Here is a 68391-nt window from a genome sequence, read left to right as displayed (position 1 = left end):
ATTCCTCCAGCAGCACATCCCCAGGAGGCTGAAGCTCTCCTGCTGCAGAGGGGCAGCCCCTCACAGGATCTGGATGCCCAGCTCCTCAGCTGTTTTCTGCAGCCTGTCCATGACGTTCTCCTCCAGCTCCGGGGCTGCTGTGGCCTGCTGCTCCGAGGCCGTGCTGGCCAGCACGTAATAGACAGTCTCACTCTGGCCCTGCTCGTTGGTCCTGTTCACCACACGGATGATGGGGCTGCTGGTGCTGCTGGCTCCTTGCTCTGAGGAGGAGGAAGAGGAGGAGGAAGCTCCTGGGATGGGGCACGGCCGTGCTGGCTCAGGGCTGGGAGCAGAGCACAAGGCTGGGGGCACAGGCAGCTCTGATGTGCTGTTCTCTGCTGGGGCAGGGTTTGCTGGAGGCTCCAGAAGGATGCCCTGCAGGTTGCCTTCGCCCTCGGGCAGCACCAGGCACTCGCTGGAGCCATCCAGAGCCTCCCCACGCTTCTCCCTGTCCTTGAGCAGCTGCTCTGTGAGCTCCACGCTCTCGTAGCGCACCAGCTGCAGCCTCATGTAGCCATCCTCGTGCTCCCTGTACCTGGGCACAGACAGGAGGGGTCAGCCAGGCACACTCCCCTTCCAGGAGATGGGCAACAGCCAAGCTTTCAGTCCCTGTGCTGCACAGATGGTGTTTCAGCCTCTACTCCCAAAGGCACACCCATGTGGCAGATTCTGAGCTCTGTGCCAGGCTCAATCCCTCCCCAGCCCATCTCCTTCCACCACTCTGCTGCACTGGGAGCATTTCAAGTCCATCCTCTTCCCCTCCCAGCTTTCAGGCTCTGGAAACCCTCTGGAGCTTCCTACAGGGTGTGCAGTAGAGGATTCTGTCCCAAGACTGATCTCTCTAGAGGAGAACACCTGGACCTGGTCCCTGCCAAGCTCAGAAGTGTCCCACCAGAGGCAGCAGTGATGGCACCACTGCCCTGGAGCTGCCAGCCAGCACTGCTCAGATCCCACAGAACATTCACTGCCCAGTGCCTCCCAGCCACTGGGAAAAGGGTCTTGAACACATTTACAGACACCAGAGCCCAGGCACTGCCAGCACAGCGCAGGGTGCACTGGAGAGGAGGCACTGAGGAGCTAAAGGTGAGCAGTACCTGAAGCGAGGATGTCCCGAGGGCCATTTGAACTGGTGCTTCTTCCTGAGGTGGACAGTGAGGTTGTTCCCCCGTGTGAAGCACTTGTCACACACGTGGCACTTGTACCGGGGCTCGGAGTCACCCTGAGGGACACAGAGAGTGACGTCAGCACTCCACCGGCCCACACGTGCAGGGAAGGAGACAGAAACTTCTCTGAGAAGACTGACACGGGGCATCACGAGCAATGCAAGTTCCCACCTCGTGGACCTTCCTGTAGTGCAGTTTGATGGAGCAGAGGGAGCGTGCAGAGAAGCTGCAGGCCTCGAACTCGCAGCGATACGCCGGCTCCTTGCTGTGAGTGTCCAGGTGCTTCCGCAGGTCAATGAGGTTCTTGCAGCTGGAAGCACAATGTGAGGGAACAGAGCTGCAGCACACACACACACACACACACACAGAGGCCTCTGGGAGGTCTGGGGACAGGTCCTCACCTGTAGTCACAGTAGTCACACTTGAAGGGGCGCTCCTCGCTGTGCCGGAAGCGGATGTGGTTGCGCAGCGAGGAGGGCAGCGGGCAGGTCATGTCACACAGGGGGCACTTGTAGTGGTTCACTGGGCCAAAAACGGGGAGAAATGTCACCCCAGAGCAGGGCAGAGCACGCAGCCCAGGGGGCTGAGCTGGCAGCAGGGCCCTTCACTCACCGTGGTTCCTCATGTGGTCGCGGAGCAGCCTCTCGGTGGCGAACCTCTTGGAGCAGTGGGAGCACTGAAACCTCTGCTCTGCACCAGGGGGCAGGGAGGGCACAGGAGAGACCAGGGCAGGGAGAACAGCACAGAGAGCAGTGAGGAGAGGTGGTCCAGGGGGCTGGAAACGCTGGTGTGCAGCCCTGGGTCCCCACAGGAGGAACAGCCTCCATCCTGCCTCTGCCAGGAGACACTTCCCAGGGGACACGGCCTCAAGCTGGGCCAGGGGAGGTGCAGCTGGGACTTCAGGAGGAATTTCTTCATGGAAAGGATGGTCAGATGCTGGAAGGGGCTGCACAGGGAGGTGGGAGAGTCCCTACCCCTGCTCAGGACATGGCTGGCTGACAAGGTGAGGATCACTCATGGGCTGGACTCAATCTCAGAGGTCTTTTCCACTCTAAACGATTCTGGAATTCTGCAGCTGCCATCACTCAGCAGACAATCCAGGCTGTTCCAAGCACACCCCACCCTTGGCTCACAGGGCACAGGGACCTCCAGCCACCCCAACATCCCAGCCCAGCAGCCCCCAGCCCCTCCCTGCCCCAGGCCTTACGCTCCAGGGCGGTCTGGCGGCGGATGTGGTCGAAGAACTTGGTGTTGTTGGCAAACATCCCCCCACAGGTGGGACAGGCCACCACCTTCTCCTGCGTGTGGCTGCGCAGGTGCTCCCGCAGCTTGCAGCGGCCCTTGAAGCTGCAGTTGCAGTCTGGGGAGGGAACAGCACAGCTCAGAGACCTCCCAAGGGACACAGTCTACTGAATAGCAGCTTCCTCGTCTTGTTTTGGCCAGCAAGGCTCCAAAATCCCCAGAGAGCAGGGTGAGATCAGCACGGTGATATTGTAAAATCACCAGTGAGGTACTGGTTCTGCCACAGTACAACCAGTGTGAGCCCCCCAAGCAGTTGGGGCAATTGCACAAACACGGGAAATTAATGAAAAAAATCAAAATCAAACTAAATCAACCTTTTCTCCAAGGTACTGATTACACAGAAATAGGAAGTTCTGTCTGAGCACTCAACTGAGTAAACTTCTGCAGGAATATTTCACTGTCAAAACCATGAAATTTGAAAACCTCTTTTTGAAGGCTAAAGGGCTCTCTGAAACCTGTTCCCATGTTTGCCACCCAGCCCAAAGCTCTCAGGAGAAGCCCTGCAGGCTCCCACAAACCTTTCCAGCCACAGAGCAGCACGTGGTTCTCCTTCCCTGCTGCCTTGTACTCGGAGCAGAAGCTGTGATCCTCCACGTGCCGGTAGAACCACTCGGGGTTGTCAAACGACCTCTGAGGGGGCAAGGACACACAGGGCAGGGTGAGAGAGACCAGGACAAGCCCAGATGCTCCCACACAGCTCCAGACAGAGCCAGCAGCTCCCCTTTCCCAGTGAGCCCCTGCTTGTCACAGTCATCTTTTCTGGAAAAATCCCTTTGCCCAGGGTTCTTCTCCTGGGAAGGTGAGAAGCCTCAGAGAAAAAAGGAAAACAATAATTATCTGATTTGCTTCTCTGTGTTTTGCTGCTTTGGAATGTGGTTGGAGTTTGTTCACCAACAGGTGATTGCTTCATTAGTTTCATGTGAATTGTTTTGACTTATTTGCTAATTGGGGTCAAGCTGTGGAGAGAGTCACAAGTTTTCATTATTATCTTTTTTAGCATTCTGTAAGTATAATTTCTGTATTCTTTAGTATAATATCATATCATATCATATCATATCATATCATATCATATCATATCATATAAATCTTAATCAATTAGCCTTCTGAGAACATGGAGTCAGATCCATCCTTCCTCCCCTTCACCTGGGCACCCCACAAATGCACACCCGCTCTCACCTCGCAGTACTCCCAGAGGCACAGGAAGTTCTCCTGGATCTCAGGGATGATGTTCCTGCTCTGGAAGTCCAGCTGGCAGTGGCTGACGTCAGCCTGGCCCTGCAGGGCCCTCAGCCCCCACTGCTTCAGCTTGGTGTGGTAGCAGTGGAAGTAGACGTGGCGCACCAGGTCGGCCGAGCTCTCCGGGGAGCAGAAACCACAGTCCTGCCACAGGCACGTGTACTCCTCTGGGACAGACAGACAGACAGCTGCTCTGGACACGGACAGACAGACAGCTGCTTTGGACATGGACAGACAGACAGCTGCTTTGGACACGGACACACTGACAGACAGCTGCTCTGGACACGGACAGACAGACAGCTGCTTTGGACATGGACAGACAGACTGACAGCTGCTCTGGACACGGACAGACAGACAGCTGCTCTGGACAAGGACAGACAGACAGACAGCTGCTCTGGACACTGACAGACAGACTGACAGCTGCTCTGGACATGGACAGACTGACAGAAGCTGCTCTGAACACAGACAGACAGCCAGCTGCTCTAAAACACACACAATTCCTCTGGAACAGACAGACAGCTCCTCTGGAGCACAGACAGACAGACAGACAGCTACTCTGCAACTCAAACTGCTGCTCTGCAACACAAAGCATTCCTCTGCAGCCCAGCCCTCTCGTGCCCCACACAGCAGCACAGCTCGAAGGTCCCCCCGAGTCCCTTTACCCCCCAAGCCCAGCCCAGCTGGTGCAGCTCAAACACCACCCGTGTTTTCCTGACACCCAGCCCTGCTCTGCCCAGGGAGAGCAGAACAAAGGCCAGAAGCTTTCTCTGGGCAGAAAACCACAGAGTTTTTTAGGCTGGAGCCCCCAGCCCATGGAGTCCCAGCTGTGCCCAGGGCACTCAGTGCCACCCCCAGCCCTTCCTGGGACACCCCCAGGGACGGGCACTCCAAACCCCCCTGGGCAGCCCCTGCCAAGGCCCGAGCACCCTTTCCATGGAGAAATCCCCCCATGTCCACGCTGAACATCCCCGGGCACAACTCGAGGATATTTTCCTCGTCCTGTTGTTCCCTGCAGCAGAGCCCGGCCCCCTCCGGCTGTCCCCTCCTGTCAGGGAGCCGTGCCCAGCCACAAGGGCCCTCCTGAGCCTCCCTCTCCCCTCACCCAGAGGGTCCATGTCGCCTCGCTGCTGGCCCGGCAGGTGCTGCTGCAGGTGCTGCGCCACATGCCCGCAGAACTCCTCCATCTCCGAGGCCACGAAGGAGCACCGCTGCCACTCGCACTGCAGCACCACGGCCGCCTTACCGCCCGCACGGCCGGGCGGCATGGCCGGGCTGCTGCAGGGCCGCCCGGGGCTCCCGACACCGCCCGGAACCGGCCCCGAGCCCGGCGGGACCCGCGGGCTTCGGGAGAGCGGCGCCGCCACCGCCGGCCGCCTCTGCCCCGCGGGGGGCACCGGAACGAGACGCACCGCGCGCGCCCGCCCGCCAATCACAGCGGCCGCCGCCCGCCCGGCCGCCAATCACAGCGCAGGAACGCGCTGCCAGCGCGCGGCGGGCGAGAGGCCCCGGCGGGAAGCAGCGGTGCGGCACGGAGGTTCCCGGGCTGTTTAGGGCCGTGGGTAATGGCAGCGTCAGATCCCGGCCGGGGCTGGGGAGAGGCCGGGCCCGCGAGCCGGGAGCGCTCCGCGCTGGAAAGAACCTCTGGATGCCCATCCCTGCAAGTGTCCAAGGTGTTGGCGGGGATTGGAGCAGCCTGGGGCAGTGGAAGGTGTGTGGTGGAATGGGGTGAGTGTTAAGGTTCCTTCCAAACCAAACCATTCCCAGTTAATTTTTGGTGCTTCCGGAACAATTCCGTGCTTAAACACGCGTCCTCACACTGAAAACCCACCCCTGGATTGACTCAGCCAACACTGAACACCAACCACATCAGTTCTGCAGCTCTTTGTTGTGAGATAATGCCACAAATTCTCTCTTCTCCTTCATCAGATGGAATTAAACACACATTGACTGCCCCAGCTGCTGCTCCAGGGGTTTGCTACACAAAGCACAGGCACAATTCCCTAAGTTTGCTTTGGCACAGGTAAATGCCTTTTTAAAAGGGTTTAAACCCCTTTTTAGAAGGGTTTTTAAGGGTTCAAACCCCTTTTTAAAAGGGGTTGAAAGGGTTTAAAGCCCTTTTTGAAAGGTGCTCTACAGAACGTGCCCAGAGCGTGTCGTGCCAACCACAAGAGCTTCTGCAAATCCCACCACAGCCCCAGCTCTGCCCTGTGTGAATGGAAAACACGTGCCCAGCTCCACCAAACTACCCAGAAAATGTGGGTGTGGTGATTTTTGCAAAGGAAACAGCAGGTAAGAGGTTTTTCATCTCAAAGAAGCCTGGCTGAGCTTTTGTCCTCTCCCCGTTTTCAGTGGAATTGCTTTGCAGGCAGCACAGAAAACACCTGCACGGAGCAGCCACGGGATGGGGATTTAACCTGAATGTCCTCACAGCAACTTCCAGCCCAGGAGGTGCCAGGGGACAGCTGGCAAACACAGCCTGCTGCTGACAGAGCAAAACCAGCTCCTTTTTGTGCCACTTTCCACCTGCCCCGGCCCACCTGGTGCTTCCTGAACCTTCTGTTACCTGCCAGCCAAACCCCCCACACCAGGAAAAGAACGGAAGGGCTGAAAATGAGAGATGTTTTTGTATAAAAATCCATCCACACGGTGGGGAAGGTTCTGCACACAGGGGCTGGAGTGCTGCTGGTGTGGAGCCCTCCCAGTCCTGAGCAGGCAGAGAACTTGGCTGGTTCTCCAGGTTACAAACGTTGGGAATTGCTTGGGGTGTTGCTCCAGACCTGCCTTGCCCAGACACAGCCTTGGCCAGCTGCTGCTGCTGCTCTCGGTGCTTCTTCATTTCCTCCAAAGAGAAAAGAATAATTACACTTAAAAAATAATTACACTGTAAAAAAAAAAACAAAAAACCCTTCCCCAGAAAGGCAAGGCCACGTGAGAGGCTGAATTTGTGGGGAAATGTTGCTGTAAAACAGCAGCCAAAAGTCTGAAAATTGAATCCTGCCTGGGGCCCACTGAAGCCATGAGAAGCTGACAGCTCTTTGTGAGAACTCTGCAGCAGGGAAAAATAACTTTTGTTCCCTGAGAAAGAGCTCTGGGATTGAGGAAACAACATGATTTTCTCTGAGGAAGGGCTCTAGGGCTGTGGTAAACACTAGCTACCTGTATAAACTGTTTTTACACTGCTAGAAAAATGAAATTATCTCTCACAAACAACTTTTTTCTGCATGTACACAGCGGGGGTTTGAGTGAGCAATAAATACAGGGTGACAGCTTGTTACTGATGGACAGGGGGATGGACAGGGGATGGTCTTTAAAAACCCTGTAAAAAGAGAGAAATAAACTGGGATGGATCCTTGTTTTTTGCACAATAAAACTTGTCCTCCATCCTTGAATAAACTGGGATGGATCCTTTCCTTTTGCACCATAAAATGTGTCCTGCATCCTTAAATAAAACAGGATCAATGTTTCTTTTTGGTTTGAAGGCTTTGTTCATTGATTGGGATTGACGCCTTAGGATTTTTATATTTTTCCTCTATTTGTATCCTGCAGTTCTTCAGTGCGGAACTCCAAACTCCACACACAGTGGGAGCTGCTGCTTCCCCATTTGGGGCAGACACAACAATTCCTCTGCAGGCCTGGCAGTCAAGGACACCTCACTGCCTCAGGCCTGAGAGATGGAAACAAAAGGGAGTTGGGGCAGCAAACTTGGGGTCAATGACTTCATTGGCTGAAGCTGGAATTGGAAGATTAACCCCCAATATGCAAATGGATCAAACTTATAAAAGTGTGAAACCCGTGACCCATTGTCCATTTTTGGGTGGGTTTTGTCTGCCCTAAATGTACTTGAAAGCCCTTCAATAAATAAAACTGCTTTTTATTCCCTTTGAAGGCCCTTCAATAAATAAAACTGCTTTTTATTCCCTTAATTCTGCCTGGCCTCTGGTTTTAGGTAGCACCAAAGGCATCAGGATATTGCACAACCAGGTCTTGCTGCCACAGAGGAGTGGCCACGGCAGTTGTGGCCACCAGACCTTTAGTGTGGGTCAGGAGCTCCCTCTCCCCTTTCCTTTCCCCTTTCCTTTCCCCTTTCCTTTCCCCTTTCCTTTCCCCTTTCCTTTCCCCTTTCCTTTCCCCTTTCCTTTCCCCTTTCCTTTCCCCTTTCCTTTCCCCTTTCCTTTCCCCTTTCCTTTCCCCTTTCCTTTCCTTTCCTTTCCTTTCCTTTCCTTTCCTTTCCTTTCCTTTCCTTTCCTTTCCTTTCCTTTCCTTTCCTTTCCTTTCCTTTCCTTTCCTTTCCTTTCCTTTCCTTTCCTTTCCTTTCCTTTCCCCTCTGGTTTTCAGCCATGAAAAGTCAGCTCAGAGAGGAAGGAGGCTCCTGGGGAAGGACCCACACTGACCATGCAAAGTGGAGTGAAACACAGATCCAGGGATTTGCATTTAAGCAAATCCCAAACGAGGTATGGTGCTGGAGACATCCCTAAATTCTAGAAAACCCATTTCCGCCAGGCTCAGCTGGAACTTTCCCAGGGAATTATGAGCACAGGCTTCACTCTGCTCTGGGAAGCTGATGAGGGACAGATCTTCCCCAAATTCCTGCAGGATCTGGGAGCTGGGACTCGTCAGCAGCACCAACAATGGAAACAGGTGAGTTCCAGCAGCTCAGATCTTCACAAGCTGAGACATCTTCATGGCAATATCAGGGAAGGAACAAACTGTGCTGTCCTTGGGCTCCTTTTGAAAAAAAAAAAAAACCACAAAAATTTATCTAGAATAGACATGTGACATCTTAAATGTCCCAAGAATTTAATAGTATCAAGTCATATTCTGCCTTCTCCAGACTGAATTTATATTCCTTCACAGTGCAATGCTTTATTTTTTTTTTTTTTTCAAAAGGCAGTTAGATCAAAGTGATGTGAAATTGGATTCAATTTGCTTGGAAATGATAGAAACTCGGGCCTGAATTAGCATTTTCTTCCCCAGTGGGAAGAAAATCTTCTGCCAGTGGCAGAGTTATCTGAAGTTTTGACAGCTCAGCATCAGATGTCTCTGGATAATCCACTGGCAGCAACAGGTTCAGTTGTGTGACACCTTCAGCCCAGGGTTAGAAGGCTGAGTGTTGCTGAATTAAAACAATTTGGGTGGGGGAATAAGTGAGGATGTGAGTGAAGCGACCTCAACAGTCCAGAACAGCAGAGGGGTGTGGAGGAGCTTTCCTAATGCCTTCAGGGCACAGCAAAGGTGTCAGGAAACCTCAGAGCACCAGACCTGCTGGAATTCCTCCACCTGTGAGAGCTGATATCCATTTCTGGCCACTTTTGTTGCTTTTTTTTTGTTTTGGTGCTCTCATCTTCACCTCATTTTTGGGAATCTGTCCCTTGCTTTGTGTTTGCTTTGTGCCTGGCCTTGGCTGAAGCTCTCTGGTCAGTACTCAAACACCAAAATAAAATTCCACTTGCCGAAATTTGCAGCTGCTATAGTCCCAAAAATAAAAAAAACCAAAACATCTGGGGCAAGGCCAAGCTGTTTAAACCCTCTCACCTCGCCTGGTGTGTGTGTGCACCTGGGGCCACAATGCCACCAGAAAAGGAGCCAAGGGACACATCCTGAGGGGCAGAAGAGCCAAATGAGAAATCCTGGAGATCAAACACATCAGCTGTGCCCTGGCAGTTTGCTCTCCCTCAGGAGAGCGTGCCTGTGTGTTTTCCAAGGGATTAGCTTCAAAGGCAGGGAGGTTTTTCCGGGATAATTCAAGAAAAGCCCACATGGAAAGTCCTCCCTGGCTCCGCAGGTGCGAGCTGGGTTCAGGCAGGATAAAAGAGCTGTCCCTGCATTGTCCCTCGGCTCTCACCTGTGCCACAACCTCTGTGCACAGCGTGCAGATCCCAAAATTCACTCCAGGCTCAGGGGGAGGGCAGATGCCTCATGGCAAAGCCACCCAGAGCTGGTTTAGGCTGTGCTGTGCTCCAGGGCTAAAAACCAGAGCCAGACCCTGCAGGTGCCACGGCAGGGACCCTTCCCAACAATCTGGATAAACCAGAGCCCCAGCAGCTGCCTGGGCTGGCTGTGGACACAAAACAGGCTGGGCAGGCAGCTCCTTTCTCCTTTGGAGGCTCACAGGAGCCACTCCATCCATCCATCCATCCATCCATCCATCCATCCATCCATCCATCCATCCATCCATCCATCCCCAGGGCATTCCCTGGATCACAGCTGTGCTGGGAGGCAGCAGAGGCTGAGCCACGACCCCTGTGCTGAAATATCAGTGAAATAAACTGAGCCAAAGGGGACACGGGGGGTTCCCTTTGCAAAAACAAAAGCCCAAAAGCAGCAGGCAGAGAGGGATCTGCATGGAGAGGGTAGGACACAGGAGGCTTTCCTCTGCTCTCACTGTCAGGTCCTAAGGGATGATTTTCTGTATTGAAATATTTCTATATTGCTATATATTTTATATATGGAAATATTTCTATATTCCTATATATTTTCTATATGGAAATATTTCTATATTCCTATATATTTTCTATATTTTATTACAATTACTATATTTAACATAATTTAAATATATTTAATATATTTAACACAATATTCTATTAATATCAACATAATATTTTATTAATATTAATAGTATCAATATATGTATATCTTTATATTTAAAATATATTTTCTATATTAATAGTATCAATATATGTATATCTTTATATTTAAAATATATTTTCTATATTTTCTCTCTATATGTGGGAACAGATTTTATATATATAATAATTTCTGTATCTTGAAATATATATATATGTCTAGATTACAAATATTTCTATATTTCTAAATCTAAGAATTGCAGATTTGTATTTTCCCCCCCAACCCGATGCACAGAGGTGATGAATTTGCTGCTCTGTGCTTTCCCTGAACTCTGCATTCCCTCAGTCCCTGCAGATTTTGGCAAACGGGTGTACCAAGGAGTGCGAGTGAAGCACACGGTCAAGGATCTCCTGGCTGAGAAGCGATCCCGGCAGAGCAGCGGCTCCCGCTTCAGCGTGAGTCCCGTCCCGTCCCCCACCCCCTTTTTTAACCCCATAAAGTCATCCCACCCTCTGCTTTAAGGAGAGTTTGGGGCACTGCCAATATTAATATAATTAATATAATGCCCCAAGACATCACTGATGGTTCCTTGATTTTCATATCTGTCAACCTTAAATGCCTCAAAGCCCTTTTTTCCCCCCACTTTTCAAGCATGGCAGTGATGTTAAATTCCTTTTTCCTTTCACACCTTCCTGAGTCAACTTCCTTTTCCACCAGCTACACTTGGACAAGTCAGTGCCCTGAAAATATCTGTTCTTCCCCGAATGCTGAGCTCCTTCCAGCTCCTCTCAGGGTGCCAGGGGAGATGCAGGGATGTGATGGGCTGGAAAGAGGCCAAGCATCAGCTTGGAAGAGATGATTTCCTCTTAAAGTGCTTCTATGGCAACAGGAAACCCAAGTCCTGCTGCACTACATTGGTTTTTATTCCTCAATTGCCAGCCAGAAAGCGAGGCTGTCCCCAGAAGGGGACACAATATTGTGGTGGCAGGATGTGGTGGCATCCAGTGGCAGGAGGAGCCCTTTCCTGGCTGCTCCTGGCACTCACCTTTGCTGGGCAGCAGCTCCTCACCTCCGGCTGGGACACTGGCAGAGGAGGGGGAGCTGGAGCTGTGTCCTGCAAGGAGAGAGAGGGAGAAATTGGGAGTTCTGATGCTTTTTTCCCCAAAACCATTCATCTCTGGCTTTTTTTTATGAAGAGGCCTCACAGGGACTTACTTGCTGTGACTTTCAGGCCTATTAACTCTGCAACAAAACAGTCAGGACAAAAAACCAACAAAACAGGATTGGGCATCACCAAACACAGCAAAATCCAGCCACACATCCATCCCCACAGGCTCCAGCTGCTGCAGGCAGGCAGAAGCCCCCTGAGCCATGGAGAAGAGTCACTGGGGAGGACACAGTCCCAGCAGGCAGGTATTTAGGAAGAGTTCTTAGGAAGCAGCTGAGAAAACAGCTCCTGTTGGTGCTATCACCATTGACCTGCTCCCTCTGTGGAGGCGGCAGCTTCAACAGCCACAGTGGAAACGCCCTGGGAGTGTAAAATCCTCCTTGCTTTATTGCCCTTGGCTTTGTGCTGCACAGCCCAGCAGTTGTGTGTGTGTACCTGATGAAAAACCAGCCCTGCTGCTCATTCCCTGCGAGAGACAAAAAGTGATTGTGCAGGGCAAACATCCGTATTTGCTCGGACGTATGATGAAAAGGGCAGCTGGAAGTGCAGCTCTGTTTGTCTGGCAGAATATAACTCAGAAAACAACCCAGAATCAAAGCCAGGGGCAGATAACTGAACACCCCTCTGGCTGTTGGTGATGCAGGGTAATTTAGCTGCATCTTGTGTTTGAGGGTGATCTTTGCTCCAGAAATGCACCAGCCCAGCTGTTGTTGGTGTGAGGCTTCTGGAGGAGGCTGTGCTGAGCTGGGGAGGTCAGGGCTCAGCAGAGCAGAGCTTTGGGATGAGGTTTCGACAATTTCCTGGCAGCCAGGCCCTGCACACACGGAGTGATGGAAATCAGGGTGTGCTGTGAGGAAACCCCCCCAAAATCAGGGCTCTGCACCAACTGCAGCGCTCAGGGCTGAGCTTTAGGGAGGTTCTGGTTTTTCCTTTGCACTGGTGTGAACCTGCAGGTGTCCTCTGCAGGGTGGAAGGATTCCTGTCTTCTCTGAGGTGTGGAAGGGGGTGCCTGCACAGGTGAAGCAGTGCTGTGCTGTGGTTTAAAGAGGATTCATTGCTGAGTGCCCAGCAGCACTCCCAGAGCAGGGACTCAAAGCCAGCACTGCCCTGCCCAGGCTCAGCTTTGCTTTTATGGAGGATTTTTATTCCTTCAGCTGCTCCACCACAGACTGGGCCCAGAGAGGGGATGCCCTGAAGCCAAAACATTGCCACAGGGCAGGGCCAGGTCATTATTTGGAGCTGGATCCTTAAATTTAGGCAGATTTATAGGTGAGTTAGGAGGCAGTGAAGCAGCAGAGCTCTCTGGAGCAATCCCAGGCAGGATCTGTGCCTGGCCACGGGCAGGGCAGGCTGAGCCCAGCTTATCAACAGCTGGACACGCTCTGGGCCCCAGGGAGGCTGAGCAGAGCTGCAGCAGATCCAGGCTCCCCATTCCCATGGCAGGGAAAGGAAGCACTGCAGGGAGGAAATTAACTAATGGGTCTCAATTAAGGCTGATAAGGAGCAAGGATGGGAATGAAATGCAGGGCTCTGCTCTGATGAGGCCAAGGATGGGCTGCAGAAGAGGCTCCTGCACTGAATTCAGGCAGGTGAAGCCCTGGTAGCTCCTGGCACCTCTGGGACTCTCCCCCACAGGTGTGTACACACAGCCAGGCAGTTCCAGTAGCTGTTGAACAGACAGGATCAAAGAGTAAATGCTCTGCTGACTGGAAATGATCCCTGCTGGAGGCTGCCAGCCGTGCCAGGGAGCTGGGCAGAGCATCCCAGCTCCCATCCCCGCAGCCTGTGTCCTCTGGGCAGCATCTGTGCTGCCTGACCCTCCCAGCTTGGCTTTTTCCTCTAAAAGTGACCTGGATTTGCATGTGATGGCTTCAGCTGGGGACAGGTGCAAGCCCTGCCTGTGTGACAAGGACACTCCTCTGTCCACAAGCCCAGGGGCTCCTTCCTGACACCTCCTGTCACCTCCTGCCACCTCTGCAGCCCGTGTGGCCTGTGCAGGCTCAGAGCTCATTTCCATGGTGGAGCAGGGAGCAGCTGCAAACCTTCCCTTGCAGTAGAAGGAAGTCCTCAGAGCTGGCAAATTTAATTCAAATCTAACCTCTAAATTTGGTTGCCTGCTATGGCAGGAACCTCCTGTTTGCACTATGCAAACTGGACAGAGTGTGCCACCAGCATGGCCAGGGACAGCAGAGTGACAGCAGTGCAGCTGGGGGCTCTCTATTCCTGCTCTGGGGGCCTGGAGCCCCCCAAACCAGAGCTCAGTGGGATTCCAGAGGAGCAGATGCCTTGGCCAGGGTGCTTTGTAAGGAAGTAGGCACTGGGAGCACCAGGGTCACTCCAGGGGTAATTCTCCTTCACCTGGGGACCAAGATGAGAGGATGATGATTAATAATATAATTATTATTGTCATAACCATTGCTGTAGGACCCAAAGAGGATTTAGGAACTCTCTACCCAGCCTGCCAGGAAGGGGCAGGTAAAGGAGCCCTGGGGCAGCAGACCCAGCACAGCTGAGCTGGAACATGGGCTGGAATCTGCCCATTTTGGCCACTCAAGGGCTCAGATCTCACCTTGCCTGGTTTGTGCCAACACTCAAAGACTCCTCAGCATTCTGCCTGCTTTGAGGGACCCTGTGGGACAGGAGGAAGAAGCCAGTTGTCTTGATACTCCTCCTCTTAGCAGCTCTGCACAAGACCTTCACAATCTCTGCTTAGCCTACATCTGTTAATTCCCGTGAGGAAATCGTGGAGTTAAACCCTTCCAGCACCCAGGCTCAAATAATGTGTGTGAATTCCACTCAGAGAGCTGCCTTGCTTTGAAAAGTCATTCTTTCAAACATCTCTTTATCTTTTGCAGGGCAGCACCAGCACAGCACCGTCACCCTTTGGCCAAATGCCAGGTGAGGTTTTCCCTCCAGTGCTAAACACCTTCCATGCAGGTGGGAGGGTTGGCACAGCCCTTCTGTCCTCCTCCAGAGGATGTGAAACAAGCCCCAGAGCGGGGCCACCCCTCAGAGGGAGCCCAGGAGGAAAGTAATTAAAAGAATCAAAAAAAGAACAGCAATAATTTGTATAAAATCCTCAAAGAGAGTAATTAAAGCAGTTCCCACCTCCTTTAGCAGAGGAGCCATACAGAATCCCTCCTTTTCCTCCTGTGTTTTCCCATTTTCCCTGGAGCTGGAGAGAAAGCACAAAACCAGGAGCTGACCTGTTTTATCCCTTGGCTCTCGGGCAGGGAAAGCAGAGTGAGGCTGGAACCTCCTCCCCAGGGCCTGGAGCAGAGTAAGGAGGAAGCACAGCCTGGCTGAGCTGACCTCCATCTCCCTGCCCTCCTATTTAAAGCTTCCCCAACACTTTTGGTTTGCTGCAGATGGAGTCACCAGGTGGAACCAAAAGCACCTCTGGGCTCACACACCTGTGTCAAGGCAGGGTGGGTTCCTGGGTGATGCTGGAGAGAAAAGAGCTCTGCTTTGCACCCACAGGGGTGTCCATCATTCTGTGGCAGCTGTTAGAATTTTCTTTACACTTTCCCACTCTTTTTTCTGTCCCCAGGCTCACCCACCACGGCTGGTTACTACGGCGTCCGCAGATCCTTCCCGACCGAGCTGGATTTCCACAGCACCAAGCAGTTTGTCAGCGATGCCTATCCCTCCCCTCTGGGCTCCAAACCCTTCCCCTGTGACCCCTCTGCCCCCCAGGGCTACCCAGCCCTCCTGGAGCCCTATCTCAGCGAGCAGTTCGGGGATCACCGTGCTCCTCCTGTCCCAGCTGCCACCAGCTCCTTCTTCAGCGCTCCGGCCGTGCCCCCTCTCCTGCCATCCTTCCCCAACGACACGGGGCATTTCCTGCTCGTGAGTGCCTCCATGGTTCTGTCCCCCAGGGAGGGTCACCCCCTGTAAATGTGGGGTTCAGCCAGGGGGACTTGTGGGGGAAGGGTGTGGCTGTTACAGGAGCAGCCGTGGCAGGTGGGGCTGGGCTCTGCGGGGAGGGTTTTTCCCTTTGCTTCCATCTAATTGTCCCTTGTTCCTGTTGGAGACATCCCTGGAGACATCCCATTCTGCTCTGAATGGGCCACTGCTCCCAGGCACAGGCTGGGATTGCTGGGGTGGCCTGTGCACGGCCAGGAGCAGGATTTGATGATCCTGGTGGGTCCTTTCCAACTCAGGATAACTCTGTGATTCCATGATTTTATGAAATTCTCCCTCCCTGAGTTTCTAGAAACAGCCCTTGGTGACTCCAGGCTCCCTATCCCAGCTCCACTCACAGCTCCACCACAGAGCTCCTGGATCCTGTAGGATCTGGTCAGTCCTACGGGGGACCCTGCTCCAGGCCCTGCAGCCAGGATGGAGGTTCCCTTTCACGGCTCAAACACCAAACACTGCTGCCAGGATGGAGGTTCCCTTTCACAGTTCAATCACCAAACACTGCTGCCAGGATGGAGGTTCCCTTTCACAGCTCAAACACCAAACACTGCTGCCAGGATGGAGGTTCCCTTTCACAGCTCAAACACCAAACACTGCTGCCAGGATGGAGGTTCCCTTTCAAAAACCAAACACTGCTGCCAGGATGGAGGTTTCCTTTCAAAAACCAAACACTGCTGACAGGATGGAGGTTCCACAGCTCAAACACCAAATACTGCTCCAGAGCCACAGAAACCCTTTGGGCATTCCTAGGGATGGATATTCCATTACCTTCATGACAGGCTTTTGTTCCTAAGTGTTTTCCTTGCCTTCTCTCCCTGTTTCTCTGCAGAGAGAGCCCTGGGAGCAGCCCTCACCCGAAAGCCTCAGCCAGCCTGACAGTGCCTGCTCAGAGCCTCTGCAGCCGCTCCCTGCCACCTCCAGCTGCCTCTCCCTGACTGAATCTGGAGCTGCTGCCCCGTTCCGAGGCTCAGGTTGGACCCCAGCCCTCCCTGGAGCCCAGCACTACCCTCTGCACCCCCTTGAAGATGCTCACTACTCCCCCAGCTGTGCAGCCACCTCGCCCTACAGCTTGTCCCCGTTCATGGCCGTGGCCAGTGAGCCCTCCAGGATGAGCCACCTGTGCCCTGAGCCACCCTCGGAGCCACCACACCTTCCCGAGCACTCTGCCTGGGCCAAAGAGGATGGAAGTGCCCTCTGGGGGACTTATGAAGGCAGGAGACCTTACTGAGGAGAGAGAAGAGCTGGAGGAAAGAAAACCAGACCATTATAAAGCAAATTTTATGCTCCTTCCTAAAACTGCTCCTTCAAGCGTGATGCTTTGTGCTCTTGTTAGAAACAAAATCACTGGACACACCACATTTAGCTCAGGGTGCTGCCTTCCAGTGCCTCGAGAAAGGAATTTCTCCCAGCCCCACAAGTAAAATACTCACCCTGAAAAACCTCTGTGCTCTACGGGTTTTCCTACCAACAAGGATCCCTCCTCAGAGAGCTTTCCCAGCCTAAATGTTTAGGGGGCTGTGTAGGGTGTGGGCACTGCCCTGCCTGCTGACCTGTGCCCAAGGAAGCCTCTCCACCCCTGCAGGGCACCAAACGCCCCCTCCCCGACACCTCTTTTACCCTGAATGAGCCCACAGCAGATCCACACCCACCTGGTGGGCTGCTCTGGGGACATCCAGGTGGGCTGGCAGTGCCAATGGCACCAGTAGCCAGCCCCAGGACACCCAGGTGGGCTGGCAGTGCCAATGGCACCAGTAGCCAGCCTGTGGGCACCCAGGTGGGCTGGCATTGCCAATGGCACCAGTAGCCAGCCTGGGGGCACCCAAGTGGGCTGGCATTGCCAATGGCACCGGTAGCCAGCCCCAGGACACCCAGGTGGGCTGGCAGTGCCAATGGCACCGGTAGCCAGCCTCTGGGCACCCAGGTGGGCTGGCAGTGCCAATGGCACCAGTAGCCAGCCTCTGGGCACCCAGGTGGGCTGGCAGTGCCAATGGCACCAGTAGCCAACCCTGGGGACATCCAGGTGGGCTGGCAGTGCCAGTGGCACCGGTAGCCAACCCTGGGGACACCCAGGTGGGCTGGCAGTGCCAATGGCACCGGTAGCCAGCCCCAGGACACCCAGGTGGGCTGGCAGTGCCAATGGCACCGGTAGGGACACCCAGGTGGGCTGGCAGTGCCAATGGCACCGGTAGCCAGCCCCAGGACACCCAGGTGGGCTGGCAGTGCCAATGGCACCGGTAGCCAGCCCTGTGGCCACTAGAGGTAGCTCTGCACACACGAACAGCGCCGTGGAACCCTCCCGGAGCAGCACACCCTGCTCTGTCCCACGGAGGGGTCACCCCCTTTGGCCCAGCTCTCCCCCCAGCCTGGCACCCACAGCAGCAGCAGGAGGCTCTGGAGCATGCCAGCGCCAGGGCACGTGTGGGGATGAGGCGCTTAAATCCCTCCTTGCCTTTTCTCCTCAAACCCGGGGGCATTTTGAGCTTTCCCAGCACCTTCCACTCCCACGAGTGGCAGCTGTGGAGCCTCCAGGGGTGGCCCTGCCCAGCCAGAGCTGTACCCCCTCACCTCAGGGTGTGTGCCTCTCCTTCCCCCAAACCTGAGCTGTTCCCCCTCACCTCAGGGTGTGTGCCTCTCCTTCCCCCAAACCTGAGCTGTTCCCCCTCACCTCAGGTGTGTGCAGCTCTCCTGGCCCACACCCAGCCCTGCTGCCCCCCAAACCTGAGTCCAACTTGAGCCTTTTCCACTCCACAGCTGACACCACAGCTGGGCTGAGCCCCAGTGACCATCTGAGCTGCTCCTCCTGCCAGGGCTGAAGGGCAGGCCCTGAACCAGGCCAGGGTGGCTGTGCTGCCCTCAGGCCCTGGGGCAGGAGCAGGAACAGGGGTTTGAGCTGTCTGGAAAGGGTTTGATCCACTCAGGCACACACTTTCCTCAGCCTGGAAGTGCTCTGAAGCCCAGGAACAGCCAGAACTCTGCTGCCTTGTGGTTCCTGAGGGCATCCAGCTCCCCCAGGGCTGGAGCTGGGCAGCCTGCAGGCTCTGCTCTCTGCTTACAGGGGTAAACAATCACCATGCCAGCTCCCTGCAGCCTGCACCCACCCACAGGAGGGTGCAGCCCCAGTAAGGGAAGGGTTTCAGATCCCAAATTCCTCAGTGAGACCCCCTCCCCTCCCTGCAGAGCACATTCCTTTGTGCTTGGAGCAGGTGGGCTCCTCTCCTGGTGGGTTGTGTCCCTATAAAGCTGTCCCAGGCAAGGCTTGGCCTACCAGGAGCTGCAGGGGCACATTTCAGAGCCAGGAATGGCCTCACTCTCCACAGAAATCAAGTGTTATTTGTTCAACTTAAAGGGAAAAAAAAAGAAAAAAAAAAAGATTCAGCCGTGACGACAGCCAGCCTGAGCTGCTGGTAGATGATTAACAGCCTGGCCTGCTCTCTGCCTCACTCCCTGCCCGTGGCTGAGGCTGTGGTCCTCAGGGAAAAGCTTAAAGGCAGCCTAAAAACCCAGTTCCAACTTTGCCGGGAAGGGATGGCCATCCCAAAAGTCTGAGCCAGATGCTGAACCCCACAGCTGCAGCTGCCAGGGCAGGCAGCACTGAGGCTTGTGAGGAAAAGGCCAATTTGTGCAGCACAGGCAAACAGCCTGAACTGGGGGAAAGCACAAATAAACTCCAGTGTGAGCCCAGCATCCAGGCAGGGGGAGGGAATGCTGTGGGGAGAAGTGGGGCTCAGGTAACTTCAACCACCTGGGTGCCCAGGGCAGCCTCTTTGTTAGGCCACACCTGCCCACTGCCATTTTGGCCCCAAAACCTCAGAATTTGGCCTTAAAACGTGAAAAAATGTGCAAAAAGCAAGTCGGCCTCTTGCAGAGTGCTCACTGCAGGTAGCAAATGAAATATGAGAGGGCTGGAGCCCAGCCTGTGCATCTGAGGGGAAAACACTGAGCTGCTTTGGAGGCATCTGCTGCATTCAGGGAAAGATGGATAAAACCCTGCAAATGTCCCAAAAGCAAAGGGTGGGGAGGGTGACCCCACCAAATCCTATTCCCCCAGACCCTCTGCTAGATGGGGATGTGCTCGGTTTCACAAAAAGATAGCCCATTTTGTGGAGCCTTTGAATATTCAAATTGAAAGTATCGCGCAATCATTGATTGTCAAATCATTGGTTTCTAGAGGTTTTAAATACTTGGCATTAGGAGAGAAAAACTCAAACTTATACCCGTAGGGATAAAACAATAATATTGTCGGGATCCACCTGCCATTACCACCAGGCAGGCAGGTCCCTTCACCCCCAAATTTCAAGCCTGACTCCTCTTGCCCCCTTGGCCAGCTTGTGGGGCCGGGGCAGGGGCCACCTCTGCTGCTGCACCGGGCACCTGGCGAGGTGCTGCCCGCTCCGGCTCGGCATGTCCGGTAAGCCCCGCTCCGTCCCCCCGCCGGCCCCCACACCCCGCTTTGGGGCCGTTTCGGGGTTCGCCGGGGTCACTTCGCCAGCGAGGCGATGCCGCCTGCCAAGGCAGGAGAGAGCGGGGAGGGCGGGGAGGAGGGAGGGAGGAGGCACGGAAGGATCGGCTGCTGCCCGCCGGGTGCCAGCGCGGCCGGATCGGGAAGGGGCTCCGCGGGCAGCGCCGGGCACCGAGCGGGGCTTCTGCCCGGGGGGCTGTGCTGCCACTCCCAGCCGGGGGGGCACAGGGGACCCCGCACATCTGTGTGCCCTCCCCGTGCCTCTGGGTGCCTTCTCTGCATCTGTGTCCTCCCTGCATCCCTGTGTGCCCACCCTGCACTTCTGTGCCCTCCCCGCATCTCTGTGTGCCCTCTCTGCATCTGTGTCCTCCCTGCATCTTTCTGTGCCCTCCCTGCATCTCTGTGTGCCCTCTCTGCATCTGTGTCCTCCCTGCATCTCTCTGTGCCCTCCCCGCATACTCCGCCCCGGCCACGCTGCCCCTGAATCCCAACCCCGCTCCCCGACCCCGAGTCCATCCCCTGTCCTTGTCACCCTACTCCCAGCCCACCTTCAGCAGCCTTTCCCTCCATGCCCAGCACCATGACTGTGCCCCTGGACCCCCAGCCCCATCACCCTGCTCTCTGACCCCCAGAATCATCACTCTGCCCCTTGAGTGGGCAACCCACCCTGGTCACCCTCCTCCCTGACCCCCAGTCCATCACCTTGCCCCCTGAGTCCCAAATCCATCACCCTGCCCTTGATCCCCAGCCTGTCCCTGTCACCCTGCTCCTGATTCTCCACCTGCCCTGCCCACCCTGTGCCCACCCTGTCCTTACCCCCAGCCCCATCATTCTGCTCCCTGCCCACCCTCACCATCCTACCCTTGGCCCTGCTACCTCAGAGCCCTCCCTGGCTGCAGGGAGCTCTGGTAACCGGGGTGTTCTCCTTAAATCCCACCCTTCTCTCCCCTCATTTTCCCCAGCTTGTTGAACAGAAACAAAACACAAACCACGAGATGAATAATCCCCAGCTGAGCCCAGCTCAGCAAAGTGCCCTGAAGGCAGCCCTGTCACGTCTCTGGAGGGCCCCGGGTGCCTGTCCCAGCTCGTCCTCCCCCAGAGCACCCCGGGGGCACTGAGAGGGCTGCCAGAGGTTACAGCACAAGAGGACAGTGCCTGCAGTGCAGGATTCCCCAGCCCCGTGGGCAGAACCTGCAAACCCAGCGTTGTTTCTGTGCCAGGATCTCCTGGCACTGTGCAGCTGCCTTGGAGAAGGTGTTCCATGCCCAGAGGTGGCACTGGAAGGCCAGGTTTAGCTCGGGCAGTGCTGTTCTCTTGCTGGGAGTTTATTTTTGGTGCCTCCTTTGGGGCTGTCTGCTCCCTGCTCTGGCATTTTTTGAGTGTAGAGAGCAGTCTGGGTGTGTTTCCTTTTATTGTGTGATTTCAGTTAAAACACCAGCAGAAAGTTAGGACAGAAACTGCCAGAGGAGCTGAGTGTTTTACCATGAGTGCAACAAGTGAAAGTGGTTTTTCAGAAGAAGTAAATTCTTTATCATTTCCTGTCCTAAAAATCCCTCATTAGGTAGTGACGGGTGATTGCTGGCTGGTTTTGGCTGGATTAAACACACCCTCAATTCTTGTTTGAAATAAATAGGGGTGTACATGAGCAGAATAAAGAGATAATCTAGGCTTTGCAAGAAAGCAGTCATTTTATTGGTGTTTTGTTGAGCTCTCTGAATAACCACCCACATATTTCCATTGTTTTATTCCTGGGCTTCATCTGCCAGATGAAACGCTTCCCACATTTATTTTCAGGTCCTGAGAGAGGCAAATATGTCAGGAATTTAAATGAATCCAACAGCAGCACCAGATGGAGCTTGGTATTGGGAAAGCTGGAAGGGGGGCAGGGGAAGAAGGAGATAGATAAGAACAAGCATGTGGTTTTTAAATATTATCAACAGCAAGATTTTCATGAGTGTCTGCTTGTCCCAAGCTGGACTAGCAGGTGTTAAAGAAGGCTGTGAGTGTGACTGCAAACAGAGACTAAAAAATTAGTCATGTTAAGTCTAAAACTGTTCTCCACATAGAGCACACCTGAAAACCTGCTGGATTTGCTGTTTGCTATGAGATTCTCCCTCCTTGCAAAGTGTTTTTCCACAAATTCTTCCAGGAAAGCCCAAGGTGTACCAAGGTGTGAGGGTGAAGATCACAGTCAAGGAGTTGCTGCAGCAGAGGAGAGCACGACAAGCAGCCACTGGTTCAGCAGTGAGTAAAAGTATTGTGGTGTTGGCTTTGTACCTTCTCTTTTAATATTTTGGGGTTTTTTTGGTTTTTTTTTGTTTTTTTTTTGCCAGGATTGTTATCTCTGGGCCAAAATCTGAGTGTAACATGCTGGTGAGGATGGGGGAAAGGAACATTTAGTCAGAGTAGCTGCAGCAGTGACCTAAAGGAGTGAGAATCTGAGGAATACATGGAAAAAACAAAGCTGCTGCTCCAGAAAAGTCACTCTCTCCGGGATGGAAGGCTCACCTGGGCAGCCCAATCCCTTCTGGAGGAGGGGCTGGAGCTCTGTGTGCACACACACGTGCACATTCCCTCTCATTCCCTCTTCCAGCCTTTGTAGGATTCCTCCAGCTCCAGCCACTCAGGGGATTTGCATAAAGAGCTTGGCAAATCATTATTTCTTCCTGGTTCATGACATTGCAGCTCTTGAAGCCTTTCAGATTTCAGCTTCTGCACTTTGCTGCAGCTGATTGCACGAAAATCAGCCTGAGATCCATGGGCAGAGAGGTCTGGGTGAAGAGAATTGTCTGGTTTTGGAAATGCTGGGTCACTGCTCCCCTGCAGCCCCAACAGCAGCAGCCTCTTCATCACAGCCAGGTGTCCCAGGGCTGCGTGGAACCGGTTTTCACTTCCCACCAGCACTTGACACAACCCCTGTGGTGCCCACACAGGAAAAAGTGAAAAGTGGCGGTGAGGGAAGTCACCTCGGTGACCTGCACAAGGTATGGCCCGCCCCAAAAGCCCCGAGGCTTTGGGCTGGCAGGATGTGTGCTGAGAAAAGCTCAACCAGGGGACTCCATCTCTGCCTTGTCACGTCTGCACCAGGGACAAAAGGCACCCTGAGCCCAGAAGAGCCACTGTTTAAGGAATTAAATGCACGGGATGTGCCAGGAAGTTGTTGCCAGGGAAATGAGATGCTCACTCGAGAGCATCTTGAATAAAGGATATTAAGAGGAGGGCTGTATGAATTAAATCTAAGGGGAAAACCCACGGCAGTATTTGTACTTGCAGAGTAAAATCCTGGCCCACAAGCAGCCAACATCCTGTTGCTTTTGGGGTGGATTTCTTCCTTCCAGTAGGTCAAGTTCCTAGAAGTGGTTGATGTCTTGCTTCAGTTTCCAGCATTCCTTAAAAAACGAAGCTGTCCCTTTTCAAGGAGCACTGCCAGAGCTGCTTCTCAAACGACATCAATCCAGTCTGATGGGACACCTGCGGTGGTCTTTAGTTAATTACTCATTCCCAGTAATATCCATCCCTACGAATTCCTTGGGATTCCCTTCACGGTTGAATTCACCGTGGAATTTCCAGGTTGACGCACCTGGAAATTAACACACATTAGTTTCAGAGGCAGTTCTGTAGAATCGGGAATGCAGCAAAAAGAGCCCCTCAGCACGGAGCTGATTCAGGGGCTTCACCCCGGGGTGGGTGCTGTGACCAGCAAAAATCGTGTTGTGCAATGTTCATCTAATGCCAGGGAGGTTTTCCCAGCCACAGTTAGGAGGGAAATAAGGTTTATTTAAAGAGTTTTCTCTGAAATCCAGACTCACCTTGCTCTGTGCCACAGCTCCTCTCCTTCCCTTCTCCTTGCTCAGGTTCCTTGGGACAGCAGCAGCAGCAGCAGCAGCATCCAGTTTGCAGAGTCTGTGTCTCCGCCTCACCCAGGTTGGTACAAAGCCCATCCACACGGCCCTTCCCGCCCCATTCCCAATTTTTCCCACAGCCCCGAGCCTTCCCAGCCCTTCTTTGAGGCCGGCAGCACCCGCGGTGCGGCCAATCAGCACCTGCAGGGAGCCCGGGGGATGCAGATGAGGAGCTGAGAGCGCACGGGGCTCTCCTTTCTGAGGTTCCCACAGCAGGGAATTGCATCCCCTTGGGAAGGGATGCTCATCCCGAGGGAATAACGTCGCCTTCCCCAGGCTGTGGGGCCACTGAGGGTCAGAGTGCCCTGGAGCCCCTGGCTGGGTTCTGTTCTCTCCTCCCTCTCCTGCCAGCATCCACAGGAGTGAGAGAAATACCAGATTTTCAACACCACCAAGAGTTTCCTCCTCCTGCCTGTGAATATCCAAGGAAAAGGGGGAAGGGGTGAGGGGAGGGGCACTGTGGGCTCACAGATCCTTCAATTATCCCCAGCACAGAGGAAAGGCTGGGCAGGTGTGAGTGCACACTTTGCATGGACAAGGAAATTGTTAAATCATCGATAGCTGGGAATCCATTTGCTTATGTTAATAAAGAAACGTGAGACACACCAAAGCTGACATGCCAAAGCCTTTTCAGGCTGGAAAGTCTCCATCAGTTTATGTATTTTGGGTGTTTCTCACTCCCACAGCCAGCTAAACACTGCCACCTTTGACCCTGCAATGTGCATTTCAGACCTGTGCCCTTCACATGGACAGGGCTTAAACCATGTTTGAGTTTGGTGTGTAAAGATAATAATTCTGAAAAGCCAGATCTGCTGTGAGCTTTCCAGGAACTCACCCTTTGGCCAGTAACACTACATGGTCACAATGCCACATCAGTCCTGCATTGCTCCATTTATTCTGCTCAGAAGTTTGTCTCCTGTCTGGCTGTTTGGGGGATAAAAAAGCAAATTATCCTCCTGTTATCCCATTTTTCCTGCAGATGTAGCTGCCTTTGGTCTGGAGATGAGGCAAAGGCACATCTGCCAGGCTGGGAAGAACAAATCACTGCCTGGCACCTTCTGGGGCTGCAAACAGGGCACAGAAGGGAGGTCAGAGGGTCAAGAGTCGGAGGGAATTTCCAGCTGATCCCTGTCCAAAATGCCTGGGGTCTGAAGAGTTTCCAGCAGTGAAAGAGCTTTATAGCTGAGTGGGCTGCATTCCCTGGGTTAGCCACATGCTTTTGAGCATCTCCCTCGTGGTTTCTGCTTTCCTACAAAATCCACCTTGCCCTTGAAAGGCCTGTTTTAATGTCTAAATGCCCAGGGTTACTGAGCATAGAAGAGCACTGAATCCTGCCCTTTGTGAAGACAAACACTGATTAATTTGCTGCTGTCTGCTTTCCTTTCTCTCCTAGAACCTTTTGAAGCAGAGCCCATCCCTCCTGTGCCCAGCTGCTGCCCATCCTGGCAGTTTTCCAGCTGCCTCTCCTGTGAGGAAAGCCCCGGATACCTGGAGCAGCTGATAGATTCCTGCCTGCAGTCGGATGCACCCTCTGAGCCAGCCTTCAGTGCCTTCCAGCCATCCCCACACTACACCCCAGACACCTTCCAGCCAGTCCAGCTCTGCTTCAACCAGGGCCTGGTGAGCTTTGGGACCCAGGGGAGCAGCCACAGCTGTCCCCAAGGGGAGTGGGAGTCACCTCCTGGGGTAGAACAGCAGCAATGAGGGAATCTGGCTGCTTTCAGGAGCCTGGGATGCTCATGAGCTTTGAATGCTTTCCCATGGGGAGCCCCAGATAAACTGGGAAAGGCTACAGGATGGGGAATGTCCCTTCTAGAGGCCCTGTAGATTTTGTGCAAATAGCAGCACAGCTCCTGCTAGGGGTTGTCCCTACTAACAGAAACTGCCTTTGGGTTTAGACCTCCAGGATCAACCTGGGCAGAGATTGTCCCTTAATAACAGAAACTGCCTTTGGGTTTGGACCTCCAGGATCTCCCTGGGCAGCCAGATGAGAAAGGCAACAGCTCAGGAATTCTGGCTGCTGGCCACATTCCCCTGAAATCTCCTTTTTTTCTCTTTTTTTCTCTCTCTCTCCAACTCCAGGCTACCAGCTCTCCCAGCTCAGCCGACCTGCCCAGCCCGTGGAACTCCAGCTGCTCTCCCCCTCAGCTCTCTCCCCTCACCCCGCTGACCCCCAGCCCACCCTACAGCTGTCCCATGGAGGAGTGGCCCTGCCACCCCCCGTGTCCCTTGCCCAGCCCTGCCTGCTGCTGCACAGCCTGTGGCTCGCAGAGCAGGGACAGCCGGGGCCCGCAGTGCTTCCCCTGCCCCAGCACGGACTGCGTGGAATTCCTGCCACCCCTGACCGTGCCCGAGGACTTCTTCAGGAGGGACAGGAGCTGTGACATTTGCTACAGCTAATGGGGGCTGCGGTTTCACACATCCACTCTATCCAAATCAGATTAAATTGCCCATGAACTATGCAAAGTTGTGCTGCCTAACACAGTCCAGTTTATTCTTCACTACTTACACATTTTTTACAAGATGCTGTCACTACATTGATCTACGGTCAGGGGTGTTTTGTTGGTGGTGTGGTTGTTTGGTGGGGTTTTTTCCCTGTTTATTTTTTCATTGTTGCTGTTTTTTAAAATAAATCTGAAGCTGCCTTATCAAACACTTGTCATTAAACCAGCTCTTTTTGATACAAATAAATCATTTGGTGCAAATGCTGAAGCCTGATCATTTTTCACGTGCTAAAGGTCAGTGCTTTTCTCTTCTGCTGCTGACCCTGCTCTCACAGGGGTGAGGATGAGATTTTGAGCAGCCTATTCAGTGACATGAAAGCTCTCATTCACCTCTTCCAGCAGATAAAAGGTCTATATTTAATCCAGCACCCAGCTTTTCCCAGAGAACGCTGTGCATCACCCAGCTCTGAGCTGGATCTGCAGCAGCTCAGGCTGCCCTGGTGACATTTCCCAGTGGTTCTGGCAGAAAATGAAAGCTGTTTGCCCCAGCAGGGTTTAGCCCATGGCTCCTCAGAGGTAAAATCCAGAGCCAAACTTCTCTGGCTGCTGCTCAGCACCAGCTTCCCTGTGGAGGCAGTCTCAGTGAGAGGCTGATGTAGTTTGGCAGCCCTTGATCAAGTTTGGGCTGTTGATAAAAGATTTTCAGCATAATCAGCTAACAGAAGCTAAATTATTTAATTTTTTAAAAGGTAGATAATAGGAAAGTTGTAATACCTGAGGATTTCCTGCTTCTTGCATAAACTCAAACCTTTCTAAGGTTTGTCTTGCCTCCTCTTGGTGAGGCAAACTCAATTTCTCAGCTGAGCACCCAGACTGGGAAAAAGAAAGAAGCATCTCTCCATATTAAATTCCACAAAAAAGAGAAAATAACTACACCTGTGAAGAGAAATAGGAATTCTATCCAGCAGTTTGCTCACCTCATCCAGACACTTGCACACTGAACTGAAAACCTTTCCAGTTCCTTTACCTTATGTAAGTTATGAGGGTTTTTTTACCAAAACATGCTTTAAAAATATTCTAATAATATCTCCCCTTCTCCCCTGATTAATCTCAGCATTGGCTCAAGTGATAAATGCATGAGGTCACAGCAAAATATATCTATTATTATTATTATTATATAAATTATAAAGAGCTGTAACTTTGCAGCAGTTAAAGGTGTGATCACCCTGTGCAGGGACACCCCACCAAGTGTCATTTCAGTGGTGCTGGCAGCTGCTTCAGCCCCTGAGTGATTTTGGGGCCCTGAAGGGCTGAAATTCTGCCCCAGAGCTCACCCAGTGCCAGCTACTCCTGCCTGCTGCCTCAGTAGCGGGCACACCTTGAGCCACACATCAGAACCCCTTATCAGCAACAAGAAAAAGCCAGAAAATAAGGCTGAGGCAAGAAATTGGAGGCTTTTAAAGGAAACGGGGTGCCCACATCCTCCCCATGGCTTGGCAAGGTTGGCCTGAGCTTAGCAGAGCCAGGGAGATGCTCTCAGGGAGTGAAAGGGCACCATGAAATGATAAATAAGGGTTTAAGAACACTCAGTAACATCTCCCAGGGGCAGCCTAAGTGTGCACAGCAAGGAGGGCAAGTGTCGGAGCCTGATAAGATATCTCTGACCTGCAGCTGAGGTGGATGTGTAATTCTGACAGGTTATTGGCAGATTGCACACTTATCAATCTCTCGTGGTGTGGATCCTCCCCAGGACTGCTCTGTGCAAGGGCTGTGGCTGGGCCCATCCCTCATCCCACTGCTGGGCACAGCCACGTAGCAACATCAGCACTAAAAGCACCCTAAATCCCATCCTTATCCTTGGATGATGCCTGATCCAGGCAAAAAAACCCCTCCTCAGTTGAGGAGACCAAGATATATCCAGCAAAATGTTCCTACTGCACCAAAACCTCCAGGTTTTATCAGCTTCCATCACACAAGCAGCACCTTTTCCATCCCTTGCAGCTTCTTCCTCTTTCCCTGCTGCTCCTTCTCCAGTGGTTTTGCAATCCCCCCAGTGCCAGACTGCAAACAGGTTTGAGATGCTGTCCCCACCTCGCTGTCAACAGCCCCAGGGACACACTCAGGACAAGTAGAAGCTTGCTGGCTGTTGACACAAGGCCTTGTTGACACAGAAAGGGAAAAAACACAACAGACGAGCCATTCAAAGGTTGATTGTGTGTTTTCTGGCTGTGAGAAATGTATTATTTCCCTCCTTTATCCCTCCCAAAAGTAAAAAGGAGTTAAAGGAAATACCTAAACCAGAGCTGGCTCTACTGAAAGGCTGGCATTTCATCAGTCCCTGCCAGGTGAAGCCCTGGCTGCCTCTATAAACACAAACCCGAGGATCATCTCGTGCTTACAAAGCCATGAATAACTCCAGAAGTCACCCACACTTACAGAGAAAAGAAAAGGTTCTTATTTTCAGCTTCTCGACCCGAGAATTTGATCTAAAAGATTCACTTGCCAACCGACTGACAACTTTTCTGTGGTGCCACTTCAGAACGTTTGTTTGGTGATAACGAGCCTTTGTTATTAACAACTTATCCAAAGCCACAGGTAGGAAGAGATAAACTGTGCAAATAAAGGGATATCACACACTGCCAGCAAGGCTGAGCTTTGAGAAGGCTCAGCAAGGCTGAGCTTTACATTTCCCCTGAAAGAGCAACAAAAAATTGAGGGGTGAGCTGTGAACTGCTTAAATCAGTGAAATTCACCCCGGTAGAGAAGACACTCGGGACAGGTTTGAGATTTAAAAGTGATTTTCTTCACAGCCAGGCCAGGAGTTGGGAAAGGGAAAATTGTTTTACAGACAGGGGGAAGCAGCAGCTTCCAACAGTCTGGTGGCTCCAGTCCAAAGCCAACAGGAGCAGCTTGTGGATTGTGGCTGCTTCCAGAGCAGGCCTGTGCAGGCTGAGCTTTGGGAAGCTGAGCACAGAGAGGAGCAATCCTGGGGCTGCCATGGGCTCTTCCCACTGCAAACCTCCTCATCAGCTCCCAGCAGCACCAGCTGCCAGGGGGATGCTTTAATTCCTCCCCTAAAAGGATATTTTCACTGATATTCTGGAGATGGTGATGATTCCAGACTCCCATTGACACTGCTTTGTATGAAACACCCAAGAGATGACATAATAAAGAGAAAAGCCACTCGAGGAAAGAAAGCTCCTGTATTTTTTAACTGCCAAAGGACTTCAGTCACCTCACAGACATTTCTAGGTGGCAAAAAGCTTTTTACATTTTACGTGCTGCTCACAGTTTGACAGTTCTGCTGCCACAGGTTCCAGAAATTGATATTTTATCCATCATTTTGCCTTGACACACGGTACTAACTCCCTGATAGCGTTCTCACTCCGTTCAGGGCTCATTGTAACATCCTTCCAAGTGAGACAGCACAGGCTTTTGCTGGCCTGTGCTCAGATACATGAAAATTTATGCAAACACATGCAAATACACGTCTGCTTCTCTGTCAGCAGGATTGTAGGTACGTGTGGTGAGAGGCAATGGCCCAACAGCAGAGAGCAGGGCTGGAAAATCGAGATCTCTGCATTTCTTAAGAGCTTTTGTTCCTGTCAGTTGTTTAAACACTCCAGGCCTGTGAGTGCCTCAGGAAATCCCACTGAGGCAGCAGCCAGTGGGTGCTCAAGGAAGTGGCTGCAGAGATTTAAGAGCTCTGCTCCTCATCTCTCTGCTCATCCTGCTGGAGAACAGCACCCGTGCCCACCGAGGAACCAGCAAAATACAAAATACAGCTCAGAGTGAGCCCGAGGACGGGCCAGCCCCTGCCAAAACACGGCCTTGCAGAGCCACTGATTGCACAGCAATCCACAAATCATTTCACAGAAACGCTAAAAAGAACCTGCTAAACCCTCTCAGGTGGGAAAGGGAGCAGGAGAGCACTCCTTGCACACACCCACACGGGTTTGCTGCCCAAAAAGCTCTTGGAGACCCAAAGAGATTCTCTGTCTCCCACACAGGTGAGGTGAGGTGATCTCCCACCTGAGGGGCTTCCAGAGCTGTTCTGTGCCACCAGAGCTGGAGACTGGGATGGGATGGGATTGGGTGGGATGGGATGGGATGGGATTGGATTGGATTGGATTGGATTGGATTGGATTGGATGGGATTGGATTGGATTGGATGGGATGGGATGGGATTGAATGGGATGGGATGGAATTGAATGGGATGGGATGGGATGGGATGGGATGGGATTGGAAGTCTCCCCTCAGGGCCACACAGAGCTGCCCCATGTCCTTGTTCTCACAGCAGCTGTTTCTGTCCTGGGGCTGGCCCTGAGGAGCTGCTCCAGGGCCCTCCCAGAGTGCTGAGAATGGGAGTTCCAGCTTGCAGGAACCCCCTTGGGGCCCTTGGCTTTGGATGTCCATCCCCTCGGGTGAAATCCAGCCAGGGCTGACTCAGGTTCTCCATCCAGGCTTTGCCCCTCAGGATCCTGCATTCCCAGGGCAGCAGGGTCAGTGGGAGCTGCACATCACAGAGGCTGCAGCATTTCCAGCAGTCCCTGGGTACAGGCCCAGCCAGAGGCACAGTCTGGGGGTGTCTCAGAGCAGCATTTCTCAACCTTTTATAACCAAACTGTCACCCTGTGCTCTGTCAGCCCCAGAGGTTTCAAAGCTTGGCTGTGCTTTGAACTTATTTGGAATATTTACTTATTTATGTAGCAGCTCCTTGCTTTGCTCACCTCCTTGCTGGAGGTTTATTCACATTTTCTGTTACCAAAATTGAGTTTTCAACCATTTGAAAGCTCGTCTTCTGCTGTCTGGCACGCTGCTCATGGCCACAGGTTGAGAAACACTGTCACCCCAGCCTGGTTGAAGCCTGGAGGAGCTGGGATGTGCTGCAGAGCCACCCTCACAGTTTTTATAGGAGGCAGAAGCTGGAGTTGAAACCGTTCCATAAACTGCAGATAAATCAGGATCTGGCATTTCTGTGGCAGGAGTTGAATGCAGGTGTGACTTTCCCTTTCTTCAGCAAATTCCTGACCTGCCAAAAAATGTGGAATTTCAGGAAGCACCATCTGAGCCACCCAAACCACTCACACACACGATTATTTCCATGCACATGTGCGACTAAATAAACACCCAAATACATCAGGAATATTTTTATACTGACAAGCACAAAGCCCAGCCCTGGAGCACGCAGGTGTGTTAGGGGAGAGCAGCAGTGTGGATCCCATACCTGCTCCCCAGCTTTTCCAGGAGGGGCCATGTGGATTGGCTGGTCATTGTCCAAATTCCTGATGCTGGGGTCTGCCCCGTGCTCCAGGAGCAGCTGGATGATTTCCTTCTGGTTCTTGTCCCCAGGCAGAGCAGCTGCCATGTGCAGGGCTGTGTTGCCATGGGCCTAAAGCAGAGGGAAGGGAAAAAAAAGGAGTAAAAAACCCAGATAAACTCCCTGGTGCGCTGTGCCATCTCCCCAGAATCATCCTAGAAATGGAGATGCAAAACGAGAGAAGAATCCTCATGGGATTTGTCATCAGGAGCTGAGGGAGGATCTCTGCTCTGTTTCTCCCAGCAGGAGGTTTGTGGATTCAGATTTTTTTTCTTTGCTAGAGCACCACAAATTGTGGGGCTTTGATGCTTTGGGTGTAAGTGATAAATAGCCTTGAAGCAGGAACATTTCCTGGCTGCTGAAATCCCCCTAAATCATACCCTGGTTGTTCTGAAATTCCCCCTTAAAGCTGCTCTGAAATCCCACCAAAATCACAGCCTCATGTGTGATTGCTCTGAAATTTTGCTCCTTTAAACTGCTCTGAAATCACCCCCTAAATACAGCCTTGTGTATGATTGCTCTGAAATCACCCCCTAAATCACACCTTGTGTATGATTGCTCTGAAATCACCCCCTAAATCACAGCCTTGTGTATGATTGCTCTGAAATCACCCCCTAAAACTGCTCTGAAATCACCCCTTAAATCATACCCTCATGGAAGCAGAGACCTGGGGAGTTAGTGGAAAAAGAGAAAGCTGTAACAGGCATGGAAATATTTCACTGGGAAGCATTAAATTGGATTACAGACACCCAACACATCACACTGCTGCCCACCACACAAAGCTCCACACCACCAGCCCCATTTGTGCTCCACACATCCCCCCTTTTCCAACACTTCCAAGGGCCAGGAAGGTTCCAATTCCCAAGCTCAGGCACGGCTTGGCTCCAGTGGCAGGACTGACAGGAGGGACAGAGCTGGCTGTGAAGCCAGGCATGGATGGAGGAGGCTGCAGAAGCTCTGGTGCCACCAGACCGTGTAGAAATCTGTGCCCTGTCTGGTCAGGTATGACTGGTAACGGTTGTAAATGAGAAAAAGCTGATAAACAAAAGCACAAGGTGAGGTATTTTTAGTCTGCAAGAGTCTCATTGAGGCAGCTGTTTGGTTTTTTTTCTCTCAGAGACAATCATGGGTTTGTCATGGCATTGGAATGGTTGGGCACAAATTGCAGCCTGTGTTGATATTGCAGTTGTTCAAATGTGAAATGAAAAATGTGATTTTCAGCTCCTGTTAACCACTCAGACATCAGGGAGGACTGAAGCAGAAAATAAAATTGCAAAAAATTAACAGTTTTTCTCAGACAAGGCATGTTTTACAAGCCCTGAACAAGCAGATCCTTGTCAAGTTTATTATCCCAGAAAGTCAAGGGATGGTTCAAGCTCTTTACAGGATTTCTTGTTAAAATTGAAAGATCTGCACTTGAGAGCTTCCAGATCCAGGCATGGGCTAAGATAATGAGGCAATCTGACAAGGCCTGACCTTGGAGCCTCAGGCTGACTTTAATAGGTCTCATTTGAGACAAAGTGGGCTCCAGGAATCCTCCAGATGAAAAACACCTCCAAGGCTTCAATATTTTACTCGTTATGAAAATGCCATGGAGAGAGATTTGGAGTGAGACAAGCACAAGCAGTGGGTGAGCCAGGGAAACCTAAACACGGCTGTTTCCTTGGCTTTTTCATGCTTTGAAGAGCTAAAAAATCCAGGATATTTCCCTGCCCCAGACAGCTGAGCAACAAGACTGAAGACTCTGAGTGATCCTATCACAGGAGGAAGCTCTCTCAGGATTGTGATCAAGAGACAACAGAGACTCCCGTGGACAGGTTCTCACCTGCCTGAAGGGTCTTTAAAGATACAGATGGAATGCAGAAAAGCCCTTCACTGGACAGAAAAACACCAGCTCAGCGCCATTACCCACAAACACAACCCAAAATGGGTTTTCTCCAGTCCAACAGAAATCTGGAGGGGTAAAAAAAGTGCAGCTGCCCTTTGTCTGCCTCGGGGAGCAATGGATTGACAGAGAAATTCAGCTCCCTCCTGAGGGACACAAACTCTGGGGAGCAAGGCTGAGACTGCAGGTGCTGAAATGAAACAGGGACCCCCAGCCTTGTCCCCTTCCTCAAAGGAGGAGAACAGAGGGGGAGCACCAGAATCACCCCTGAGCCCTGCTGAGAGGGACAGCTTGTCCCAAAGCTCTGCCTGCTGGGCAGTGAGGGCTCAGCTGAGGCTCCCAGGAATGTCAGGATTTTAATTTGGGAGGAGGGTGGAGCTGCTGCCTGTGGAGATGAGCAGTGCTGGGGATCTCTCCGAGGTGAGCTGTGGTTTCCAGTTTGCTTTGCCCAACTTAGGTGTGGCTGTGCCAGAAAATCTGCAAATAATGGTTAAGGCAGAAAGAATCCCCATGTCCCTTAACAGAAACAGGGACTTTGTCCTTGCTGTGGTGCCACATCTGCCAGCAGAGATGAATCGATAGCTGGCTGCCCTGAAGTGCCTCCTCTCAGTGTCGTGCTGCTGTCAAAGCTTGCATCACTGCAGGGCTGTTTGCTCAATCCTCAGCCTAATCTAAAGTTCATGTTCCTCCTCAAGCAACCACTTCTCCTGTTCTTCCTCCTCCCTGCTTATCTCCTACTCCTTCTCTCCTCTCCTGCAGGACAGGGCCCTGCTTTTCATGACAGAGTTTAAGCCAGGTGCTGTTTTCCTGTGAGTTGTCTGTTTACTGGAAAATCAGTTTGGGGTTGAACAGAAGTTCAGATTAGCAACTTTTGCCCTTTCCCTCTGTAAAAAAAAAAAACAAAAACAAACCTGTTGTTGACAAAAATTACCTTGCTGTTGACAAAATCCTTGGACATGAAAGCATTCAGCTGCAGGAAGTACCTGAGCAGGGAGACGTTCCCATCCTGGACTGTGTAATGAAGAACTGTCTTGTTGCTTTTCACATCCTATTTCAAAACAGAGAAAAAGTGTATAAAAAACCCAAGCCAAATAAGAAGTGTTCTGCAGGACAAGCTGGAGAGATGCCATAAAGCCATCAGAGGAAACCCAGGCCAGCTCTGCAGCTGATGGGGAGCATTCCCTCCCTCCAGTGACCCTCTGAGTGCCCAGTGTCTGCTTCAGGATCTCCAAAAGGCCGCATTGTTGGATAATATTTTTATTGACTTAGAGATGGGATAATTAAAAGGTGTTTTAAAATTTTTAATTTATTTTTAGTCTTATGAGGAGGGTGAGATAACACAGGTGTTATAATTTATGTTATTACAATTAAAAGTTAACTATTTTTTAATTATAATATAACATTATAATAGTAGTAATAATCATATAACAAGCACCTAACCCTGCCAGCAGTCCCTTGGAGGGAGAACAGGCTTGGCTCATTCCTTCTCCAATCCTGTGTTTTCAGCAGCAGATGGGGGAGAATTCCCAGACCAACCCCGGGATAACCGAGCCTCTCCTCACCCGGCTGTAGATGGAGGCTCCAGTCTGCACCAGGAGATGGATGCAGGATTCCAGCTCCCTGCTCTGCTGCTGGAGCTCCCTGTGCTGCTCCTCTGACACCGCCTGCCTGCTCTGGTCCCTCAGCAGGGTGTTGTGGGCCAGGACAGCACAGTGGAGAGGGGTATGGCCTGGAAAAGAAACGTGGCATGGAGGTGAGGACAGTGCCAGGAAAATACTGAGGAGAGAGGAATGCTGGCACAGACAGCATTCCTTCAGTCATCCATCCAATCATTCATTCCATCACTCATTCCACCATTTGTTCCATCATTCATTCCATCATTCATTCCATCATTCATCCAATCATTCGTTCAATCATTTATTCAATCATTTATTCAGTCATTCATTCAATAATTTATCCAATAATTTATCCAATCATTCATTCAATCATTAATTCAATCATTCGTTCCATCATTTATTCAATAATTTAACCAATCATTCATTCAATCATTCATTCAACCTGTGCAGGTGTTGTTGAGGCACAAGCCCTTCACAGGTTTCTTCTCTGGCTCTCTGGACACTTTTTGGGGCATTCCAGCATTTTTTAGTTCCAATTGAACCCCCCCTGAGCCATCAGCACGTTTGAATTTCGTGGCATTTGAGTGCACAGACACAGTTCTCTCTCCCCCAGGCATTTTCTGAGCCTGCTCTGGCCTCCCAGAAAACTCCCAGAACACAACAAGCATCAGGCAATGAAATATCCAATACATGTTTTCACACCACGTGTGAAAAAGTTTTTACCTTCAAAATCCTTCATTTCCAGATCCAGAGGGAAACCCAGTGACAGAATAACCTGGAGGCAACAGAGAAACTCAGAATTTTAGTTTAGCAGAACACTGTGCAAGCCAAAATCAGCCAAGACTAACAAAATGTAAAACCAAACAAGATCAGATAATGATAATTTAACTACAAGCCATTATTTGACACTAGATTCCAGTGCTGTGAATGCTCCCAACAGGGCCATTCAAGGTGATCACATTCCCTGATTTCCTAATTCCCATGTAATTATCCTTTCAGGTTCTCAGGACAGTGAAATTCAGTCTCTGCCCCCAGCTCAGGCATGCCAGGCTCCTCACTTTCACCCTGCATTAGGCAAAGCCACCAGTGACAGCAGGACGTGTTTATTCCGAGTGATCCTTGACAAGGACAAATGAAAATCTCTCCCCTGACAGGTGTAGCCAAAGTTTATGGCCCAAAAGTTTGCCAGCACTGACAATTCTCAGGCTAGATTTATTTACTTTTTGTTTTCAATGTGCAGCAGTGTGTGAAATTAAAGCCTCAGCTTGTGGCAATGAGGCTACAGAAACACCAGGAATTGTGATCTGGAGATGAGAATTTCTTGGATTTAGCAGAAAATCAAAACTTTAAAACTCTTTAATATAAGAAAATTATAGATTGAACACGGTGGAGTTAGTAGCTCCTCGTCTATATTATTACAGAGAATTTATTTATTTATTTGATTGAATAAAGCAAGTTGTTCACATTAATGGCTGAGAATTTTTGCAGTGACTCATCTGTGTCAAGCCAGACGAGGCTCAGGACAGAATCCTCCCACTGAAAGATCACCCAGAACGGTTAGGGCTTGACTTATCATCTTCTAACAAAAATAAAATATGTGCAGATCAAATATTGACAGCTAGCTCTGAGGTGCTTATTAGAGATTAGATAGTTAATCCATTAGGAAAAAAAACCCAATAAAATAAACAAACAAACCATAAAGCCTTTCATGGCTCTGACCACATCGAGGAGCAAGTCTCTGCCCGCTGTCCCTTTTTATATCAAGGCAAAAAAAAACAAAACAAAAAACCAACCAAAAAAAACCAAAACCCAACAAAGAAACCCACAAAAGAAAAACCAAACAAAGGAACCTTGCGAGGTTTTGTTGGCATCATCTGGATGAAACCCCCTTTTTCCTACTTGAGGAAACACCTGTTTTCCAGAGAACTGGCTGTGTTACACATTAACTGCCCGCTCAGGGCTCAGCCTGGGCACAGCTAACGAATGCTGGACGTGGTGCCAGCACCACAGGCACCCCCTGGCACCTCACCCCTGTCCCCTGCCCTCAGGGAGCTCGGCAGAGCCACCAAACTCTGCCTGTGCTCAGCAGAACCACCAAACTCTGCCTGTTCTCAGCCCACCAAACTCTGCCTGTTCTCAGCAGAGCCACCAAACTCTGCCTGTACTCAGCAGAACCACCAAACTCTGCCTGTTCTCAGCCCACCAAACTCTGCTTGTTCTCAGCCCACCAAACTCTTCCTGTGCTCAGCCCACCAAACTCTGCTTGTTCTCAGCCCACCAAACTCTTCCTGTGCTCAGCCCACCAAACTCTGCCTGTGCTCAGCAGAGCCACCAAACTCTGCCTGTTCTCAGCCCACCAAACTCTGCCTGTGCCCAGCCCTGACACAGCTTAAGGCAGGTTTTTTTTATTAATTTCATTTTCTGGCCAATAGTGGAGCATTTTAGACTCACAGAAGGGCTAATCCCTGCTGTGAAATCCCCTCCCAAAATGCCCACAGTGCCTGTTTTAAAGGGTTAATTTGCTGGTCAGGGCTGGTCAGAGCTTAGGTGCAGGCTCTGTCTGCAGAGAAATCCATGAAGCAACAGGGAAGCAAAGATTTGCTTGTATAAGTCAGGTTTTAAAGGAAAGTCTGAAAAATGTGCCTCATTTTGAAGGCTGAGCCTGTCTGCAGGGTCACATCTCATCTCCCTTCTGCTGGCTTGGGTCTGGACACAATTTTTTGCCCCTGTGTGGAGGACAGTGACCTCAGGGAGGGGGTTTCACCCTGGTTTCAGAGCTCCTTCTCCTCACACCTCATGGCTGGGGAATGCCCTCCCATGCTGAACCACTCTGGGGACTGCCACCAGCACGTTTAGAGCCATGACCTGCAGAAATAATTCATTTCCCTCCACAGAGCCACTAAAGAATTTTCCTCTGTAACAGCAGGCTGCAAGCACAGTCCTAAAAAAGGAATAAAACCCACCCTGGGAAATCAATCCCTGACACAAGCAGCCTTTGCTCAGCCTCCATCCCTCACTGAGCTCTTGCCTTTATTTAACGACACCAACACCAACACCTTATTGTAGTTTTACACTGCCAGCAATTAAAACCATCCCACTTCCCCTACCTGGAGGACTTGGGTGTAGCCATACGTTGCAGCAAGGTGTAAAGCTGACTGCCCCTTGTTGTCCACGGCGTTGACATCTGCTCCTGCCTGGATGAGGTCGTGGACGATGGCTGCGTGCCTGGCAGTGACAGCCACCAGCAGGGGAGTCTGCAACAGCAGCACAGACAGCTGTGAGAGCTCAGACTAACTCCAGAGCCTGGCAGGGATGCCTTGGAATGGCTCCCTAAAACAGAGGCTAGGCAAGATTAACTGGATAAAAGTGGGTATTTATTAAAGCCCTTCAATAGGAACACCTTGGGCAGTCAAAGCCTCCCAGAGGCTACACCCAAGATGGTCATGAGTTTTTCAGACAATTATAAGTTTGGTCACATCAGGGGTTAATACTCCAATTAAAGCTTTAGGTAATGAAGTAATTTACCCCCAGTTTGCTCCCCCCAAACTTACTTTTGTTTGTACTTTTTAGGGACTAAGACAGTGAGGTGTTCTTGGTTTCCAGGCCTACAGAGGAATTTTGTCTGAATAAAATAGGAGAACAATAACTGACAGGCTACGGAGCTTCAGATTTATACACTAAAGAATTGCAGGATTATAAATATATGAAAAATATAAAAGCTAAAATCCTAAGGCAGCAGCAGCAGCTGCTGGTGTAAAACAAGGAGTGGGAAAGTGCTGGCTGAGTGCCGGCTGAAATCCCAAGGATTGTGGTGCCAGGAATGAGCCCAGCTCACAGGATGCTTTGGAATCCCACGTGAGATGGGGATTTCCAGCTCTTGCCGGACTCCCTCTGGTGTTCTTCAGCCCTGAATTTGATGGCAACCCAAACCCAGCATTTTTTAAAGCCGGATTTCATCAGGTACACAACAAGTCAGTTGGCTGTAAACCCTTCAGCCTCGGAGACTGATGCCAACACACAAATATTTTACTGGACCAGCGTTTTCTCACATCACTCATGGGCTGAAAAAAGAATGGCCTCATTCTCACCCCACCCGATTTATGGCCACGCCACTGAATTTTACAATCCTGCCACTGAATTTTACAATCCTGCCACTGAATTTTACAATCCTAGCCCCGGGTGAGGCCCGTCAAGCCTTCCTTGCAGGAGCAGAGGGGCAGAGCTGGATTTTTAGGGCACCAAGACTGTTCCCATCCCAAAGCCTGCTGTCTGCAGGAGAAAGTGGCCCCTTTTTACCTTTCCTCTGTGCTCCTTGGCATCGAGTCTCCTCAGGGCTTTCATGCGCTCTGCGGCTGCCAGCGTGTGGGCCCGCAGGCCTTTAGCTGCATAAATATGCAGAATTCTAAGACAGCAAATAAATAAAGACACCCATCACTGATGGACCGTGGACCGCGCTGGGAGCAAACAGTTTTACAGGGTAGCACTGCCACTTTTGGGGTTTTACAGCCAGAATTCCACAAATCCCTGCCATGTGCCCCAAAAATTCCCGTTTTCATGGGAAGGGCTTCGTACCTCCAGCAGCTGCAGTGTCCAAGAGCCCTCAGCACTCCTGAGCTTTGCCTGCTGCCTCCTTGTCACCTCCTGGCAGCTGAGATTCACCAATGGGAGGTGTCAAAGTCCTCCACCATTCCCAGTTTGGGGAATTGGATGTATAAATCACTTTTTGGGGTGATACAGCTCTGGATGTGTGGGTGAAACCTCACCATCCTGGGTAACAACCTCTCCCTTATTGATGTATTTGTAATATATCAACAGGTTAAACCCCCTAATTGAATTATTTGTAATATATCAACATGTTAAACCCCCTAATTGGTGTATTTGTAATATATCAACATGCTAAACCCCCTAATTGAAGTATTTGTAATATATCAACATGTTAAACCCCCTAATTGGTGTATTTGTAATATATCAACATGCTAACCCCCCTAATTGGTGTATTTGTAATATATCAACAGGTTAAACCCCCTAATTGATGTATTTGTAATATATAAATCTCTTAAACCCCCTAATTGATGTATTTGTAACATATCAACCTGGTAAACTCTAATTTCTATCAAAATTCCTGGTGAGAGGGACACAGTCCTTATATTTTACACCGGACAAAGAGTTGGCACAGCCCATGGGAGTGGCTGGTGGCCCTCAGTGATGGGGAGAACACTTCTCTCCTTCACTTTGGTCATCTGCCTCGGGCTGGAGCCACTTCCATTCCCCCAGGTCCTACTTGAAGGAAATTCCAACCCTCTAAAACAGGAGGAGCCCACCCCACGCGCAGTCACCCCAACCCCTGGCTTCATTCTGCTCCAGACAGAAATATGTGATGCTTTTCAGGCAGAAGGTGGTGGGCAGTTGTTCTCTCCTCAGGTAGTTTTGTACACCCCTCGCAATCTCAGGAGGTGGAAATACAATTTTCTGGCTAATCTATTTTCAGTCAAGCTCAGCATTAGCTGTGGCTGCACACCCACACATCCCCAGGGGTGCCAGGAGAGGATAAAAGTGATGAAGCTGAACTGCAGGAGCAAGGACTGCTGCAGGAAATGCCTCCAGGCCACAGCTGGATCAAGGAATTCCTTCTTAGTCTGCTTAATGTGTAAAATTAGGACAAAGTCTGACAGCTAATCTCTGATACTAGCCTGTACATATATTATTGAATTAATTGCTAAACCAATGCTTGTGGATAGGAAATAAAACACTCTAGGCATAGTGAAGTTACTGTAGATCTTTATTGAAAAAAAAATTGTCTTTTTTTCTAACCAGAACAACCCAGAAAGAAATGATGAAACAGTTTCATCTTTGTTTTAAGTTCACACACAGAATTTACATACATTGGAGTGAAAGGAATTGAAAAGCAATCAGAGCAACCACAGGCTTGATTCACAACTGCTTTATCCCAGTTTTACCTAGGGAATATCTCTGAATGTCACAAAACTGGAGGAAGCAGTGGTGAATTAAGCTCCTTGGAATTAATTTCTTTGCTGGGTTTTTCTGCAAATATAAGCCACTAATTTCCATGCAAACCTCAACTACTGCTCTTTTCCAACAACTTTATGATCACTTACATGATCTAGTGCTCGTGTCTTCCACGTTTGTCAATATTCAATAAAAATACTCTTGGAAAGTCTTTAAGACTTTCAACCTGGGTTTTCAAACCTCACCCAGGCACGAACTCTAAGGCCAGTTGAAATATTGCCTGGGTGGCAGCTGGACTCCAGGTAATAAAGAGTACAAGAAGTTATTTTGCAGTTAGTCTCTTGCAAATAATAAAACCATCTAACAATCCTGGGCTTTAGAAAGCAGAAAAACCCAGAGAAATTGTGTTCACCAGCCAAGAGCCTCTTGTTTGTCAAGAAATCAATAAGCAGGGTTCGAAGGGGATGTATCTCCTGAAATATATCAATATATTTGCCTGTGCTGTGGCACTCCTGAGCCTCAACCAAAATATTTACACTCGCATCAGAGGGAAAAGTGAAGCTCCTCATTCTCCAGGAAAGGAAATCAGAAAGCCATAAAGGAATCGTGTGCACCTCTGGGCCTGGGGAGCTTTCCAAGGAGAGGTCACTAAAGTTCCCTGGCTCAGCACATCACACTCAAACGCTACAGGAAAGAGAAAATACTGCCAGGTAACAGTAATGCCATGGAGTCCTTGCTGGGCTGCAGTCCAGCTTCTGGAAAATCCCTGTTTTCTCAATGATCTCCTGATCTAGGGCCATGAATTGCATTCCTGACAGACAAAACTCCCAGAGATTTCCGTGGGACGGGGTCAGTCACTGGCAGCATTACCAGCCAGCCACTAAATCAGCCCCACATCTCAAATCTGGATATTTCAGAGCTCCAAACCCCTCTGCAGCTGAAAGAACACGACCCCAACCCTCTGCTCCACACCTGCAGGGGCAGACAAGGGCAAACCTTCCAGGTACACCTTGGTGTCAATTCCAAACAGGGATCTCTGACTGCTCTGGTGTTTAGTTCAGCTTTATTTTCACACTACTGCATCTACCTGCACCAGCAGAACGAAGCTACGCTTTATGTTTTCCTGATTTCCAAAGGAATAGTAAAATTTAGGAGACAAAAGTGTCAATTTAGCCCCCACAATGTTTTCTAGTGGCCTAAATCTGGTAAGAGTTCCTCCCTGGACAGCTCAAAGACACACAGACAATGCATTTACACAAAAGCAACCCTATTGAACCGGGTTTGGCAATATTTAGAAACAATTGTACCCTCACCAAATGCTACAGCTGGCTGTGGCTACACTGGAATCTGTCGTTTTGAGGTCATGAGGGTGAAAATCACCTTGTGCTGGTGCTGAGCACAAGCGTGCAGCATCCAAACCTGCCCGGGAGAGGCAGCAGGAGCTGGAACAGCAGAGGAATCTTGTGCTGGGCGCCAGGACAAAGCAAATTTCCCTCACCGCACAAATCACGGCGCGCTAAAATTCCCACCCCAACCCCGCCTGCTTCTCCAAAACCCACGGAGCTGCCGGGTGGAGCACTGAGCAGCTGAGGATGTGCCAACCTAAAGCCCTTCGACAGAGAGAGCGTGGCTCAACACGTACGTATCATTGTCTTCATCTTCCAGCAGCAGCCTCTCGATGGGCAGGGCGCCGATGGCTCGCCGGGCATCCTCCAGCTCCTGCGGGGCTGGCTCGGGCATGGAGATGGGCACGGGCACCAGCTGGGGCCCGGGGAAGGAGGAGGAGGCTGCAGGGTACTGCAGGGTGGAGGCTGGCAGGGCAGACAGGGGCTGTGCCCACGGGAAGTAGGTCAGGGGCGGCTGCTGCTCCGTCACCTCCAGCGGTGGCACCACGGCCGGCGTGCTGCTGCGGGGCTGGGGAAGGGCACAGAGAGACAGCAAAGTGAGACAAGCGGCCTGGTGTTGAGGCACAATGGAGATTTTCCTTTTTGGTTGAGGTGAAATGTGCATCTTTGGGTAAAGCTTTGAGTAGCTTGCAAAATATAGCTGTTTGGTCTGACTGCCTGTTCTTGCAGAAATGTATGCTTGGAGAAACTGCTTCAGCAGAAGGACAAGAGATAAGGGGGGCAGACAGAGAGAGCAGGGAGAAATGACCCAGGAGTTCTTTCTGATAAGGAAAAAATCAGCGGCAAATGTCACCAAAATCAGTAGAATGAATATGTATGGATCTATTGTGAAATTGCATGTATATGTATTTGAGACGGAGATAAAAAAGGATCTGGAGTTCCCAGAGGCACACATGTCATTCTAAGGGGAATGATTCCCACATGTGTCCAGCGCTGTAATAAACACCCCAGCTTCACAACTTTCACAAAAGTTGTGGAGTTTGTTTGCTTCCACAAATCAGTATTCACATATTTCTCTGAACAGAGAGAGACATAATTCGTTTGTTTGCTTCCACAAATCAGTATTCACATATTTCTCTGAACAGAGAGAGACATAATTCGTTTGTTACATATTTCTCTGAACAGAGAGAGACATAATTCCCTCTCCCAGGATTTCTCCTGGGGAAGGCAGTGAGGAAGCTCAGAGAAAGAAGAGAAAACAATTCTTATCTCTACTTGCTCCTCCCGTTGTTTGGCACACGTGGAATGTGTTATGGAGATTGGTCACCAAAAGGGATTTGTTAATTGGACTCTGGTTGGTTTGGATTGATTGACCAATTAGGTCAAAGCTGTGTCGTGACTGTCTGAAAGGGTCACGGGTTTTTCTTTAGTATAGTTTTAGTATAGTATAGTATTAGTATGGTATTAGTATGGTATTAGTATAGTATAGCTTAATAAAGCAATTGTTCAGCCTTCTGAAATCATTGGAGTCACTACACGTTATTCCCACATTGGGGTCATTCAGGAGACAATTAAATGCTGGGGCAGGGGGAGGATGCAGCACAGGATGGGGATGCTCATCCCACTTCTGACATGCCCCATCCTTCCCCTCCAGGTGCTGATGGTGACACTTTTCCTGTGCCCAAGTCACGCCCGCCTCAGGCTCCCTCCAGCTTTCTGTCCCCATCCCTGTGAGCCTGTCACAGCCTGTGCTGGCAGCTGCCCTCTGCACAGCCCCAACTTTGCTGCCACCGAGGCTGAAGGTCCCTCGTGTGGCCTCTGGAACAGCCCAGGCAGAGCCACATCCCCAAGCCAGCCCACGGCCCAGCACCAGGGGCCAGCAGGACACAGAAATGGCCTTGGGGGTTGGCTGTGTCTGCCTGAGCAGCCAAACTGCGCCAGGGGAAGGAAAACCAGCTCCTGAGGTCCACTGGAACAGAGCTCCCTGTTCCCCTCTAAAGGGAATCACATCATCTTGTGTCAGCCAAGCAGATTTGGTCTGGCCTGAAGCCAAATATTTTGCTATCTTTATGCATTTTCACCTTGCTGCTTTATCCTTTAAATTTATTGCCAAGTCATCCTTGCTGCCTCACCTGATCAATATGTTTCCTGGAACCCCACTGACATTTTTTTTAAATTTTAAACTTGGAAATAAAGAGTGAAAATCCCTGCTCAGTCTGGACGAGTGAAGACAGCTGGGGAAAAGGTTGTGAATGTTGCCTGATTCCAGTACAACCACAACTTTTTGCCCTGCTCAAACCATATTTGTCCTGGGAACTGCATTTGAATTTTGCCTGATTCCAGTACAACCACAGCAGAGGAATCTGCTGTGGTTGTACTGGAATCAACCACAACTTTTTGCCCTGCTCAAACCATATTTGTCCTGGGAACTGCATGGCACGGATGCAAAGACACGCAACATTACAATAATTAAATAAATTTGCCTAACTCCTCCCCGCAGCTCTTGCTAGAAGGTGGGAATTAACATCATTTCCAGCTTGGTGCTTTTGACTTACTGCAAAATTGGTGATGAGAGGCTGGGAAGTGTAAGTGAGGACTGAGGAGGGTCCCACCAGGGTGTAGCTGGGACACACGGGCTGGACGTACATATCTGCTGTGTAGGGACAGCTGCCAGCCTCGTGGGACACGTAGTCAGGGTAGGGGCTCCACTGAGCCAGGGGCTGCAGGGGGGTGCCAGGGGGCTGGGGGATCCATCCAGAGGCCAGAGCTCCTTCCTCTGGGCCGGGCAGAGCAGGGGCAGCAGCGTCCATGTCAATGCAAGGCTGGCCTGGAAAATAGGACAGGATTAAAGCCCAGCTCAGCACAGTCTTCCCTGGAGGGTCCCGGAGGGTCAGGGATATTTACCCATGGGTGAGTAGGAAGGGACTGGCTGATGGGGCAGAACAACCTGGAAGAGAGAAGGAAAAATAAAAAATCAGAGGTGAAGCCCATCAGCATTAAATTCAATCCCTTAGAGAAGCACAGAGCACAGCAGGGTCTGAACTCCCCCACCCCACAAAGGGCCAGAAGAGCTGGACCTGACAGCCAGGACACACCACCCCAAACACCCACAATGTCCCCTCAGCCCAAGGGGACCTTAAAGTGTGTTTAAATCCCTTGTATAGAGAGAATTCTCCTCCAGAGAGGAGCCAGCCAAGCTGCTGCCTGCTGGGAGGGCAGATTCAGGCTGAAAAGAAGCAGCAAAGAGCCAGGGATGCTCGGGGTGGTCACTCTCAGACTCCTGAACAAGCTGCCTCCCTCCAAGGCACTTTCAGTCCCGAGCAATCAGCTCCTGCCAAGTGCAAAGCACTTCCCCTTTCCATTAAGGGGTGGAAAGTGCTCAGCTCACTAAAAGCACCCCAGCTAAGGAGAATTAATGGCACTGCCAGGTAACACCAGGCTGCAGGGCCTTTGAAATGCTTTGGAGATGCAAAGATTTTCTTCCATTGGCACAGGAGCGCTGAGGCTGGGCAAGCTCTGAGCTCCTGAGGGAGAACTTTCCTCCTGTTTGCTTTTCCCCTACCGTTGTAGCTGCAGTTGCACTGGAATTCTGGATATTCCCCCTTTTCCTCTTCAGCAGCTCCTTCACGGGCTCCTTCACTCGGACACCTTGGTAGGGGCGAGGCTGGGGCTGCTCTGGGGCAGAAGCTGAGGGGAAAAGAAGAAATTAAAAATTTATGTAACATTTATTTTCCTCTCAGGGACTCCAAATCCCCACAGCAGCCTGGTGGCTGGAGCAGGAACACATTTATTTCATTCTTCCTTTCCTTTGTGTCCCTCAGTGCCACTGACCTGCAGAGCAGCTTCACACACTCCCAAAAGGAAAATCAGACCAAATATACCCAAAAGGTGACACACCAGAATTGTTGGCCAGGCAGGGACATAAAAAAGCAGAGATTAGATATTTAAGATAAATATATTCACTGTTTAGGTAGAAGGTATAAAAACAACCCAAATCAGGAAAACATCCTCACTTGAAAAAACGTTTAAACACCATTAGTTGAACTTAAATATCTCATTTTGAGATCAGGCAGGTGCTGAAGTCCCAACCTAGACCAGAGTATTTCAGTTCTGAAGAAATTTTTCTCATAGCCTGGCCAGGAGGTTGATAAACAGGAGACAACACATCACAGATCTCACACCCAAAAACCTCCCAGCTCCCACCCACAAATTCTGCTCCATTTTGAAGAATTAAGTTTGCAGGCAGCTCCAAAAGCCTCTCCCAAAGCCATGTGAGCAGAGCAAGCAGGGGAAGCACGTTTCTGCCAGAGCCAGAATTAACAACTCATATTTTACTGGAGTGTTTAAGGGGATTGATAGCAGAAGGAAACCAGGGGATATCAAAGGCTGGCGTTTGCAAAGGCACCGATAGCAGATGCCTGCCCCTTCTACTGCACTTTGATGTGCAAATACAGAAATTGATAAGTTTTCCATTTTTAACGATTGGGGCTGGCCTTTGGTTTTGAGGTACAGGTGGCTGTCCAGCTCCAATCTGGATTTTAAACTATTATTCCACCCCCGGAGCATTTATTTGGATTCACATCCTACAAGAATGAATAACTTCACCTCAGATATCTCTCCCAGCCACATTTAATTCTGGGCACACTGAGATGTTTCTGTTGAACCTTCCTGGGAGGAGAAAAATGGAGCTCTAAATACAGAGATCATAAATCCACCACAAAAATTACTTAACGGAATAAATGTTTCTGCTCTGATTTCTTTTCAAAAATACTTTTTTCCCTTCATCTTGGCTCTTCTGTTAACTCATTATACATAATGTAATTATGAAAACTTGATTGGCCATGATAAATCCTTTTAGGAGCAGACAGAACTCCTTTTGTGCACTGAACTGTTGCCTTTGTTATGCACATTAAGGAAATATTTTACTTTTAGTCAGTAGCTGAAGCAAAGATGATTTCCCAGCCTTTGCCTGATCTACCTTTGCTTTCTGTGGACATCCTTTGTGGCTCTTTAAATCAGGTTTCTTGCATTCCAGTGAATCCTTTGGTTTTCAAAATGAAATTTTAAAAGAGAATAAAGGTTCTTTAAGCTCCATACAAATATGCACAAGGGTTTTTAATACAATTCACCTTTTGCTTTTTCAATTTAATTGGTATTCATTTATGTGAGTGCAAATAATAAAGAGTTCTGGTGTTCTTGGTGCTGCGTGAGAACATCAGCTCCACAAATGTGAGCTCTGCCAGAGCTGCTGGAGTGGCAGAAATGAACATTTTGGGGAGTTTCTCATCCCCAACTCATAAAGGGCCTCCCTGCAGAATTAGGGTGGGGAAGGATGGTGGTTTCTGGCTCCAGGTTTGGGGGATGGGAAAGAAGAAATTTACTGTAAAAGCTGACAAATATACCTATTCAGAGTTTCCGGTGTAAGTAAGCAGAGCAACCAAAAAAGAAAAAAAAATATAAAGAGAAAAAAAAATTTTAAAAACCAAAGTCTGCAGATCATATTTCGGTTCCCCCAAGCTGACCTCCAGAAATAAAAATAATGTGAGCACAGCTGCTTTTCCACTGCTCAGGGGCCTGTGGGTCTGAGCATCACAGACAGACCACAGCAAAATGGCTTTGGGGCTTCGGGGTGCAATTCCTCATCGAGCTAAAGACATATGGCCGTTTACAAATATCAGCATTTGGAGGAATAATGATACAAATATCAGCATTCGGAGACAATTAAAATAGCTTTGTAAAGGAAGAACCTGGATTTAGTCATCCTTATATAAAGGTTTTAACAAACTACGGAGCTGTCTTGGAACAAAATTCCATTTTATTTTCATTTCAGTCACGAGATCCCAAGTTCCATTTAATATACATAAAGGTTTTAACAAACTATGAAGCTGTCTTGGACCAGGATTCCATTTTATTTTAATTTTAGTCATGAGAGCCCAAGTTCCATTCAATAAAATGGATCTAAAGGAGATAAAGGAATAGCAGCAGTGTCCTGGCTTGTCTCCTGCCATTCCAGGCCCACAGAACACCCACATGCTGCAGGCACATTTTGATTTGCACCTGCTCTGTGAAGCTGGGGCAGTTTGAGACATCTCCAGTGGAGGAAGAAGAGAAGGAATCCAAATCCAACCACTTTGCAATGGTTACCACATCTCACTTGGGCCCATTTCAGAGCTTTGGCCAGGCTGCCTCCCCAGCCCTGGCGTGTGCTCAGCCCCAGGCTCCCTCCATCAATGTTATCACCTGATGTATTTGCTAAAAGTCCACAAAAGCCTTGAAGAATTGTGAGCAACTTTTAAAAGCTGCTGCTGAACACCAGAGCTGCTGGAAAGGCACCAAATGGCTCAAAACATCAAGTGACAGCAGCAGGGAGATGGTGGACCCCAGACCACGCTGCAGCTCAGCCTGGAAGCATCCAAACTGCCCAAAAAAGTTCCAGGGATCTGCCACCCTCATTTTATGCAGATACAGACTGCATAAATACCTCAAAAATATTGATCTGTATCACCGAAGGGGTACTGGGGACAGACAAAGGTCATAGAGAGGCTCCATCAGCAGAAGGCATGAAAAGCACTTTATTTAGAAATCTACAGTTCTTATAGAAATGATGGTGGACTTAAGACCTGGTTGCCCTTTAGGAATCTTCTCTCACCTGTTGGTGAACTATGAATGGCACACTCTGGAGAACCATATCTATAAAGAACAGTTACAGAATAAGGGATAATAATTGTTTGAATTCTTTCTCTGAGCTTTCTCACTTCAGCTTCCCAGGAAAATCCTGGAGAACTGTTTCTGTTCAGAGGATATGTGATTACCACAGATCTGAGCCAAAGGCCAGGCAGGGAAATCACGCCAAGACATCACCAAAAATTCAAGCTCTGTCCTCCCCTACATTTTGGTTTGACCACGGCAGAAACGGGAGGCAGAGCGGGGCAGAGCAGCTGCGGGAAGGGTGCGGGCAGCGAAGCGCGGCGGGTTCCAGATCACTGAGCTTCCCCCTCTCGCACTCACACACACACAGAGGAGCTGCAGCTCGCTCTCAGCCCCCCAGCCCAGGCACAGCAGCTTCCCAGCAGGCAGATTTCACTCTGGAACACCCCGCTGGTCCTGCCCCAGCCCTGCCCGCAGCAGCGTCCCGCTCTATCGGCGCTGTGACGCCCGACGGATGCAGGAGGAATGATGTGCAAACTCCGTGATATCAGAAGGCTAATTAATGACTTTATCACACTATATTATACTACAGCTATATTACACTAACAAGAACTATCAGTCACTAACGCACTAGCAAACCCGTGACTCCTGCCCAAGAGTCCTGGCACACACACACACACACGTGGATCCAATTGGTCCATGAATCCAAAACCATCACCAAACCCAACCAAGAAATCACCTCGGGTAAACAATCTCCAGAGCACTCCACATTGGCACAAACACAGCAGCGGCAAAGGAGAGAAGAATTGCTTTGATCATTCTTTTCTCTGCTTCTCTCACAGCCTTTCTCAGGAGAACCCTAAGAAAGCTAAATTTCTGTTCATGTGAACACCACACCACTGCTCCCTCTCACAGATTTCTGTGCTCACAGCCACGTAATAAAATTATCAATTGATCAGTGTTAACACTGCAAATAGTTTTCCCTTTTTTTTTTACCTCCTTTCACTCTCCAGTGTAATAAATAATTGAAAAGAAGCACAATAGTTTCTCTTGTTTGCAGTAACACCGAAAAGCAATCGCTGACTGCAAATAACAAGAAAAATTTAGATTTCAATTAGCAAAGCCCTGAGTTAATGGCTTGGATATTGGAGACCAAATCACATTTTTATCAGACACAGTGAACTTTGGCTAATAAAAAGAAGAAAGAGGCTTCGTTTCATAGGCTTGTATGCTTTAGAGTCAAATCAAAACCTTTTTACATCCATGCCCATGGCAAGGGACTCAACATTGGTCATGATCCTGGCTAATTGCAGAGTTTCCCTCAAAAGACCCAGGGTGAACTTTACCTCTGCTTTGTGGCCAGTCCAGGGCAGGGGAGTAAAGAAAATGCATTTAATTGCCCAAAAATCCCAGATAGTGACATGACAGGGAGTCACTCAGAAATCTTCATTTCCATCCCAGTCCCTCAGGTTATATCCTGCTTTTAATTAATATTTTAATTGATCTAACTAACAGTTAAAGGTGAAACACTGACACGACCCACCTGTAACTCCAGCCCCCGAAACAAAAATCCAGTTATTTCTGCCAGGATCCATCTGAACCAGTTGTGTTGGTGTCCACAGGCTGGTGAGCACCAGGTCCCTGACACCTGACCCAAATTCATTAATACCCACCTGACTGATAATTCTCTGGCTGGTCCTGAGAGTGAATAACCTCATCAGTGCCAAGTAAATCATGAAACAATTCAGAAAATGTTTGTCTGAGTTCCATTTGGCCATTCCTTGCTTCATTGTCTTTCCAGTCCCAAAGGATACATCCCAAAGCCCCAGGTTTGCACATCCATTTGAAGGGCTGGACATGCAGCTTCTTGTGCATTTGACACAACCCAAATTTCCCGTGAAGTTACAGAGAGCACAAGGAAAATTGGGCTAGAGAGGATTAATACAATTTACTTTTTCAATTTAATTGGAATTAATTTATTTGAGTGGAAATACTAAAGAGTTCTGGTGCTGCGTGAAAACATCAACTCCACAAACATGAGCTCTGCCAGAGCTGCTGGAGTGGCAGAAATGAACATTTTGGGGAGTTTCTCATCCCCAACTCATCATTTATCCTGTTCAACTCACTGTGGGTGGGGAATTCAGTGAAGATTTTTGCCAATGCAAAGCACCCACCAAACATCAGGGCAGAGAATCTGCTTTAAAACCAGCCCAGCTCGGAGCAGGGGCAAAAAGGGCTGAGTGATGGTTGATTGCTCAGCACGAGGAAATGAACTCAGGAGGGTCCTGGGCGTAATTCAGCAGCCTCAATATTTCACCTCTCAGAATCCTGTTTGGCCAGATCTCCTACACTGCATCATAGCCACCAAAGTCAGTGAAATATCCATTTGACAGAAGAATATTTTAGATTTATGCCCAATATCTTCATTTTCAGGTGTTGGAAGATTTTGCAGGAATCAAAGTAGCCCTAGATTCAGGCAAATCTGTGTGCCCCATGATGTTCTTGAGGAATGCTTTGGATAACTGTCCTTTAAAACAATTTGCTTCACACCTAAAAGGATCTAAATGAGTGGAGAGCACTGTGTAGAGCCTGCATTTTGCTCCCACACAAGGAAGGTATTGCAGATGAGCAAATACAGAGTGGATTTTAGATTTTTCCACTTGGATAGAAACCAAAATCAAGGGGAGACACAAAATGCTGGCTGATCCCTGCTGCTCTGATTATTCTTATTAAAAAAACTAAAAACTTTCAAGTGCCAAATGAGAGTTGGATGCCTTGGCCTTGTAGTGGTGAGGGACACTAAAAATTCTCTGTTTCAGAAGAAGAGGAGCCCTGGTGCAAAGGGGAAGCTGAGATAGACAGAAAGTGTCTTTAACCTTAAGTCTCACCCTAATTCCTCCCAGCCCATAATACTCTTTCCATTTTAGTAATGCAAGCTTTCCATTTAATTGCTGCTGTGGTCATTCGTAGAGTTTGACACCTGCTTTGCAAAGCATGGATGGGCTCAACTTTCGTGCTATCCCTCTTTCCTGGTGGGGTTTTACCAAAATTAGCACTCACAAGGTGCAGAATGCTGCAGTTTCACCTCTCAGTCTCATTAGCTGATACTTTCAGGGTGGCTCTGTGCAGCCCCACATCTGTTGTGGGCAGGAAAGGATTTTTTATTCACTTTAAAGGCATTTGGGAAGGGATTTTGCAGAGGTGTGAATTCACATCTCTCCGTGGTAAAGGGAATCTGAGCAGCTCAATCTCTGCCAGTGACTGCAACAGGAAAAAAAAAAAAAATTGGACACAGGCAAAACCAGCACCTAAATAGGAGATTCCTGCAGAATTAGAATTAATTAGGCTGGAAAAGACCTTTGAGATCATCAAGCCCAAGCTGCTTCCACGCTTTGCAGAACACAAACCATTTGTATGGACGGAACATCCGGGTTGCTTTCAAAAATTCGCTACGGAGGTCACCACAAAAGCAAACCAAGAGGAAAAATCTGGTGCTGCCCATGAATTCCCCATCCCTGAGGGGCTGCTGGGGCTGCTCCTGTTCAGCAGAATCCTGGGGAGCCCCGACCAGTCACTTCTCCTGGGCCGTGGGAGGGGAGGCTTTCGGGCTGAGCCACGCTCGGTGCTGTGAGCGGAAGCCCAGGGCCCCAGTCCTGCAGGGGAGTCACTGTGCCGTGACCTGGGGAACATTCCCAGCCTGCAGGGCCAGCCTGGCCAGCCTCCCTGCCCAGAAAAGTGGCCCAGCTTGCCTCGTGGTCCTGCAGAAATGTCCCCTGAAGGAGCACAAAGCGCCCTGAGAATGCGCTCAGGTGAGGTCACCTGCTGCTTCAGGGAGTTCTTGTGTCACTTCTGGGTTTTCAGAGATTCACGGAATGTTCAGAGCTGGGAAGGACCCTCCAGGATCACCCACTCTGAAGTGAGTGGCCCATACAGGGATTGAACCCAAAGTCTTGGTGCTGGCAGCCCCAGGTGAGTCAAACCTCAGGGTTTCAGTTTGGAAAGTTCCCAGGTCACCTGAGCTGCCTCTGCATCGAGTTCTGCTCCAGAGCAAGGTGGGGACATCCGTGGGGTCACAGCTGGCCTGGAGCAGGGGGTGCAGAAACGTGAGCTCCCGGCTGGTGACACTGACAGGGAGCAGAGGGGACACCAAAGGGGACAGGCAGAGCTGCTGGGAGCTGCAGCTTCCCCTGAAACCTGCGGGGTCTGGCACCTGGGTACCTGCCCCGAGCTCAGCAGGGCTCTCCCCTCCTGCCTCCTTCAAAGCCAGCACGTGCAGTGCCTTGCAAAAGCAGCAGCATTAACCAGATTTCCAGCAGTTCCCTGCTGGAAAAGGGAATTCTGACAAAACTACAAAAGGAGGGAGATACAAGCATGAGCAAGCTCAGGGGACACTGGCCAGGAGTTGTCTACAAATTATCATCAGGGAATGACGGACAAAATTTGACTTGTAATTCCTGCAAGTGTCAAAGGAAAAAAGCAAAATAAAAACAGCATTTCCCAGTTAGGAACAACAGTTCCCAATTTCCTCCTACCCAAAGCATTGCTGTTAGCATTGCTTTGTCACTGCAGGAATAAAAAAAAACAACCCAAAAAAACCCCAAACATTCAGGGACTTCTGAGATGGAAGATTAGAACCAGGATTTGGATGTAATCATCTTGCAGTTTTTCCCACGTCTTCTCCTGAAAACTGCTCAAGGTGAAGGGGGAAATACAAACCAAACTTCCCAAATACACATTTGAGCTTCCAAAATATTCAGCTGAAAAGAAAGAAGTCAGGGAAACAAAAACCCAGAGGAAACAGATTTCAAAGCTCACAAAGGCACATGGTTGGTTTACTACACGCAGCAGAACAACCTACAAGCTGAGATAAAACATGAGTAATGTCAGATAAGCCGCTGGCAAGGGTTTAAGAAATTAATTTTTCCACTCAGGTGTGTTGTACCATTCTGTGTTAATGGAACAGCAGGGTGAGAGGCAAAGGGTGGCAGCACGGGTGCCAAAATGAGCATCCCCTACTGATGACAAGCGAGATGTGGTGGTGATAAGAGTGAGAATGAAAACCTTGCAAGAAGCAAACACCTACCTGGAGCAGGATCAGTAAACTACTCCAGCAAAGGTGGGCCCAGAGGAGTGAAATTATCTTGAAAACAAGAAAACTGATTTCCTGTAAAGTCATAACTGTATTGCCCTCAACTGCTTTGTTCCTTATCTTTTTTTAATTAGCTGAAAGAAGTACATATCAAAAAAAAAAAAAAAAAGGCACAGAAATAAGATTTCTCACAGGTTTCACTTTTCAAAAGGAAAATTTTCTGCTACGTAACCACCGTAACCTTTGATATAATACCTGCATCCTGTTATTGTTTTTATGAATCATAGTCTTCCACTTGATTCATAGTGATGAAAGAAGCCAACAAAGCAGCCCTAGCTCATATCCCTGCTGGAAAATGAGCATCACACCTCAGCCCTGGCCTCTCTCCAGCCATTCCTGAGCATCCCCTCCCCTGCCACTCTCTGCTGATTTATCCCTCACCTCCCTCAGCTGCCACCAGAGGTAGGAGAAGCAAACCAGAGCTCACTTACGTTTTTGCCAGTGCATTCTGTGGTGGGATGGAGCTTTTCCCCCCTTCCTGGCTGAGGATTACTCTGCTCCGTGCGTGTGTGTGCGTGGCTCCTGGGTGGGGATGTGACAAGTGAGGGTCAGGATGTTTCTTTCAGCTTTTTAAAAGCGCCGTGTTCCCGCTGAGCCCGGTGACATCATCACCCCTCCAACCACAGCCACTTCTACATTTTCCCTTTGCTCTCTGCTGCTTCTTCTTCTTCTTCTCCTCCTTCCCCACGCTCAGCAGCTCCTCTGAGGAGATGTTCTGCACAAAAAAGGTGTCACCAAGCTGGGTTTGAACAGCCCAAGGTGGAACCTGCCTCTCCTGGGATTTTCACCACAAATTTGCAAAATCAGGGCAAAAGGTTGGGCAGCAGCAAAGGGTCTTTCAGGAAGATTTTGTGGCACTAAGGATGACTTTTTTTTCTCACCTTCTGCTGCTCTGGATGGCACAAACTCTTGTCTTCACACAGCCAAAGCAGCCCCCCGGCCATGCCAGCCTGGCCCTTTAAATGTTCCACCCTTCTAAAACCCAGAATTGGAGTGTTTGCTGCTGCCTTATGAGAATCTCAACTCCCCGGGGCCACTAAATTTGAACTTGTGAGGAAACACCTGTAAACACTTCAAGCCCCATTAAGCCAGGGCGTCCTTCATTTAAAAAAGAAACTCCTTTTTTTTTTTTTTTTTTTTTCTGTTTTGTTTTTATCAAAATACAACACTTCCTACCCAGGGAGGAGCAGCCCTTCCAAAAGAGCTGGAGGAAGGCCACGGGAGCCTGGAGAACTTCTTGGCATTAATGACAGCACCATTACCATCCACACCATGAACAAAACCCTCTTCCCTCTAAAAATCAGACCCCTGGGATCAATTTTCAATTAACACTGACTTAGGAGCTTCATTCCCAGAGAAATATTTGTTGCAGTGAGGTCAGGATTTTGTCATTCCCATGTCGCTGTTCAGTTCTTAGTCATTGAATTGCCCCAAAAATTTTCTCTCCCAATTTTTTTCTTCCCATAAAAAAAGAACAAGGCAGGGTCTGGTGGGGTTTTTGGCCAGGATTCTATCTAAAGGAATTTTATGCTTTCAGGTGTTTCAGGCAGCTCTTGGGAACAGATCCATTCTGTGAACCATCCCACGACACACCAAACTGCATTTAGTGGGGAAACACAGATTAATCAGGTGAACACTTCATTGTACTCGCTCTACTTCAAAGCCTTGTCCAAAACCCAAAAGAGAAGCAAACCCCAGAGCAAGTGGAGTGGAAAGAATTAAGGGATGTGCACGTCTGCCCTCCAAACCAGCCCCGAGCTCCTCTGCTCTCAGGCACCAGGGCATTGTTCAGCCACGTTTTGCATATCTGAATTAGTGCTGAGTACCAGCCCCACGCTGGGACATCCTCCCTGCTGCTGAAGTGCTTAGTAACAGCTGATACTGCAAAACCAGACAGCTAGGCTGGGCCTGAGCTCCCAGCGAAGCCAAAAGCGTTGAGGTTGGTTTCTCTGGAATTTCAGCCACTCCAGGGCACAAAGGAGCCGTGGGCTCTCCTATCTGTGAGATATCCCTGTTGTGTTTCTCCCCAGCCTAATGAAACTCCGTTTCAGAGAGCCCCTGCACGTGTAGAATTGAGATAATGCAGCAGCACAATCTCTTCCTGACAAATCCAAGCTGAAAGCCAGGGCCCTGAAGGGAGCCTGAAGGACAGGGCAATGCCAGGGAGCACTGGGGAAACTTCTGGAGTTTGGCTGGAGCCAAATTTAGGAGGGTTTGAAGTGTTCTCTGCTGAAGTTTTTTTTGTGGAAACCCCTGGATTCTGACAGCACAGAGCTACTGGGACAGAGCAAAGCCCAGGATGGAAAGCTGACCACAGCTGCAAGAATATCTTTGTCCCCATTTCCTTTTGCTTTTTGTGTTCCTTAGCAGTACAAATTTTCAGTGAAATCCTTTGTGCTTGGCTGTCTGGCTTGTTGGAGGGGCTGTGTGGGGAGAAGAATCTCCTTGGCAATGTTTGTCAGTCCTGAGCTTTCTGTTCCTGGAATATTCACTGCTGGGCAGCACACTGAAATCATCAATTAGCAGGATCCAAACAGAATTGCTCATTCTCAATTTATTCACGTTTATTGCTTTTGCTATTTACCAGATCACTTTATTTTTCCTCCTAGCTGGCCAGAGCCTGAGTTCAAGGGCTCAGGCAGGACTCTGGGCTGGTTTTTCACCCTGAGAATTCCCTCTGTGCACACCTGGGCTCTGCAGAGCAGCAGCAGCGCAGGCTGAGGTCTGTACACAGCAGCTGAAGGCAGATTGCTTCACAGCCCAAAGTAAATATACAGACTCATAGTAAAAGAATCTATATGTGCTTATCATCCTGCCCTTAACTGTGCTTTAATTGAGCTTAGAAAAGCTGTGGGTAACATTAAATAACTCAGGATTAAACCGGTTTTGAGGTCTTTACATCGATACTTTAAAAATACAGAGCCAGGCAGATAAAGTCTTATTGTAATAAACATCTAAAATGAGGAAGTTGCAGAAAAGGGGCATGTTTTCCTCAGATAAAACTGTTTTGGTGGCTGATAATCATCCATTTCCATATTTTACACATGGTTTCTAGATTAACTTTTGAAGTGCTTAACAAAGAATCGCTCTCCAAAAAGTAATTTCAATTGTACATTAAGATATAAAGCACCACATCACCCCACGCCAAGCAAAGTAAAAATATGAATTTTTCCTCCTTTAATGCATTTTATAAATGCCATTTAGTTAAGCATCATTTATTTATGAGGTGAAAAGGAAGAGACAAAAGTAGAGAGAAAGATCAAAAACATCGTATTTGCCTCTTCCTCCGAAAACTCCGTAATTCATGATTCAGGTTTATAAATGTGAACATGAATGTTTATAAACTATCAACTTTAGGTGTATAAATAACTCCAGAGCCTCAAAACTGTTGCAGACCATCCATCCTTCCCTTTTTTTTAATGGCAAATGCTTTCTCCACCCTCATCCCTCCTGCCGCTGCCTCTCCTCAGCACAGCAGTGCAGATGAAGGGTGGAGTGATGGAGAGAAAACAGATTTTTGGTGATTTTTGCAGCTAAGCTCTCTGCAAAATCTGTGTTTATACTCTGAGCTGATGCTGCTCCTAAGGGGAACTAAAACCAAGAGCTGGCCCTGCTCAGTCTGGTCTGGCCCTGCAAGAATTTTGAGTGACAAACAGAAATATCCCGATGATTTTCTATCAATCCAGACCTGATCTTTAATTCACCTCCTCATGTCTTTGGTGTTGTCTCACCAGCCCAGCTCCAGGGAATCAGTGATTTTCTCCCCAAAGTGGATTAATGCTGTTGACAGAAGTGTTGGGTTTTGTTGTTGTTGTGGGGTGTGGGGTTTATTTTCCTTTGTTTTTAAACAAGTCAATATTAGCATTTCAATCCTCATGAGAGGTAGGAATATATAAGGAGTAGTTTGATATTTCAGAAAGCTTTGTGGTCTGCAAGCACAAACATTTACCTTTGAGAACACAAAACCTAAATTAATAAGTGGATCTTTGGATGGGTTTAGAGGACAACCATGCCTAGAAAAGTTCTCATACTCCTTTCCTAATCAGGAGAGAGAATAGAGGAAATGGAAATCTGAGCCTCACTGAAGGCATCAAAACCTGACATAAGACCGGGAAAGATTTGTTATTTCAGATCACAGATTCTACAATCTGTGTCTTTACTTTGTAGCTTGATATTGAAAGGCAAAATACTGCAGGGAACCAGCCAGAACCAGAGCTCAGAGGGGCTGGAAGTGTTCCAGGCAGCTGATGCAAAGGCCATGCCCTGATTTAGGAACATCACTGTGCCCTGGGGGGCTCCCAAGCAGAGCTCACCCAAATCCCAGCCCTCAGCTCTCCTGGCAGGACTAAACCAGGCTCCTCTGGAGCTGGTGAGGTGATCAGACAGCAAAAGTGCTTTGCTCAAAGTCACCCAAGAAATCTGTACTAGGGCCAGGAGCAGAGGCCAAATTTTGGGGCCAGCCTTGTGAGCAAGGTCCTGCTGATCCTGAGCTTCCCAAGAAGTGCATCACCCTTTTTTTCAGCGCCATAATTAACACCGAAACGAGCGTGGAGCAACAAACTCAGTTTTGTTGGGTTTTTTCTTCTTCTTCTTTCGTTTTTTAATATCGATATCAGCCTCACACCTCCCACTGCGCCCTCTGAAACGAGTTCTGATTCATTCCTCAGCTTTGATAAGGAACAAATGATGCAGCCCTGGGGTGTGCTCAGCACTGGAGACGAAGTCCTTGGGCAGAATAAACCACCAGAGCCCTCTCAGGCAGCCAGGACCCGACCCTGGCACATTCCACATCCCCTCCAGGGTAATGACATGGATCTTTTCACACAATTAATTATCCCTCACATCAGGCACAAAGGGAATAATACGAATTTTTAAGGGGGAAACCCTTCAGAACTCTGCCCGAGTGAAGATATTTCTAAACATCCTCAAGAAAATTCTGAGCTCTGGAGTAAAAAGTTCTGGAGTAAAGAGAAAATTTTAAAAAACATCCAACTCAACCACACTTGTCTGCACTCAGAGAGGTGAGAATTTCCCATCAGCAAGTACCTGTGGGGTTTTTAACACACACCAAGTACTTGAAGAGATTTCCCAGGATTTGTTATCCTTAGGAAATGATCTGGTCCATCCCTGAGCTCCAAGATGCGACTGCTTCACCCCCTCCAAAAAAAAAAACAAACCCCAGATGGACACAGAAACACCCCAGCACTTCTTAAAGATTTAAGAACATAGAAATATTTAAGAATATAGAAATATTTAAAAGTATAGAAATATTTAAGAATATAGAAATATTTAAGCGTACAGAAATATTTAAGAACATAGAAATATTTGAGAATATAGAAATATTTAAGAATATAAAAATATTTAAGAGTATAGAAATATTTAAGAGTACAGAAATATTTAAGAAAATAGAATATTTCTGATACTCTTTACTGTCCTCTCAGCTGTCCCCTGCCCTTCCTGCTGCTCTCACAGCCCAAGCCCAGCTTGGCCTCGGGGCTCTGTCTCAATGAATTCTGTGATTCCCTCAGAGGCTCCTAAAGCACCTGGGCTGCAAGGAGAAGGGGCAGCATCTCTGTGACTTCCCCACGCACAGCAGCATCCCCCTGGTGCTTTTCTGGCTTCCAGAGCCCGTGCTCAGCAGCACACAGGGCGCAGAGCACCCATCCCAAATGATCTGCTGGGAAATCACGGGCGCAGAGCCGCCCCCAAAACAAACAGAAAGGACAGAAATCAATCACAAACCGCTCACAGAGGGAAAACAGGATTAAAGCTGCCACTGAAAGGGCTCTGGGAGCTGCCAGGGTGAGTCCTCAGGGGAGCCTGGGGTTACCCCAGGTGGGGAATAAACCCAGCACAAAGTTCCACGCTCCCTCTGGCCTCGCAGATTTTGCCGTCCTGCACTGAATACTCGGAAGATTTTTTTGCCCAAAAGATTTTTCTCCCTCTTTGCTGAGTGTGCCAAAGCCCAGCAGGATTTTAAGGGGTTTTTAATGGCCTCTTTCTCCTCCCAGAGCAGGAGTGAAGGGCAGGGAAGGTGTGTAACACGAGCTCGGGGCTGCTTCTCACGCCCTACATTCACCATTCGCAGAAGAGGCTTTGATTCCGAATTCCTGTTACTGCTGACATGAATTTAGCTTCTGAGAATGGCACTTTTGACTGGATGCACACTAAGGCAGGTCCTAGGAGGGCGTTTGAGAGCTCAGCTCACACAGAGGAACAAACCCACCTCAAACCCTTCTAGAAAAGCCACATCCAGCCCTGTGCCCAGCTCAGCACAGCAGCCCAGGGGCTCCAACACCTCCTTTCACACTCAGACATTGACTTAGTCTTGCCAAAACCCAACACCAAGCATCTCATCGAGCCAGAGGTGCTTGATATTTTACTATCAGGTCAGAAAATCAAGCTGCTTCATTTAGCACACCAACCTTGACCCTGCCACCAAAAGTTCAAACCCAAAGTGAGTCACAAGCAAAGCCGAGCCCCCTTTGTCTGGCACCTTCTGGAAAACAATCACGTTGAGAGCACCCTCTGAGCACGTTTTGCTCCAGAGTTTTGAGGGGGAACAGGACCCAGCAGCTCTGGCAGCATCTCCTGCCTGCCTTGCCCCGAATCCCTGCAGAGGAGAGGGCAGAGAGCTGCAGAGAACAATAGCGAGCTCAGCGTGTACACAGCAGCTCCTCCGGCTTCATTTACTTTTCTGTGGTCTCCTCCAGACCTCGGGGAAAGCCCCCTGAGGGTGCAGCTGCTTCTGAAAGCTCGGGAGGTTTACTTTTCCCAGGACACGAGGAGTGTGAGGGGCTGGACAGCTCAGCCTTGGGACTGACCCCAGAGCTCAGCTCATCCCTGCTGTCAGGTTCCCTGCTCAGGCCATGAGGACTCCATTAGGAAGCTGGGGGAGAGGGGAAATAGGAAAAGATTTGTGTTTTACTCACTCCTTGTGCTTTACTCACTCCTTGTGTTTTACTCACTCCATTGTGCTTTACTCACTCGTTGTGTTTTACTCACTCCTTGTGCTTTACTCACTCGTTGTTTTTCTCACTCCATTCTGCTTTACTCACTCCTTTGTTTTATTCACTCGTTGTGCTTTACTCACTCATTGTGCTTTACTCACTCTGTTGTGCTTTACTCCCTGCATTGTGTTTTACTCGCTCCATTGTGTTTTTCTCACTCCATTGTGCTTTACTCACTCCTTGTGTTTTACTCACTCCATTGTGCTTTACTCACTCCTTGTGCTTTACTCACTCCTTTGTTTTACTCACTCGTTGTGCTTTACTCACTCCTTGTGCTTTACTCACTGCATTGTGTTTTACTCACTCGTTGTGTTTTACTCACTCTGTTGTGTTTTACTCACTCTGTTGTGCTTTACTCACTCCTCGTGCTTTACTCACTGCATTGTGCTTTACTCACTCGTTGTGTTTTACTCCCTCCTCGTGCTTTACTCCCTGCACTGAGGGAAGGGCAGGGACAAGGGCACATTTTGGTTGGGACACGGCTCCTGCTCCGCGGAAAGCGGCAGCTCGCTCCCAGGGCTGGGAAATGTGATCCGCAGCTCCTGCGGGGCAGAGCCCGCAGCCCAGCCCCGCATGCCGAGGTGTTTAACAGCATTTCAACCAGCCCGGGCGATTTTCTGCCGCAAACAACCTCTGCAACAGCGAACCCACGCTGAGCCAGAGCCCAGAGCATCCCCGTGCCCCCAACAAGAGCCTCCTCCTCCTCCTCCTCCTCCTCCTCGCTGTCATTGTCCCCAAACTCCAGCACCAACAATAAAAACTCCAAATGACACATAACAAACCCCAAATGAACAACAAAGCTGAAGAAAAAGCCGTAATTTGGCCAAACCCAGAAGATTTGCAGTCAGCATTTATCTGTAAATTTATTTATCTTAGCAGATTGCATTCCTTGGGTGAAGCTGCCACCTGCTGGTCCCCTCCCTGCAGCCGCCGATGGAGTCCTAAAATCAGGGGAAAAGCTCAAAAAAATAAATCAGAAATAACCTCGTTCCCCCTCATTCCATCCAGTGAATCGTGGTTTTAAAAAAGGAAAGTGCAGCAACGGCAAAGATGCGAGGTAAGAGCAGCGTCCTGGGGCAAACACAGAATTCTGCTCTGGTTTTTGGTCAGGATTCACAGGCAGATTTATCACACATTATATAAAATATCCCCCATCAAGCACAAATTCCGTTTGCAGACACGAATTTTCTGTTAGCCAGCTCTGCCTGCAAACTTTTCCTTTAACCCAAATTAATTTTTTCTTTCAAAAAAGGAGATATAAAACACAGCAGATGTTTAAAAGTTTCATCATCATGGCAGTAACATCAGCAGCAAAGAATGTATTTGAGAAAAAATGTTCAAACCAGACATTCCCATTTAAAATTTGGATTGCTCCCTAACAATCCTTTCTACAGATTTTTGGATAATCTCCCTCCTCTCTTGCAGTGCAGAGAGAGATAAAGGTGTTTTCTTCTACTCCAGATGCACAAAAATGATAAAAATAAAGGGGGAATAATAAGGGCTAAAAAAATAAGGGATAAAAATAATGGGGGGGAAAAAAAGGGATAAAAAATAAGGGGTAAAAAAATAAGGGATAAAAATAAAGGGGGAAAAATAAAAGGGATAAAAAATAAGGGGTAAAAAAATAAGGGATAAAAATAAAGGGGGAAAAATAAGGGCTAAAAAATAAAGGATAAAAATAAATGGGGAAAAAATAAAGGGGGAAAAAATAAGGGTTTTCCCTCTGGAGGGCTCAGCTGTGAAAATTCCCCACTCTCAGTGTCTGGAGCTCCCACTGGATGATTTTTATTTTTAATTGTGTTTAATCGAGGTAGAGAAACCAGCTAGAACTGAACTTGGTGATTCTGCTGCAAGAACCAATGAAGGCATTTAATTTTCCATTTAATTCTCCCCTTTGTTCACCTGTCAACAGCTCTGCACACTCTGCAGTTATTTATTTTCCACACAATTTCACCTCTGAAGGTGCTTTGAGCCAGGGAAAGACTAATGAGGGAAGTTTACCCTGCCAGGGAGTCTGGCCTCAGGAATCCTCACCTGCAACGTGAGCTGGGGCTGCCAGAATTCATTCAGCTCCTGCTCTGCTCTGCAGTGCCACTCCTGCAACCCCAGGTGACCCAAATCTCCAAAAAAAATCAGAATAAATTCAATTCTTGCGCTCAGTGTGAGGTATAGCAACCTCAGGTGTTGTGGCTGCAGCGGTTAAATGCTCGTTTTTCACTCTCAGGTGGGTTTTTTGTTGGAATACACAAGTTCTGCCGGGAGAATTTGGGGATTTCCCTTCACACAAAATGCTGAATAAGTAAAAAACCCAATAAAACTAGACTGGTTTAAATGATTTCTTTTTCCTCACTAGAAAACATCACTTCTAACAAAAAAACCCCCACAAATTGCAGGAATCCTTTCTGTCTTTCCATGCTCCAGAACGTGTCAGATTTACAGGGATACCAGAAAATGAGGGGAATTACAATTCAGATGGGCAAAAGCAGAAATAAATTCTGCAGAGATGAAAAATGAGGGTTTTCCTTGTAATTCCATGCCCTGATGTCACTGAAAAGTATCAACACCCACTGAAAATCCCATTTATCCCCTGGAACCCAGATTCCCTTTGGATGATGCTGTGACCTGGCCACTTTTCCACCAGCACTGCTTTTAAATGCAAATGTCACATTTTGGGAGACCTAAACCCAAATATTCAGACATATCTGTGGGGTTTTTTTGGAGTATTTTTCTTTTCCTATTAGACAAAGCCGGGTGACTTCCAAAAAAAAAGGGATTTTAAGGTGGTTTTCTCTTTATAGAAGGGCAGAATTTTCTTATGGGGTTTCAGAGCTCCCCATGGTTTGGATCACACCTTAAATAATATTAAAATCATTTATTGCCTCCCAATTGCAGGCAGCGAGTTCAAGTGCATCACAAGTGCAGGCAGGTGAATAAATTCAGGGAAAAAATTGGGTTTTTTGGGGAGAACTTGCCAAGTTTGGGGCACACTTGGTGCAGAACACCAATTTTCCATGCCTGTCATCCTCTGCATTTCTGGAGAAAACAGCACCTCGTGCTCAGCTGCAGAGAGGATGGAGCAGAGCAGCCTTTCCTCACATGGAAAAGGGGAAAATCCCCTAAATCCAAAAAAAACTTTACCCCTTTTCAGCAATAATTCATTTACCTGCAGCCTTTGGAAGGTCAGGGCACGGAGATCTGCCTTCTGCTGAGGGCTCTCCAAAATTTGCATGGAGTTTTCTGTTCTGATAACATCAGAGGAAAAAAAAAACCCCAACAACAACAACAACAACAAAAAATTCACAAAACAAACCAAAACAAATCAGATTGTGCTGTTTCAACCATCAGTTGCTGCAAGCGAGGCAAACGTGGACTTTCCCAGCTAAACCTCTCGATATTGTAAAAATATTGTGACTCATTTATTCTGATGTTTCCTCTCTTTGCAGCTTCTAAATGAAACATTAGGAGCCAATACACAAATGAGCCGAGGTGCTGAATGCTTTCATATAAGGAAAAATGTTGGTTTTCAGTTTCCCTTCCAAGCTTTGTCAACACTCGATGGATTTTCTCAGCAGCCACAGCAAATGGAACATTTCAGGTTTTTCAGTGAGGCAGAAAGAGCCAAAGCACAGCAATAAATCCCATCCTGCCATTAAACCACTGAATGCTCAGAAAATGAAGGAGCTTTTTGATTTTTCTGTCTGAAAAAAAAAAAAAAACCACAACAAAAAACCAAAAAACAACTCATATAAACCAAATAAAACAAACAAAACCCAAATTCACAGAGCATCCAGGTCAGGGCTCCAGGGTGAAAGGTTCCTGCTGTTCCCACCCTTGGTGAAAATGGTTTTTATAATATTGCTAAATATGTGAATCTTTTCAAAATTCTGTCATCGATTTTAGCATCTCTCCAAAAATCTCAGGACTCAGGAAGTAAAAATTCTGCTTTTTGTGAAAACCAGTCCCTTATGAGATACTAGAAAATGAAAATTATTTCCTCTTGTTGAACACTGGGAAAAAAAACCCTTTATGTTTTGGTGGTTCTTAGGCACAAATCCCACATAAAACTTGACCTGGAGCAGGCCAAAGTTGGGGTGGGAAGGGATGGAAAGGGGCTGGGGAACAATCCCAGTGTTCCTGGGGTCGCTGCTCTCCAGGTGGGCAAGTCCCTTCTGGCTTTGTCCCAGGTATTTGCTCCTCCTTCAGCTCTGATTGTTTTGTCCTGGAATCATAGGAATGATAACAAAGAACCTGCATATTTAATCTGGCAATTGGCATTTCCCTCACTGGGTAAATATTGAATTCTTTGCCTTTTATTATTTTTTTTTTTTTAGCCAAGATCCCCCTTGTGTGAGCCGTGTTTTCCATTAGCCTCTTAACCCTGGATAAAGAGGAGCAAATTCCAAGCAACACCTGGGTTTTTGCATTTTTCTCATTTCCCTACCCAAACTCACCCTCTGCCAGCTGCACATCCTAGAAAATTGCATCATCTTTCACCTCAGCTGAATGATAAATGTCATTTTTTTGGGAACAAGATGCTGCTTCCTGCAGGAATTCAGCACTCAATCCATGTACTGGCTCAGTCAGCAAAGCCCTGCTGCAATCAGTGATTCCTTAATTTGTGGTTTGATGTGAGGGTTATGAACACTTTTTATGAGAATGAAACTTTTTTTGGGGGGTATTTTTATGGGTATTTCCATCCTCTTTTTTTAATCACCCCATCCACACTTTTTTAATGTGTATTTCCATCCTCTGGCCAGCATGGCCCTAAAAACCTCAGGTTTTCAGGAGTGTGTTCCCATTTTTTTTGTGCCCCAGCTGAAAGGATTTTGCCAAAAAAAAAAAAAAAGGGTAAAATCTCTGATGTTAAAGAGTTAAATCTTTTAGGGGCAGAAAATGTAGGGATTTAGCAGAAGGAAGTGCTGCTGAATTTCTCCAGCAAGGAAGGATGAGATGCAGCTTTGTAGCCATGGAGAAATTAGGTCAGACTCCAGAAGACACAGAATGATTTATGCTAATGAAATATTAACTCCCAGCAAGGAGGGGAAGCTGCTGGCACTTTCATGGGAACTGAGTGCTCGAGAAGAATAAAAATAATAATTAAAAAAAAAAAAAAAAAAAAAAAAAAAAAAAAAACAAAACCAAACAAACACGTGGCAAGAAACCAACCCAAACAATGCCCAGGTTGGACTGGTTTGGGCAGAGAGGCTGATCCTCAAAAGCTGACAGAGCCATCATTTATTTCTTCATGGTTCAGGCAAATGAAAGCAAGAATAATCCCAAGGAAATCTCTCCTGTGGCAAATCAACACATCTCTGTAAAATATATCTGTTTAAGAGCAGCAAGCTGCCTTTGGTGTGATGTTTCTCCTTAAATTTTGTGCCTCAGCTCAATGAAACAAAGGCCTGGCTTTTAAAATTCTGTCACAGCAGAGCTGGGCACACACAGCCCTTGGAGATTCATTTATCCCCCTACAAAGGAATTTAATGCCTCTGAATACATTTCTCAGCCTCGCTGATTAACAGGATGTACTTCCTTATTTTGAGGTAAATATCAGCTGTCACAATTACCAAAGAAAACCAAAAAGGCAATAAAATACACAGCACTCAACAAACCAAACAGCTCAGCAAGCTGGGAAGGTTTTCAGGGTTGTTTTGCAGGGTTCTGCTGTCATTCAGAGTTATTATGCAAAGATCAAATTTCAGAATTAAGAGTTAATTTGGGGTATCATTAATTTGAATATTGACCATTAGAGCAGGGATTTTTTTTCTTTGCTGCATCCTCTCAGACCAACCAGAATCCCAATAAATTCAATTTCTACAGAAAAATTTTTTAGGTTTTCTTTGTGTTTCTCTTGAAATCAAAATTATTTATCCATTCCAAGCGAGTATTTGAGGTCGAGGATAAAGAATAACAACATTTTTACTCCTTTTTCAGGCAAAGTGCAATAACTTTCCAAGCAATGACAACAATCCTGACCTTTCCCATCCCTCCAGGAGCAGATTTGAGGAACCCTCCCCTGTTTTCCCCCACAAATCTCCAAACCCTTATTTTCTGTGGCTTTTTACTGTCCCTTTGTCCAACCACACACAGAACAAGCAGCATTTTTATGCCTCAATCAAATCATTTCTGGCCATTTTTCTGCAGCCATCAATTGAGTGACCTCAGTGGGAGCTGTTTCCCCGATGCTGAAGGAATTTGGATGGAGGCCACTGGCAGTGAAACAGAATCTGGGTGGATGGGAAAGGGCTCTGAAACCTGACCCCAGATTAAACCCCATTGTTGTTTGTGACTTTGGATTTAGGGCCTTTATTTTCTTCTCCCCACTTGTGTATGGCTTTAATTATTAACCCCAAATAAGCAAATTTTCATGCTGCCGACCTTCACACAGAGCAGCTGCAACTTGGCCCATCTTAATTTTGGTTTTTTTGGCTGAAGAGGAGGCTCCAGAGTCCCTGACATGCAGGTATTCAGGAGCACTGCTGCCACGGATTTCTGCTTTGGGATGAGGGCTTTGCTGAGGGTTTGGCTGTAGAAACAGAAAGTTTCTGGCAAATTCCATCAGTGGTTGTTAAAATGGTTCAAATCCCCTTCAAAGAAGAAATTCAGCACCAAGGGACTGAATTATACAGAAATAAAATTGTGAATAACTGAAATATTTCCCTCACAGCTCACTGTGGAAGTCCTGCTTTAATCCAGGCACCTTGGAGCTTGTATTGAATATAAATATTATATTTAACATAAATTTATAATTTATATTATATCATGTTTATTTATAAATTCTATTTATATTATAGTATTAAATTAATTTAATTTATTGGATTTGATTTGTTGAATTTAATTTATTGAATTTAAATAATTTCAATATATAGCTTATATTTAATATAAACAACTTGCATTTCATTGTTATGATCCAGGGGAGAATCACCAAATTTTTTTCTTCCTTCCAGACTTGGGTGCCAGTGAAGTGCTCAGATTTTGGGAATATTCCACGGAATATTTGGGAATTATTCAGTGGAATATTTGGGAACTATTTCATTGAATATTTGGGAACTATACTGGTGAATATTTGGGAACTATTCCATGGAATATTTGAGAATATTCCTTGGAATATTTGGGAACTGTACTGTGGAATATTTGGGAACTATTCCATGGAATATTTGGGATCTGTTCCTTGGAATATTTGGGAACTATTTCATTGAATATTTGGGAATTATTCCTTGGAATATTTGAGAATATTCCTTGGAATATTTGGG

At 48.7% G+C, this 68391-nt stretch overlaps 5 protein-coding genes across 5 annotated transcripts in view; 2 read left to right on the top strand and 3 right to left on the bottom strand.

Moving 5' to 3' along the window:
• LOC121350297 (histone H4 transcription factor) overlaps window positions 1-5139 on the bottom strand; it is a 5753-nt gene extending 614 nt beyond the window's left edge. Inside the window, exons 1-9 of the mRNA XM_041461513.1 lie at window positions 4843-5139; window positions 3681-3907; window positions 3023-3134; window positions 2410-2562; window positions 1815-1892; window positions 1604-1724; window positions 1374-1512; window positions 1134-1258; window positions 1-574 (exon numbers count right to left, since the gene is read on the bottom strand). The exon at window positions 1-574 is cut by the window's left edge and continues 614 nt beyond it. Of these exons, the coding sequence (XP_041317447.1) occupies window positions 61-574; window positions 1134-1258; window positions 1374-1512; window positions 1604-1724; window positions 1815-1892; window positions 2410-2562; window positions 3023-3134; window positions 3681-3907; window positions 4843-5005 (1632 nt within the window). The 5' untranslated portion in view covers window positions 5006-5139 and the 3' untranslated portion in view covers window positions 1-60. The remainder of the gene's footprint in view (window positions 575-1133; window positions 1259-1373; window positions 1513-1603; window positions 1725-1814; window positions 1893-2409; window positions 2563-3022; window positions 3135-3680; window positions 3908-4842) is intronic.
• Window positions 5140-10603: 5464 nt separating this feature from the next.
• CUNH11orf53 (chromosome unknown C11orf53 homolog) lies at window positions 10604-16621 on the top strand. The gene is made up of 4 exons (XM_041461108.1): window positions 10604-10759; window positions 14328-14370; window positions 15023-15321; window positions 16223-16621. Exons 1-4 carry the CDS (start codon window positions 10604-10606, stop codon window positions 16619-16621), a joined length of 897 nt encoding a protein of 298 aa, XP_041317042.1.
• Window positions 16622-19794: 3173 nt separating this feature from the next.
• COLCA2 (colorectal cancer associated 2) lies at window positions 19795-26430 on the top strand. The gene is made up of 5 exons (XM_041461107.1): window positions 19795-19801; window positions 21960-22096; window positions 23707-23776; window positions 25148-25374; window positions 25837-26430. The coding sequence occupies exons 1-5, from the start codon at window positions 19795-19797 to the stop codon at window positions 26152-26154; spliced, it is 759 nt and encodes a 252-aa protein (XP_041317041.1). The 3' UTR covers window positions 26155-26430.
• A 4727-nt stretch (window positions 26431-31157) lies between these two features.
• Window positions 31158-39374, bottom strand: NFKBID (NFKB inhibitor delta). Its single transcript, XM_041461436.1, has 7 exons — window positions 39315-39374; window positions 38126-38272; window positions 35742-35793; window positions 34965-35131; window positions 34334-34450; window positions 31425-31589; window positions 31158-31229 (listed from the first exon to the last, which is right to left on the bottom strand). Exons 1-7 carry the CDS (start codon window positions 39357-39359, stop codon window positions 31158-31160), a joined length of 765 nt encoding a protein of 254 aa, XP_041317370.1. The 5' UTR covers window positions 39360-39374.
• Window positions 39375-42587: 3213 nt separating this feature from the next.
• POU2AF1 (POU class 2 homeobox associating factor 1) lies at window positions 42588-54575 on the bottom strand. Its single transcript, XM_041461435.1, has 5 exons — window positions 54560-54575; window positions 45894-46018; window positions 45236-45278; window positions 44887-45158; window positions 42588-42899 (listed from the first exon to the last, which is right to left on the bottom strand). The coding sequence occupies exons 1-5, from the start codon at window positions 54573-54575 to the stop codon at window positions 42588-42590; spliced, it is 768 nt and encodes a 255-aa protein (XP_041317369.1).
• Window positions 54576-68391: the final 13816 nt, after the last annotated feature.

Source organism: Pyrgilauda ruficollis, unplaced genomic scaffold (genome assembly GCF_017590135.1).
Source record: "Pyrgilauda ruficollis isolate IOZ18807 unplaced genomic scaffold, ASM1759013v1 scaffold15, whole genome shotgun sequence".
Classification (NCBI taxonomy): domain Eukaryota; kingdom Metazoa; phylum Chordata; class Aves; order Passeriformes; family Passeridae; genus Pyrgilauda; species Pyrgilauda ruficollis.
This window is presented reverse-complemented; position numbering and strand designations above follow the sequence as displayed.

Coding starts and splice junctions, on each gene's coding strand:
- POU2AF1 (XM_041461435.1), bottom strand. Junction 45,279..45,893: donor GTGCAACTGCAGCTACAACG/GTAGGGGAAAAG, acceptor TCTCTCTTCCAG/GTTGTTCTGCCCCATCAGCC. Junction 42,900..44,886: donor CTCTCATCACCAATTTTGCA/GTAAGTCAAAAG, acceptor GCCCTTCCCCAG/CCCCGCAGCAGCACGCCGGC.
- NFKBID (XM_041461436.1), bottom strand. CDS start 39,359: ATGAAAGCCCTGAGGAGACTCGATGCCAAGGAGCACAGAGGAAAG. Junction 35,132..35,741: donor GGAAATGAAGGATTTTGAAG/GTAAAAACTTTT, acceptor TTTCTTTTCCAG/GCCATACCCCTCTCCACTGT. Junction 31,590..34,333: donor AGGATTTTGTCAACAGCAAG/GTAATTTTTGTC, acceptor CCTCTGCTTTAG/GCCCATGGCAACACAGCCCT.
- CUNH11orf53 (XM_041461108.1), top strand. CDS start 10,604: ATGAATTTGCTGCTCTGTGCTTTCCCTGAACTCTGCATTCCCTCAGTC. Junction 10,760..14,327: donor GCAGCGGCTCCCGCTTCAGC/GTGAGTCCCGTC, acceptor TATCTTTTGCAG/GGCAGCACCAGCACAGCACC. Junction 14,371..15,022: donor ACCCTTTGGCCAAATGCCAG/GTGAGGTTTTCC, acceptor TTCTGTCCCCAG/GCTCACCCACCACGGCTGGT.
- COLCA2 (XM_041461107.1), top strand. Junction 22,097..23,706: donor AAGCAGCCACTGGTTCAGCA/GTGAGTAAAAGT, acceptor CTCCTTGCTCAG/GTTCCTTGGGACAGCAGCAG. Junction 23,777..25,147: donor TGTGTCTCCGCCTCACCCAG/GTTGGTACAAAG, acceptor TTTCTCTCCTAG/AACCTTTTGAAGCAGAGCCC.